Genomic DNA, 72,089 nt, shown 5'->3' with positions numbered 1-72,089 from the left:
GAAGCCACAGATGCTTCCTTTTATTCTATTCCCCACGGGTCCGCTCAACTCATATGGGCAATGTGGGATAAAAGATGTGTAATATAAAACATATATTAAAATACCCCTTATGTCTCCCTTGGGTACACATCACCATAAAATAAATATTAAAGTAACACTTTAATATTTTACAATTAAATTAGACGTTACTTTAATAAAACTTCAGGCATTAAAATGTATTAGCAATCGAACTCCAAATAATGCGAGTGATAGCTCATCGGAAAGCTCTCACCGAGGAGTATCGAATCCAATCACCAAAATTGACCTGCACTGTGTCCTGCCGACTTACTAAAAATAGTAAGTATGCCTGAAACTGAGTAAATCAACTTCGTTTTGGCCCAAACTGGAAATGACTAGGCCAAAACACTCCAAGATCCCATTAAACCCTTCGTTAGCCCTCGGGACCATGTAGAACAAGGCTAACGCACACACACTTGGTCAACTGCTAAAAGAACGTCAAGGCCAAAAGATGGGATCATTACAAATCCGCCCTCCTTGAAATTGCTTGTCCTCAAGCAATTAAGTAACATAATGGACTCCAACCTCCACCTGGATCCCAATATGTGATATCCATATGGAAGTTAAACCAACTACAAACCCGCATCATCAGGACCAACCCCTGTAGCCTAGCATTCAAAACTTGTGTTGATGAAGTCAGAATGTCATCATAAGGAAACTCCATAGAAGATCTATGAAACGTCTTCTTCCCTTTATCCATCCACATAATATATATTGGACTGGAAAGTATATTATCACCATCATGCATTGAAAAAGATGTAGTTGTAGGTGAACCATATGTACAAATGCTAACTATATCAACAATAGGTGTTGCCGCATCGAAATATATGGACATAGGAACAACATTAACATTAAACTCCTCATTGGATGCTTCAACTGACATAGAAGTGGCTGCTGATATGATAGTATCCTCGCATTCTCCTAATTCCACTATTGCTACGTCATCATCCCCTGACAAGGCTTCATATGTAGTCTCCTGACTTTGCACGCATGTCTCTACTGACTCTATCGAAATGCCCACATCACCAACATCATAATTGGTTGGCTCTATACATGTCTCGATCCCACCTGAGGAATCAACTACCTTTTGCTCTGAAGCAGCATACAAATCATCAATGTTGATGCCCATCTGTCTAGCCATAAGTTGCAACATCATATCCATTTGCCTATTCTGCTCCTGTTGCATACGTTGCCCCTTCTCTAATGTACCCAATAACTCTCTGAACAGTACCTCCCCCTGATCTGGACCAACATTTCTGCCTCCACCTAATCCTGTATTCCTGTCATCTCGATCACCCATATTATTGTCCTGATCACAGAATATCTCCTCTGTGTCTGTATGGTTGAATTCAATGTCCTCCTGCACGGATGTACTAGACTGTTTGCTTTGCAAGTCTGAAATCCTATTTTGTCTTGCTCTGGTATCACGAAAATTATAAGACCCCTGTCGCATGCTCAAACATAAATGCTTAGCCTGTATTTTTTTTTACTTACTTTTTCCCTCTATCCGACTGTTCCAAATTCCCTATAAGACCTCCACAGGATGGCAGGACTTATAGCTCTGATACCACTGTAATGGGCACCCCTGGATGTCCCAAAAAACTAAACCAATTTGCTGAAAGGAATTTTGCCAAATAGTTTGCATGCAACCTCTTATTTCTCCGTTTAATGTTTTAAACCCCTTATAACTCCGAAAATCAAACGTTTATTTGTTTGTTGTGTTTTGTGCATGGAATTGGTATCATACAACATAAACAAGAAAGAAACTACAATAATATGCAAAGTGGAAATGAACTGCTGCTAATAAAATGTTATTTTCAGAATTCATAAAACCAAATACATGGCAGATTTAACAACTCACTAATTACTTCAGCAGTATTGACATAATACTCCAGCCCATGCTTTCAAACTTGCTGCTACAATACTTTGTCCTTCAATCAATCCACTACCTTCATAATACCATTCCCTCAAAGCGGCATAAGCGTCGGACAAGTAGTGAAGAAGATATGAGCAAAATACCAAATCTGCCTGTAGCCGGAAATGCAACTAAACTACTTGATAATGAAGCCAATAAGAAAGAATTCCAAAGGCCAAACCCCAAGGGAATGACGTCTAGAATGTTACAAGAGAGGATAGACGTCCTCAAATGCCAAAAACAAAGCTGCAACTCACACACCAATTTCTTCTCATATTCAACCTGCCTAATGAAGCCACAGATGCTTCCTTTTATTCTATTCCCCACGGGTCCGCTCAACTCATATGGGCAATGTGGGATAAAAGATGTGTAATATAAAACATATATTAAAATACCCCTTATGTCTCCCTTGGGTACACATCACCATAAAATAAATATTAAAGTAACACTTTAATATTTTACAATTAAATTAGACGTTACTTTAATAAAACTTCAGGCATTAAAATGTATTAGCAATCGAACTCCGAATAATGCAAGTGATAGCTCATCGGAAATCTCTCACCGAGGAGTATCGAATCCAATCACCAAAATTGACCTGCACTGTGTCCTGCCGACTTACTAAAAATAGTAAGTATGCCTGAAATTGAGTAAATCAACTTCGTTTTGGCCCAAACTGGAAATGACTAGGCCAAAACACTCCAAGATCCCATTAAACCCTTCGTTAGCCCTCGGGACCATGTAGAACAAGGCTAACGCACACACAGTTGGTCAACTGCTAAAAGAACGTGAAGGCCAAAAGATGGGATCATTACAATTCCATTAGCTCTAGGTGGCTAGGCAAATAGTAGGCTCAACCTTGTCCCATCCCGTTGAGTGCTTGAACATTCTTAGGCATGCCAAACCAAAACGTTCCTAAGAAAGACTATGGAAAGTGTTACATTCCAAGTAATGACTGGTTGGGATGTACATCATAGACTAAGGGAGATGATATTCATGAAGGGTTTAAGATAAAAGGCTACTATAATTGTCAAAACAATGTTAATGATAATCAATGCATAAGGTAAAGGCATTACGAAGGAATGAGATCAAAGGAAAATATTCAAGGCAACAATATCGAGTGTGATGAACAAATTTTTAAACCTTTGTAGTACTATAACTATCAGTATCTCTAAAAAAATTCTTAAGTCTTTATCAAGATGCTAATTTCCATGAAAACAATGACATGGTATTAAACTTAATATTTGTGTTCATTTCTAGGGCTTTTTGGTAGGGTTAAAGAAAGTGGAATCATTTCCTATGTAGATGGAATAAGTAAAAGAATGTCAAGTGGCAAAGTATGATCATGCCAATCTTTAAAATTAGTCTAACTTTTCTTTCAACTAAGCACAATAATAGTGCTCGGTCCAAACAAGTGAAAAAGTACATGTGAGAAGCCTATGTAGTAGTTATGTGCAAATGGAAGAGAGTTGTCCAATTGAGATCAATGATTGATTAAAGTATAATGAAAAACTTCTTAAAAGCTAGTTTACTACTTTATCACATAGATTATAGTCATATGGTAAAAAGCATGGTGAACCTTTATGGTAGAGGTATATAAGAACTAATTTAATGGATCATATGAGAGTGAATTTAAAAAATAATAAGACATAGTAAGACAACAATCTTAATAAATCTAGTAATCATGTGTAATAGAATAGAAGACATTTAGTACTATTTATAGTAGGAGTAATAAATTAAAATGTTTCAAGGATCTTTTAACAAAACACCTAGTTCTGTATGTACAAGAGGACTCACAATCAAATACTACAATGAGTTGTAAAGTTGTGAGTTAGTTCATAAAGGGATAACGACGAAGGAAAAATCATAGTTCTAAAGCTATGAAGAGGAGCTCCAAATGCCATTTAGGTGGTGGTAGGTTGGTAGTTTGAGGAAACTTATTATCTACTCTTATTTTTTCAATGTTGAACTCTATTAGAATAAATTTACAAGTTTCACCTAGCATGAACTAAGAATTCAACAAAGGCTTTCAAATATTTTTGCATACATGTCAGTGCACTAGTGATATATGGTGATTTTGAGGCTACACTATATCAACATATTGTTATATTTTTATGATGAATAGTGATCTAATTAACAAGAACCTCACAAATCTAGAGGTCCAAAGTTTTGCAATTGTCATAGCATTAAGGATAAGACATTGAAATAGTGAGGTTTTCCCTTTGGAGAATGTGACAGTTATAGCATTATGGTAATAGTAGTGTTAAAGAAGATGAAAATAGGCACTCCAAAATCCATAGCCTAAATGAGCAAAGGGATTCCAAAAGATGTCAAAACAATGAAGTTCATGGTTGTCTTCTTGGTGATGTGAAAGATGATTTGTATAGTAGACAAAGTGTCAAATTCAAGAAGTTAAAGAACAAAAAGGTTTAGGAAAGTAGTTTTGGTGCTGAGAACCTAACTCTTTTTCATTTATATGTTCTAATTAGGTCTAGGGGTAGATCTAATGATCTCCCTATGACCTATCCATCTTGTAAAGGACATAAGACCCCTTGGTATGACTATAAACTTTGGGCATCATTTGGTCCTAATGGGTGATTTTTCTTTCATTTTATGTTTTTAGGGTGTGTCTAGAGGTTTGGGAACCTAATAAGGTTCTAGGAGTCAATAAAATCAAATTTGCAACACTTTCTTGCAAGTTTTTCAATATTTCTTGCTATAGTGCAAAAATTTGTTAAGCAACTTTTGCAATTTTGCTAAGTAACTTTTTGTTTGAGCAACCCAATAGTCCAAACTATTAGGTGGTTTGGAAAAGCAGTTGAAAATGGCCTATATAGGCTTAGGACATTCAAAGATGGATTAGTGGAGAAGATCCAATTGTTATATTGCTTTCAAATCAATAGAAATTGCTGTGTTTTAGTGCATTTTCCTGATTTTGCAAGTACAGTACGAAACTTAAGGCTTGCAAGATGAACTTTATGTACTAAAAAGATGACACTATCTATCTAGGAGATTTTTACTTTGTTTTTAAGTCTTTACCTATTCTCTTGCAAAAGTTATTGAATTTATTAGTCTGCTAGTCTGAGAAACCCTTGATTTCAGGGTTTGGGCACTTAAATGACCCTAACTTGTTAATCCATTGGTGGAATTCCTTCTCCACTGGCATTGAGCAAGTTAAGGGTGTATACTATAGGATTTTTTAATCTTTTAAATAGGAGTTGAAGTTTGTGATTTTTGGGAGCAAGCCCTATGTCAAATATCCTCATGTATTTGACCCAATTTTGAAGAAATTAGACAAATCAGAGTGATGGAGAGATTTTGAAGACTTGATGATCAAGTAAAGTGCCCTTGTTTAAGCTAGTAGAACATCCTAGGAGTGGATATTTGATCCTATGCACCCATTCTTAACCACTAGCCTTGAGAACCAAGCCTAAACTAGCTAATTAGGTCTGTGTACTTGGTTTTGGTTATGATATGCTAGAGTAGAATTGGTCTCTATAAGTTTGAAGTATGTGAGAACTTGGAAAAGGGTACTTAAAACTATAATTTTTTCCTCAGGTCTTTTCGAGAGTTTTAAATTTATTGGCAAAAATCAATGTTTGAAGACCTAATAGGATTCTAGGTCTATTCTTGCAAATTGGATTGTGGGTTGTTGGGAGTGCAACCAATGGTTGATTTGGCTTAATTGGGTTGAAACTAAGTGGATCCAAGCCTTTTTTGGAATTTGTAAGGTCTAGAACCATAAAATCCCCATTTTTCCCTATTTAAGGGAGTTTGTCCTTATTGCTCAATTTTGGATCAAGTTGCTTTATGTCTTACTTGTGGGATGTAAGATTTGAAACCTTTCTTAGTGATTCCTAGGAGGGGTAGATACTTATAAAGAGGAACAAGCCATAATTTCAAACATTGAAACATTTTTGATGTGTTGATTGGAGATTGGGGTTGTATTGTGCTTCCATTACTATGCGCTCTACATAAAGTTTGTCATATATGAACATGGGACATGCATCCCATTATCTTAAAGCACTAACATAATAAACTTATAAGAAAGTAGAGCCTTAAGCCAGGAGACCTAGATTGAATGAGGTCAAGCAATAGATATAAGAAAGTTCTTTGTAATAGCTAAAAAACATTAGATACTTGCAGCCTCTATATTCACCATGCATTAGTTATAGTTTGTGTCCAAGTTTTAAAAGGTTTTGTAAATTTTTTCAAAGATACATGTCTGCTACTAGTTTTGGAGTTGTTTATCATGAAATAGCTGTAAATCTTGTCTCCACCATGGAAATTTTATGGTCTTCTGGATTTCAAGGTTATAGACCCTAATGTATTATATTATGCAAGCAAGCACCCTAAAAGTGAGTGCAAAGAATCCTTTGACCAAGCCCTAGGTGAGCTAGGCAATGCCCGACTAGGGATTGTCAACAAAGAAAGAGCTCTTGAGAGAAAAGATTGAAGAATAAAGACTTTCCCTTCTAAGGGATTGAAGAGGGGAATGAGGAGGTTCTAAATTATGGAGGAGGAGTCTTGATGAAGTGTGTAAGGTATCTTAAAAGTGGGGACAACAGGCAGCCAAGAAAACCCTACCAAACCCTCAATTTTGCTATTTTTGTTGTACGACCTGCATGCACCCTAAGACCCTAAAAATCCTTGAGCATGGGTCCTATGTATCAATTTTTCTTAAGGCTATAGGTGTTGGAACTCTAATAAAAAGGAGCTATTGGCCCTAGAAATTTGGGTGGAAGCCTAATTAGGGGCTCTCCTTGTAGCCGTTTTGTGAAGAAATCTTGAAATTAGATACAAACCCATTGTTGTTATCCATTCAAGCATAGTAAAAGTGTTCCAATAACACCTTAGGAAATCATGGGAACCTTGGTTGGATTGGGGAGTGCTGTGGTATCCTGTAGACCTATAAAACCTTTGGAAGGATACTATTCCTAGAAGAGTATGGAAGTGATGCTACAAATTTGGATCAGTTATCTAGTGAGGAGGTTGGTCAAGGTCAGGGGATGTTCTAAGTACCAAGAGATCCTATAGACCACATAGGTGTACAGAAAACACCAAGACCCACATCTAATATACAAGGTTTCATGGGGACGGGGGTACTTGAGGTACTTAGGATACGGGTATGGGTATAGGTATAGGTACAACTATTTTTTATAATAAAGGATGGGGGTACTTGGGTATGCGAAAATTTATTTTTAATTATACTTTTATATTTATAGAAAACTTGAATTTATGATTCATGACAATGATTTTTCAAATTAAGAACAATGATAAAGTTTGCAAATGTAATGTATTGTTTTTAGTTTCAGATTTGTTATATGTTTGTAATAATAATTTATGATAAATGTTTAGATGCATAACATAGAAGGCAGGTTTAAACATGAACAAGAAGATCATAAATCATATGACAATGACATATTGCAAATGATAAATTTCTAGCTTTAACATTGATAAAGTTTATTGTTGATCAATATTGTATCAAAGTTTCAAATTGATTAGATATTGAATTAAGCTTGATAAATAAATAATAGAGAAGGAAAACTTTAAACATGAACAAGATCATAAATCATATGATAGTGACATATTGGAAATGATAAACTTATGCTTAAACAGTAATAAAGTTTATTGTTAATTAATATTCTATCAAAGTTTCGAATTGATTAGGTATTGAATTAAGCTTGATAAACAACGAGTTGTTACACAAACAAAAAACCAAAAAAAAAATCTGAAATCTCTATCAAGGTCCTTAGCTATGATGCTCTCCAATGAGTACCTAGTACTTGGGATACATGTACCTAGTACTTGGGTACATGGGTACGAGTACCAGGGGTGTCATACATGAAGGAGCATATAATATATTATGATAACCAATAATGTCATACATGAACAAACATATAATATAAAATGATAACCAATAATGTCATACATTAACAAACACATAATATATTATGATAACCAATAATGTTGTACATGAACAAACATATCATATATTAACCAATAATTTCATAAGTCTAATAATGTCATACACCAAATATAAAATGTCATATATACATCAAATGCATATCGAATATGTCCACTAACATAAAATCCAACATATATGTTCGTTGATGCCTATACATGTATGTCTATCGACTATATCTTCTCCTTCCATTGAGGGGAAGGAAACAAATCTCTAGAGGTCTTTGGTCATCATGTGGAGGGAGATGATGGTGATGATGGGGTCTTCCTCACACGCTCGCTTGTCCTCTTGTTGAGGTTCTTCTCTAACTCGAGTTGATAAAAACAAAGTAGATATGAATCAATAACTATTATACATTAAAATAAAAAATATGTACACAAAAAATTAATTATTTTCTTACTACCATCATATATTCACTTTGCAAGTCCACTTCGAAGGCTCATGGATGATCAGGTGTGACAAGACCCTACAAAAATTTAATCAGTATAATTTCTTGTAAACAAAATTATAAATTTTGATACTAACTATTATAAACAAAAACTAAAACCAAGAAAATTCTTTCATACCTCAGTCAATGGCTGTGAACTAGCCATAGCTAGAGCCACTCCACGATCGACGAATTGCTAACGATGAGAAGTCTCAGATGTCAAGAGTTACATGTCGTATAATACACATTACATGTAACATGAAACATGAAACAAATATAATCAAATGAATTCAATTAACATGAAACAGTGAAGCTTGTATCACATTTAGGCTCAAAGTCTATAGTGAATGTCGACAGTCTTGTAGAGAATTGATGCACATGCATAAATTTTTTGCCAATCTTTCATATGATTACTTAATAAATATATGCATTAATTTAAATGATTAAATCGATACATTCCTTTGGACTTGTCAATACATGCTAATTAATTAATCATTCACTATACATATGAAATGTGATCAAACTAGTTTATTATAATTGTAATTTACCTATGTGTCAATGCCAAATGTCTCATTCAAGAGCTAATCAGTCACTGGCCCATCATCTGCACCATCTTCAGCATGACTGCCAAATGTGCATAAGAATTTGCATGATGTGCACATGTGACCACAATGTGCAGAAGGCTCCTCCTGAACTAATGGACTCATGCAATGAATGAGGGTTTGTGTCAAAGCACTAATAGTCCATAGGATGCTAGCCTCTACATGTTCCTTCACAATTGAAGGAATAGTCACATGCTCACCTTGTGGCTTGACCATAGGTACCCTAACTACATTAGGGTCATGAGGTGCCCCTAGCCTCTCAAATGATGAGCCACCACCTCTATCTTGAGAGTCTAATATATCAAAATAATTGGGGATCTCCCCAAGGACAAACTCACAATACAATTTCCTTAAGAATTACATTGGGACCTCGTGATTATTGCAAGGAGAGGCATCAAAAACCATCCACCATCTATCCAAAAAAATATTTCTAATACCATCGTGTATGCACCAATGGATGGATAACCGTTTAGTTGTCTCTCTAACAATATCTTGTTCACCAAGCTTTCTAAATAATGCACAAATCCTCCCCTTTGGTATATCTTTTTTTTTTAACATCTTGATATGATAATTTATTTACATAATATCTTTTTTGTTCATCGCTTTTAACATGCCAAATATCTAATTGACCAGTAATAGAAGCTATGTGGATCTTAATGGACTCGAGGGAGGATGCCAATTGAGCTCTCATTGGATTGGCTTGTCCACAAGCTTTCAACCTACCAATGAGTGCTTCTAATTCAATTTTTCCTCTTTCTATTTCTTTTATTATTTTTTTTGTGTACCAGGAGGAGGTCTTCCAATTGGTGCAGGTTGCAGAATTTGTTGTTCTTATTGTAGAGGGTTTTGGTTTGGATCTTGTTGAGGGTTTTGGTTTTGATCTTCTTGGGGATTTGCTAGTTCATTATTCACATTTCCTAATAAGAAATCAATTGAAATCTAAATAAATAAACAAATTTAAAGAAAAACTAAAAAAAAACCTATAAAACAATACAAAAAACATATAAAACAATGCAAAAGAAGGTTAGACAACATTTGACGTGCTTGTGATCTCGAACTTCAATGGTGAGGAGGCATATTGACAAGGCAGGTAGAGAAAACCTTCAATTTGTTGAAATCACATATGTGCTGTGAGGATGGGAAGTTGGAAAATGAAGTTAAAATGAATGGGCTGCGAGTTTGCAACCCATTTATAATAACTGGGTTTTTTTAAAAATGTGTACACACTATGGCTTAGAATACCCAAGCCATAGTGCATGCACACTATAGCACGTATGTACTATTGAAAGTTAGAAAAAAAAATGGTGTCACATTTTTGGTACCACAACTTGGTGCACTTACCCTGAGAAGGGGAGGGGGTGAATTAGTTGTGAAAAATTATAATTAAATAAAAACTTATAAAATTGATCACAAAAAGTTGAAATAATGATAAACAATAATAAGAAACATACATTGTAACATAATGATTTGTTGACTAGGGAAACCCTTTATTGGAGGGAAAACCCTAATGAGGATGATACCCAAAAGATAATGTACTAATATATAAGTCCCTTTTGAAATGATGTGACCCTATTAAGAGTCAATTATGGTTCATTTAGTACAAAAATCCCTGTTAGAAGAAAGATCTTTGTTAGGAGACCTTAAACCCTTCCTAGAAGGTTCTAACCCCATTAAAAGATAAAAATAAAAAGTAGAACCACTATCTAAGTGCTCTAACAAAAGTGATAGATAATACTTTTAGGATAGCATATCTAATGAACATAAACTTATCAATCTACAACTTACTTGCCAAAATAGTTCCTTTGCAGTCTACTTAATCATCCAATATCACTAATTTTCTTGAGGTTCACATCATATATATCAAGACATGTAGCTCACACTCCCTCAAATAATGAAAACATATTTCCTTTATAACAAGTTACAAATTATTAATTAGGCTAGTCTACTTCCCCAATGTACAATTGATTACATAGGGTAATGCTAAGGCATACACTCTTTCATAACAATTAATATAACCATTGCATTAAGTTTCTCACATATCATAATGAAAATATTATATTTTCCAATGATAAACTATCCACTATAATAGCATAGTCAGCTAACAATAAAATACATCACACATTACACACTAAAAACCTTTTTGGAATATTCCAAATGCCTCTCACTTCATAACATAGGCACATAAACAAGTCTTCTATCATCTCCCATGTTCGCTAGCATTAATTCCTATTTTCTATTATGGTATTTAAAAAAAATACTTTTAAACGATTTCCTATATACTGGTCTGCTACTAGTCTCCACTAATCAATCTATAACTCAATGAAAACATCTCATAAATTACAACAAACATAGAAATAATTTCTACACTCATTCCTCTACACACATGTGATTTCACATATCTAAACTGTCAATCATTATCCTTGTTCATATGATAAATTGCTTGATATATACAAAATTTGTGTTTGTCATGAATACAAGAACATATGTTGTCATCAATGACAAAACCTACAATGAATACATCTCTACAAATCATCCATGTGCCAAAAATATCCTCAATTACTAACATTAACATGTCACAAGGGATATGTAAGGCACCTAGAATGCCTTAAGCGGCTGTAGGTGACATAAACATGGTTAAAAGGAACTATTGTATATCTTAAAGGTATTTGAGTGATACAATGGGTCCTCATATGTATTAATTAAAACTAATATACATGAATGGGCCCTATGATGTGCTAAGCTACATTAATGGGTCCTAGGGGGTCTAAACATATTGTAAGGGATGGATAAAGCTCCTATAAAGTCTTAAGGGGTCATATGTATCTTAAGTGGTCCTAAGGGAACCTAGGTTACATAAATAGATTCTATTACATGTCTTAAGTTGTCTTAAGTATTTAATATTATAAGATATATTAATGTGTCTAAGTGGTCCAAAGTGTTTTAAGAGGTCGTATCAAAGGTTCTTAAAGCGTATTTCATGACGTAATGGGTCTTATGTCATGCAATAGATCTTGGTAAGGGTTCTCAAAAGGTTTTATGTCATAATGATTCGTATGAGGCATAATTAGTCCTAAGATAATATGTTAGCATGACTAACTAAGATAATATGATAGCACGTAAAATAAAAACATATACACAATATTTGAACATATCATAAAGAAATCTAAACGTATAAACATCTAAAATACAAATGTACAATTTTAAAAATAATTCTTTTTTGTATGGATATTAAACTAAGATTTTCCATCATTTTCTATGGTCAAGTCTTACTAGGAATTTCTAGCCAAAATTTTGTAACTGGGGTTTTATAGTTATAGTTTTCTAACTAGGGTTAAATGTGACATTTTCTAACTAGGGTTCTCTAAATAAGACTTTATAAAATTTTCTATCTAACATTTTCAAAAATTAATTTAACTCTATGTGTTTATAAAAGTATCTAACATAAAATCATAAATGTGTGTATGTAATATTTTAATATATAAGAAATAGCTTCCAACATTTAAATATCTAACTATAAATATATTTGCTTAACAAATTTTCTACAATTTCTTTATAAATGTTTATTTTTGGATATATCTAATTTAAAAAACTAAATAAAAAAATTTTAAAAAGTATTTTCTAATTATAGTTTTATAGTTTTAATTTTCCAATTAGGGTTTTCTAAGTGATTTTTCAAACTATGATTTTCTACCTTGATTTTTCCAACAAGGATTTTCTAGAACTTTCTAAATATAGTTTTAAAACATTCTCTAACAAGTGATGTAAAATTATGTAATATAATACAAAAAACTATTGAAAATATAAAACTAAGATGTATAAAATAGTACATTTTATTTAAATAGAAAACATAACACTAAGATATATTAAAAAAATAGATAATTTATAAGAATAAACTATGAAGAAAGGAAGATTATTGTGGATATTTTATGCGAGATGACCGAATGGGGTCAAAACTATATATGAGATGTTGATGTAAGCACTAGAAATCATTGGGCTCTCTCTAAGACCCGGGTTCCCAAATTCATTAAAGTTGAATGGTAATAATAAGGGCTTATCACCAAAAATTAATAAAAATTTGAGTCAAGAGTTGTTCACTCAAACACCTCATCCAAGCACAAATATCCCTTCTTGATGTGTTTGCACAAACACCCCATATAGGGATCTTGGTGCAAATCCTCAAGGAGGCTTCATGCAAATGCCCCAGTTTGCATGAAAGGATCTAAAATGGCATTTTTTTGTTATCATTGATTTTCCTTCATGGAAAAAGATGCGAAAAACTTTTATGGGATCACCCCATGTAAGAATCTTTATTTATAAATATGTTTAATCATGGTATTTTATCTTATCATAGTTTTATTTTTGTTTATTTTTTCATTCTCTATGCACTTGAAAATGTTTCCCTTACTATTTTTTTGTAATTTCTTAAGTTGAATCAAGCTAGTTGAGTATCTAGCTCAACTAGGAATGTAGAATTGATATTCATCTTGTCTTTTGATAATCTTTGGGGTTATAAACATCACACTTAGGTCTCTCTTAAAAGAGAGATTTAAATTTTATTTAAGGCTACAAATTGGCATCTAAGTTTCTTGAGGAAAATAAATTAATTTTGGAGTTCCATGGAAGAGGCTTTGCTAAACACTATAGGTGGAATTGATGTAGAGTTTTAAAGAACATTTTAAAGCTCTTGGCCACTTAAATTTTTTAATTTGTTTTATCTTAAGATTTTATGCTCTAAAATTTTAGAAATCTATTAGTCTCATGAATATGTTATTTTCATCTCCTATGTTTTGTATATGAAAGAAATAAGTAGAAAGATCATTATCTTTCAAAATTGATTTTATCTAAAACTAAAGTTGATATGTTTGAGAAGTGGAAAATAACATCCCTAATATGATGGAACAATTTGTAGGCCTATCTTATTTTCAACCTATCAAATCTGCAAGCCTAAAAAGTATGAGCTTCTATTTTTGAGGAAAAAATAGAATTAATCCTATAGTAAATTTAGTTTTTCTTCATAACACCTCATCTTCCTCAAAAATAGAAGTCTAAGTCCCTCCTAGAGCCCTAGTCTAACCTTCTACCCAAATGTTTAAATGCAATTTTACAGATCAAATATAATTAAAAAATTAAGATATGTTGAAAGTTATACTAATTTAATAATAATTAATATACACAATTTATTTAGAATATTGATTATTGAATTGGCATGAAAATGTTGATTTTCCTGGTTTCAAATAGTTTTATTTATTTTATATCATAGAATGTTAATAATTGAGATTTAGGGCTTAGGGATTAACCTAGCATACTGTGAAAGCTATATATAACAAGCACTATATGTGAAAAACCACACGCATTAGGGGAAGTATTTTTTGAATTATATATAGTGTGCACTATATATTGTTTCAACCATATTTGGTGTATACCATATAGGCTTGGTATTTCAATGTCTTAGGGTTGACGAACTCATCCTTATGACATGCACCTTATATAGTACACACTCTATGATTTTTAGGAGACCAAAAAGATGAGTTGTTAGAGTAAAGCGTTGATTTAATTTCATTTATTAAATTCTCTTTACTCCCTTCTTAAGATTTTACTTTATGCACCTTTTGCATCTCTATTTAATAATTAATTATTAATTATTAAATAGCTTTTCCTTTTAGGTTACCCTTTTTTAGGGTTTTGAACTCCTTTGTATTTTATTATCTTTTCATTTCTGAAAATACATTAGCACATTTTTCAGAGCAAAACCCTTTGCCTTCTCTTGTCTTTTTCTTCTGTGACAAGTTTTTGCATGCAGGTATTCGAAGGCTTTGTGGATTTTTGTTGATCAAATCCTTCATGAGTGACATCATTTTGATCTCCCATTTTTGTGCACTTATCCTACAATAAAAGTTTTGAGAGTTTGATGTTGTTTCTTGATAATGAATTTGTGCCAAATATAATACTAGCTAATCATCTCCATGGAATTTGAAGAGCTTGACATCTTTTCCTTTTGAAAATAAGTTATAAATTAGTGTTAGATTGGGCTCTAAGGATTGGATTTATCTGATGCATGTGGTTTGTGGGCTATTGTATGCATCATTAAAAGGTTAGTCTTATCTTGTCTTGCCCAATCCTAAATTCCAAATTGGTAATATGTAAGTCCAAGGTCAGACAATTTGGGCACTAAGACAAGTCACAAGTGTACCTATGAGATATTAAAAAATAATTTGTACCTATAGATAATATTTTCTTTCAATCAAGCCTTATCTCCTTCTTTAAACCACTCTAAACTAAACTACATGTTTCACTCATCTAAGATCAAAGACCAAAATATTTCTCTCTAGTTGTGGGAGGATATTGGTTTTGAGGTCATAGGTCACTCAATTGGTGAGTTATTAAAGGTTTATGACTCTAGTTTATAGTTAGGGGATACCACTTTCACTTACATCTTGGTGGACATTGACATCTCCAAACCCCTTCATGGTAATGTTATTTTTATTATTGAATATTATTCTTGGTTATACATGTTGGATTATGAGGGCCTTCCCTTTTAATATTTTCATTTCTTTTCTATTAATCTCTTATCTTTGGATTCTATTTTGTAAATCCAAAAAATATTTTGACTTAGTAGACAAATGCTAATGATGGTTATTCAATAGTCAAGGTTCCTACATGTTTAGAGAATATCTGATCAATGAACATTGCTAGAATAGCTTTGGAAATATCTCTTGATTTTGGTGAGGTTCATCTCACTTTGTATTTTCTAGCTATAGATACTATCACTCATGCTATACACCTAACTCCTACTAAATGACTAGTTATCGATCTCTAGGTGACTTCCTTTTTTTATCAATCCTTATCTTGTGGTTGAGACCTATATTTTGAATGGATATCTTGATGTCATCTCTACAATTGATGTTGATTCCCAGTAATGGACTCATAGCTTGTTTGAACCCTTAAAGTTGGGAGTCAAGATAATACAATTATTGGGATTGTGGTCTATCAAATGACAAAATGTTCTTCTTCTTCTCCTATTTCTCTTTTGTGTCTTATGAAAGAGAAGATTCCTTTTTAGGGACAAGACTCATGTTTCACATTAGTTTTGTACTCTAGTCCAAAATATTCCCTCAATCTCACAACTTGTGAGGTTGACCTCCTTTTCCTTGTTCATTTTTTTTGTAATGGTACAAGCCCTTTCCATTCTTGTCTAATCAAAATATTTATGCCAAAAACTAAATTTGTATAAGGAAAATTTATTTTGCAAGATTATTTGACCATTAAATGCTCTTATATTAATGCCACAATAGAGGTCCAATAATGGAAATCTTGATTTATGCATGACTCATGCTCTCTTTTATATGACTTAGATATGTAATTTTGTACCCTAAATTCTTATTGTGACCTCAAAGTGTATGCTTATTCATTAACCTCTTTTCATAAGTACACTTGGATCTCTTTTGAATTATAAAGGTGAATTATTGTTTGTGGGAAATCAAATGTTTGGTAGGAAATGTGGATTTGAACTTAAGGGATGAGAGTGTGTTCAGTCTTGTTTGGAAATAATAGCCCAAAATATTGACATTGTAGATGACAATTTAATAAGGAATATATGAATAAGGTGGAATTAGTCTTGTTTTGATAGAGTTTGGACTTAATAGAACTTTTGTGTTAAAGTAACGAAATGATCAATATTATTCTTAATAATTTTTTTGTTAAAGTAGTTTTTAATTTAAAAGAAGATAACTACAACTAACTAAAACTTAATAGCTTGCTAATGAAAGTTGACTATAGAAAACTCAAGCTACCATTTTTCCCTCTTTAAATTATAAAAAATTACTAGAACATAAGAATTATAAAATCGAATGAAATTGGTAAAAAACAAAACAACTTTTTTTTCTCCTTTAGCTCTCTCATCCTGATGATGGATCACAAAGTGTGGTCCAAAAAATTAATGAAAAAATTGGAGCACAATCTACCTAGAAAATACAACAAACAATTTCAATGGATTGAGGAAAACTACTATCTACAAACATTTCTCCTTTTCAAACAACTTAAAATAGACATATAAAGATATACTCTAATCTAGCCTATTTTTTTCATAAAATATAATCTAACCCTAATATGGAACATGCTCACACAACTAGTCAAATTCAACTAATCTTACTCATGCAAAGAAGCATAAATTTTGTGATTAAAAAACACATTAAAATCCTCATAGAAGAATCATCCTTAGAAAATAAGGGGCTAACATTAAAATCCTTACATAGGATATTGTTCTCATTAAATGTAGGGGCCAACATGAAAATGCTTATGTATTCATTAATTTTTTGTTTGGATAATGAAGTCAAAATAAAGTAACACTTATAATATATGTGACCTCACTCTTTTGTTCCCATCTCCTTGGGTTTGTATCAACCACCAAAATGAAGGGTTTCAATGAGATTCCCCTGGTTACTTAGAAGACTCTTCACTTGTATGCATTGATGGTACCATTTCCTTCCAGCATTTGAATGACTCTGCTCATGCATAGTTGATCTCTTTAAATATACTAAATGCACCACATTCCTATTTTGGCCAGCTAAAGTATAGCCTTTTCTTTCTCTTCACTTCCTATTTTTTCTTTACCACTTCTTCTCAACCCCCCTCCAACTCCCCCTTCTCCATCAACTTGAATGCTTACTCCAAAAATTACAATTGACTGGGCTAACTTGGCTACACATCCACATTCTTCCTTCCTCCAATCATCTCTAATAATACCATTCCAATATTGTAAACTTCTGATTTGTCTATCATAGAACCCAAATTTCTATTCCACACCTATAGAGCAGCATACATTGACATTCCTCTTGTTGTTGTCATTGATATGTGATCATCTCCCCTGCCACACAATTTTCCCAGACAAATATCAACTATTTTGGGCGTAAAATCCATATCTAGTAGTATATTGTGGGGCTTTATGTCAAAATGAATGATATGGTCATCACAATCTTGGTGTAAGTATGCTATGCCTCAAGATGCCCCTAGAGAAATTGAACACAGCTATGCCCAATTTAGGATTTCTTCTTTCTCTCTTCCTACAAATATAAAATCATCTAAAGATCCATTAGCCATGTATTCATACACCAATGTTTTTCTATGTTCTTTGAAACAATATCCCATTAGGCAAACCAAATGAACATGATGGATCCTTCTGAGGGTTGCAACTTCATTCATGAACTGATTCTCACATTTCCTTGACTAATCAAGCATTTTAATGACCACTAGTTTTCCAGTAGGTAACTTTCCTTTATATACCACACAAAAACCTCCTTCCCCTACTTTATGTGCTAACTTATTGGTGATCTTCATGAGCTAAGAGTATGAATATCTACATGGGATTTGATGGCCATAATCTTCAAGAAATTCCTCCACACTGGAAAGATTAGGTTCCTGAGCAGAACTAGGTGAAAGCCTCTTCCAATTAGGGAAGAGAAGCGATGCTCCCATTAGTAACAAAGCAATGCTCCCACTAATCCCACCTAAATAAAAGACTCTAGTTAAAAGATTTATATTCACATCAATGAAAGAAAAATATAAAGAAACTACAAAGATTAATATATACTAAGGAGGAAAGGGTAGTTATTTGTGATGATAACAGTTTCACTAGTTGAATTGTCTGCAATGCCTTAGTACAAGTTAATAATTGTTTTCAATGGGATGCATACATCATTGAATAAGGCCTCAAGCGATGAATTCACCTAAAATTAGTAAAAATTTAATGGGCAAGGATGCTCACGTAGCATAATGGCGTTGCCTCAAGGCTCACCTGCAATGCCACAGACAAAAGCCTTGTGACCAAGACTTACTAAATAATATCAAGAAATTTGGTAAAAAAGGTATATGAATTTCAAAAATAGAATCCTAATAATTAGTTTCAGCTCCTCCTTAAAAATTAAATTATTATTTTTCCCTAAATTTATGAGAGAAGGAAATTCAATAATCACTTTTAATACCATCACAATAAATCTTCATTGAATGAATGTTATATGTACAAAAGCCTCCTCTCTAGTCACAATCCTAGTACATTTGATTAAGTTTCCATCTTATTAGGAACCCTATATGCATGATTTCTTCCCAATTATTATTATAAATTCAAAAGCTCTCTTCTAGAACTGGTAGTATAATGCTTGATTTACACATGCCAGTCAAATTGAAGACTTCATTCAAGATAATGTACCAAGTATCATTACATAGTAATGGGTCTTTAATTGCATTAGGAAGGAATTCCTCCCATAGAGTTAAATTCCTTTTATATTCATCAAGGACTCTAAATTGGAGGTTAGATCCGATTTCTTCTCTTGTGTGGTTACTAACCAACGGATTGCATCTCTCCCCCAACTAATTCTTATGAAAAATTGTCATCATAGCAACCCCATGCTAACTAATCCTTTGGGATAATATTTAATTAATTTATTATTTAGGAAGTTGTTTTCTGACAGTTTAATTATGTAACTATTTATATAGCTTTACTCAACTTCCTTAATAGTTTTTAGGTTGTATATATTCACTTCTTTTTATAATAAATCTACCAGTGTGTGTGTGTACATTTCATTTCATATTCTTTGGGCCCATTACAATGGTATCAGAGCCAAGTTGTTGGAGAAAAAGACTTTAGTTTGAATAGTGATTCCACAATTTCAATTGTTGGAATAGTTTTTTTTGGAAAAGAGAATTACCATGGATGGTTTCTGAATGTTAAAAATACTCTTACTTTTAATGATTTGTGGGATAGTGTTTGTGAAAGAAAAGATGAAAATGATGAGCCAGAGCATCCTACTAATGAAAAAGGAACTCATCATCTCGAAGAGTAAAGACAATAAAGCTTACACTCTCATTTTTGCCTCCATTACTGAAGAGGTAAGTAGACATTTAATCTCTTGTAAGAGTGTATTTTTGGCATTAAAGAAAATCAAAGATCTGTAAGATTTGCATTCAAAACTTGAAATCATTCAATTGTTAATGAAGTTATTCAACTTAGAAAGGAAAGATAATGATCCGATGAAGTTATCCACTGAAATTAGGGATTTATTTCATGATATTGAAGGCATAGGTGTAAAAGTAGATCTAAAACTCACTACTTTTATTAAAGTTCTTTATCCTACCTATTCACAGTATCTTTAATCTCTTCAAGTTAGTGAAAAGATGAAAGATATAACATTTAAAAATCATGTGGAGAATATTGAAGATAGAGAAAATTCATTTGGGAAGAAATAACCACTTTCAAATGCTAAGACTTTGTGTCTTGTACAAAAACAACATGGGCACACATCCAAAGCTAAGTCTTCTAAACATGATAGTAGCAACAGAGGTCATGGAAGAAGATAGTCCAGAGGCAAGCAGAGTAAAAATTATCAAGGTCATAGACAATATTCTCAAACACAACACCAGCATAGATATTATCAACAAAAAGAGAGACAATCAATACAATGTTATAGATGTGGAAAGAGAAGAGAACAATTCTAAAAATTCTAAAATTATTTTTGAAGAACCTATTGAAAATGAATATGAACCAACTTGTGAAGAATGTAATTCAAAGTTTCTTGAGATTGAGAAAACATTAGAGAAATCAACCCATCGATCAATGTAGACCAAGAAAATTCAAAAAAGCTATGAAGATTTTGAATTAAGTTTTTCTATTGTTGATGAACCTGTTGAAAATAATTGAACAATTGTATATTGTCTTTGATGTTACGCAAAATGTCATATCTTTACCATTTAGTGTATGTCGAGCTCACTTGGGTGATGAAGATAGTTTCCTATATCTGTCAAGCATTCTAGTGTTTTCCAAATTTAGAAGATAGTGTCTACTGAGTTCACTTGAGCGTCGATTCTATTGTTGATGAACATGTTGAAACAATTGTATATTGTCTTTGATGTTACACAAAATGTCATATCTTTACCAGTCAGTGTTTTCCAAGCTCACTCAGGCAATGAAGATAGTTTCCTATGTCTATTGAGCATTCCAATTTTTTCCAAGTTTAGAAGACAGTGTCTACTGAGTTCACTTGGTTGTCAAAGAGAAGTTCCCAGAAGTTGAGTGTTAACTGAGCTCACTTGGGTAACAAAGGAAAGTTGGATGGAACTAGTATTAACTGAGCTCACTCAGTTACTAATGGAAGTTTGAAAAGATGTAGTCTTAGCCAAGTTCACTTGGTTAACAAAGGAACATCATTTTAGTAGTAGTATCTATCGATTAGGGTTGGCTAACAAAGGATTTTCTTGTTTTGACATATTGAGTTTAATAGATTTATTTGTTGGTTCTAGTTGACTAAGGAGATGAATATTAATTATTCTAAGTTGTATTCAAGCTGACTTGATAATGTTAAAGATATAAGTATATGGTCAAGTTGAGGATTGAATGTGTGAGAATGTGTGGAAGAGAAGAAGATTCTTAGACAAAGTGAATTGGAAGGATAAGTAGAATATCATTGTTAGGCAGAAAAGATTAATCTGATTAGGAAGGATCAAGTATTCAAGCTAGAATTGAGATTTGAAATCAGAAATATGGTTGCATAAGGAATCAGGTCATATCATTATTACTCTCTAACCATTGTAACAGTGTATCAAATCTCTTAATCAAGTTGTCTTAATAACTATCTTCCAAATTCCTCTAACAAGGTGGCATTTCTAGACTGAAGTGTCTAAAGACCTCTAACAAGGCCACTCCTAACAAGGTGATTAAATCCTCTAATAGGGTCATGCCTAATAGTGTGTTTTGTGATCTTTAATAGGGTTGGCTCCTAACAGGGCTCACTTTAGAAGAGTAAAAAATAATAACTAGTTGCAATTGGTGGGTTTTCCCAAATTAGGTTTCCACATTAAATCTTGGTGTCACTTGTATTGTTATTCTTTTTAGGTGTATGCAACCAAGTTAATTAAGGTTAATCATAGCTAATATCTTAAGATTTTCATGTTCAGTATTTTCCAAGTAATAGTTGATATTATAGTGCTTTTTGAGTTACAACATATTATTAGTGTTAATCGAGTGCCTGTGTGTTAACCTAGTAACAACAACTTCAATAGAGTTTATGTTCTGTATTGAAATCTAAGGGATCTAGGATTTATTTTAGTGGTAAATGATTCACCCCTCCCCTCTTAGTTACTCCTCTTATATTTTCAACAATTGGTATTAGAGATTTTGGTTCTTGTAGAAAAGGTTTCAAGGACCTAAGCTAAAGATCAAGATGTCTTATAGGAGAGAGATTCCTAAGTTGAACAAAGAGAATTAATGAAGCTACATCTAGCAATGATGAGTGATTCAAGTATGAAATATTTGAATGCTTAGTATAAAGCTCCTACTAGAACAATGACTATAGAGGAGATTGCTGAAAAGAAGAATCATAATATCATGATGATTGACATTGCATCAAATCTTAACTATGTTGAATTTGATGAGGTCAAAGGATGTGCTACTATTCATGAGATGTGGAAAAAGCTAAAGGATATCGATGGAGGTGGTGATAATGTGAGAAGAGCCAAGGTAGAAATCTTGAGAGGTCAGTTTGATTAGATGAAGATGAGAGAGGATGGAAACATTGCAAAATATGTTGAGAGAATCAAAGCTAGTGTCAGTGCAATCAAAGCCCCTGGAGCGAGAATTGATGATGTGATAGTGGTAAGAAAGGTACTTAGAACCCTTCTTCCTATCTATGCAATTGGAGTATCATCTATTCAAGAGATGATATGTGATCTAAATAATAAGATAAACTTGGATGCTCTAGGGGTATGATTGACAATATTTGAGCTAGATAACTATGATAATTATGTTCCTAGTTCTAGCAATCTTGAGTTTCCATTTGAAGCCAAGTTGTCATTCAAGAAGAAAGTTGCAAATTCTAAAGGAAAATAATCTAAAAGTGAAGAGGAAGATAGTTCAGATAATGATCATGAAGCCATTGAAGCACTTCTTGCAAGGAGATATCCCAAAGGCAAAGGAAAAAACAAAATTAAAATTTCTTTAATCTATTTTTCTTGTAAAGAAGTTGGTCACATTGCTGCAAGGTGTCCAAATAGAGAAGCCCAAGATGAAAAGAAGGAAAAAAAGTATAAAGGCAAGAAGGATTTCAAAAATTACAAGGACTACAAGGACAAAGGTAAGAAGTCTTGTTTCATGGCTAAAGATTCAGATAGTGGTAATGACAATGAAATGGTCTAGACTCTATATTGATGTAAAAGATGAATCTAATGATGAAGAATATAAAATGGTACTTATCTCTCATATTGGCAAAAATGCTAGATGGATTATTGATAGTGGACGTTGTCATCATATGACTAGTGTTTAAAAAAAAATTAAACATATGGAACGCTATGATGGTGGAAGTGTAAGATTTGGAAACAATGAACCATGTTACATAAAAGGAAAAGGTTGTATTTCTCTAACAAATGAACTTAGATGTGATAATGCTTATTGAGTTGAAGGACTAAAACATAATATATTGAGTGTAGCATAGTTGAATAACATTGGATACAAGGTAGAATTCATGAATGAGAAGGCCAAGCTGCTAGATGGAAAAATAAATCTAGTTGGGGCCGGTAACCAAAAAAAAGGTAACTTATTCTACCTAGATCTTAGTGAAAGTTCATGTTTCATTGCTCAAGTAGAAGAAAGATGGTTATGGTATAAAAGGTTATGTCATGTGAACTTTGATAACCTAATCATGATAAGAAAAAAAAAAAGAGTAAGATGTATTCCTAGTTTGAGGAAACTTGATATGGGCCTATGCAAGAATTATCAAATTGGTAAGATGGGAAAGAAAAGTTTCTAGAGCAAGAACTATCATTGTGAAGATGTCTTTCAGCTGGTTCATAGAGACTTTTGTGGACCTATTGGCATTGAGAGCTACAATGGAGATAAGTACTTTATTTTATTTGTTGATGATTACTCTTAAATAATGATAGTAATGTATCTGAAAGATAAGCCTAAAGCTTTTTAGAAGTTTAAGTGGTATATGGAAAGAGTAGGGAAGGAAACACAAAAGAAGCTGAAATGTTTGAGATTAGATAGAGGAGGTGAAGTCATTTCTAATAAATTTAATGAATTCTACACTGAAAGAGGAATCAAAAGACAAGTACCAGCCTCTAGTACACCTCATTAGAATGGTATAGCAAAAAGAAGGAATAGATCAATCATGGATTATGTAAGAACCTTGATGATAGAAAAGAATATTGCAATCAAACATTAGAAGGAAAAAATCAGTACAAAAATTCATACCTTGAATAGAGTAAAACTGAAGAAAGACTCAAATAAAACTCCTTATGAACTATGGTATGGCTACAAACATAATGTAAGTTACTTGAAAGTATTTGGAAGCAAATTTTATATTTTGAAGGAGAGTAGGAAAGGTAAATTTGATGTCGAAAGTGATGAAGACATGTTCCCAGGATACTCTAGTAGAAGTAAAGTATATAAATGTTTAAATCTAACTAATCATAAGATCATAGAAAGTGCACATGTGAAGATTGAGGAGTTTGCAGAAAAGAGTGAACAAGAGAGTAGCAAAGAACTTGAAGATTACAAAAAGTTTATTTACTTTGAACTTGATGCATTGCATAATCCAATTGGAAGTCAATAGACTTCACCTCTCAAGTCCCAAAAATCTCCCCAAGTTGCAACTTGAGTCACAGTCTAAAGGACCAGAGTCACAATCAGAGGCTACTAAGTTGCAATCAGTGCAACCTGAGTAAGAATCTGAAGGATTCAAGTCACAAATAGTGGACTTGAGCATGATGCAGATGATCATGGTGAGGAAAGTGGAACAAGTTCTAAATCCAAAGTACTTGTATTAGCAAGATATGTTAGAAGGCATCATGCACTTGAGTAGATCATTGGAGACAAGTCAGATGGTACAAGGACAAGGAAAAAATTGAAAGGTGCATGTTTCCTTATTGAATTTAGACCTAGAACAATTAAAGATGCTTCGGATAATGAAAGTTGGATTGAAGAAATGAATGAAGAGATAGAACAAATAGAAAGGAATAAGAGTTGGACTATTGTTCCTAGACCTAAGGAAATGAATATAATTGACACAAAGTGGGTTTTTAGAAATAAGTTGAGTGAAGATGGAGAAGCTTCAAGAAATAAAGTAAGGTCAGTATGAAAAGGTTATTCTCAAGAGGAAGGTATTGATTATGGTGAAACTTTTTCTCCTATAGCAAGATTAGAAGGTGTTAGGACTTTATTTTCTTATGTTGAACATAAAGGATTTAAAAGTGTATCAAATGGATGTGAAATATGAATTATTGAATAGAATTCTAGAAGAAGTTTACATAGAACAACCTAAAGTTTTTGTAGATCCTAGAAAAAAGGATATGGTTTGTAAAATGCACAAAGCATTGTATGGTCTCAAGAAAGCTCCTAGAGCTTGGTATGAAAGACTCCATAACTATTTGATGAAGATTGGTTTTCAAAGAATAAATGATAGCAATAGCCTATACACTAAAGAAGAACTAGACAGGAAGATTGTGTGGGTAGAAATCTTTGTGGATAACACATTGTTTATTGGAAATGATGATTTGTGCAAAGCCATTTTAGAGGAAATGAGTAAGGAATTTGAGATGTCAATGTTTGGTGAAGTCAAATCTTTGTTGGCTTATAGATTCAATAGAAGAAAAATGGTATCTACATTACTCAATCTAAGTGTATCAAGGAGACATTGAAGAAATTTGGAATGAAGGATTCAAGACTAGTTGGAATGCCTATGTCTACTGGACATAAGATTTTCAAAAATTATTATTCAAAGGAGGTAAATCAAACCACATATAGATCAATGATTGGTAAACTTCAGTATGTTGTACATACTAGGCCTAATATTGCTCTTAAAGTTGGTATGGTGACAAGATTTTTAGCTAATCCTAAAGAAAATCATATGATGGAAATAAAGAGAATCATGAGGTATCTGAAGGGTACTGAAGAATATTGATTATGGTACAATAAAGGAGGCAATTTGGATTTAAAATCCTTCACTGATATAGATTGGGCAGGAAGTGTTGATGACATGAAGAGCACTAGTGGTAGAGTGTTCTTTCTTGCAACTATTGGCAAGTATGAAGGTAAAAATAAAGGATCCAAAGGTTATCTTCTGTGATAACACAAGTGTAATTAATATATCAAAGAATCCTATGATGCATGTGAAGACTAGGCACATTGCAATAAAATATCATTTTCTGAGAGAATTGGTGCAAGACAAAGAGGTAAGATTGAAATATGTGAATACAAAAGAAAAAATTGTAGACATATTCACAAATCCATTACCTAAGGATGCATTTTTGTATCTAAGAGGTAAGTTAGGAGTTATTTCCCTATCTGTAGATCACTAAATAGAGTTTACTGATGTATTAACTAGAGCATGTTGAAGATAAGTCAAGTTGGTGTAGTAATGAAAGGGTAGATTGCATATGAATTTGTACATTAAATACATTGATATTCACTAAATATTGTCTTTGGAGTAAGTTGTCAAAAAGAGAGAGTTTGTGTCATATCATAGAAATTTTGTTTGAAGATGTCAAAGAGGGAGAACTTGGTCTGATATCAGAGATGGAGTGTTTTCTATTAGAAGAAGATGTTGGAAACACATATTTTGCTGATAGAGGGAGAAACTGAAGTCAGAGGGAGTTCACAATGATAGAGGGAGTTCTCATGGATGAGAGTCAAAATGAAAATAAGGATATTTTCCTTACTTTATTTTTCTTTGAAATTTCATTGTATTATGACATGTTATATATTTTCCATCAACGCCAAAGAGGGAGGTTGTTGAAAATAATTGAACAATTGTTTATTATCTTTGATGTTACAAAAAATGTCATATCTTTACTAGTCAGTGTCTGCCAAGCTCACTCGGGTGATGAATATAGTTTCTTGTGCCTGCTGAGCATTCTAATGTTTTCCAAGTTTAGAAGATAGTGTGTACTGAGTTCACAAAAGTTGAGTGTTAATTGAGCTCACTTGGGTAACAAAGGAAAGTTGGATGGAACCAGTGTTATTCAACCTCACTCAGTTACCAAAGGAAGTTTGTGAAGATGCAGTGTTGACCAAGTTCACTTGGTTAACACATGAAAATCATCTTACTATTAATATCTACTGAGTAGGGTTGGCTAACAAAGGATTTTCTTGTTTTGACATATTGAGTTTAATGGATTTGTTTGTTGGTTCTAGTCGACATAGGAGATGAATATTAATTATTTTGACTTGTATTCAAGTTGACTTGACAATGTTAATGATATAAGTATATGGCCAAGTTGAGGATTGAATGTGTGAGATTGTGTGGAAGAGAAGAAGATGCTTAGAGGAAGGAAATTTGAAGGATAAGAAGAATATCCTTATTGGGTAGAAAAGATTAATCTGATTAGGAAAGATCAAGTATTCAAGCTAGAATTGATATTTGAAAGCAACAATATATTTGCATCAAGAATTAGGTCATATCATTGTTACTTTCTATCCATTGTAGTAGTGTATCAAATCTCTTAACTGAGTTGGCTTAACAACTATTTTCCAAATCCTCTAACAAGGTGGTATTTCTAGGTTGAACTATCTAAAGACCTCTAACAAGGCCACTCCTAATAGGGTCACATATAATAGTATATTTTGTAGCCTTTAATAAGGTTGGCTCCTAACATGGATTACTTCAAAAGAGTGAAAAATAGTAACTAGTTTCAATTGGTGGTTTTTCCCAAATTTGGTTTCCACATTAAATCTTGGTGTCACTTGTATTCATGATATTTCTTTTATGTGTATGCAACTAATTTAATTAATATTAATCAAAGTTAATAACTTAAGATCTACATGTTTAGTATTTTCTAAGTAACAATTGATATTATAGTGCTTGCTGAGTTACAACATATTGTTAGTGTTAACTGAGTGCCTATGTGTTAACTGAGTAACAACACTTTCAACAAATTTTATGTTTTGTATTGACATCTAAGGGATCTATGATTTACTTTAGTGGTAACTGATTCACCCCTCCCCTCTCAATTACTCATTTTGGTTCTTGTAGAAAAGGTTTCAAGGATCTAAGCTAAAGATCAAGATGTCTTATAGGAGAGATTCCCAAGTTGGAGAAAGATAACTTTGAGGAATGTAATGAACCAATGAAGCTACATATGGAAACCATTAGTGATTTAGGTTTGAAATATTTGAATGCTTGATTTAAAGCTCCTACTAGAACAATGATTGTGGAGGAGATTTCTGAAAAGAAGAATCATAATATCATGATGATTGACATTACATCAATTTTTAACTATGCTAAATGTGATGAGGTCAAAGGATGTGCTACTACTCATGAGATGTAGAAAAAGCTAAAGGATATCTATGGAGGTGATGATAAAGTGAGAAGAGTCAAGGCAAAAAGCTTGAGAGGTCAGTTTGATCATATGAAGATGAGAGAGGATGAAAACATAGAAAAACATGTTGAGAGAATCAAAGCTAGTGTCAGTGCAATCAAAGCCTCTAGAGGTAAAATTAATGATGTGACAATGCTAAGAAAGGTACTCATAACCCATCACCTTATAGATATGCAATCAAAGTGTTAGCTATTGAAGAGATGATATGCGATTCGAATAATAAGATAAACTTGGATGCTCTAGTGGGAAGATTAACAAGATTTGAGCTAGATAACTATGATAATTATGTTCCTAGTTCTAGAAATCTTGAGTTTGCATTTTGAGTTAAATTTTTCTACTGTTGATGAACCTTCCTTATTTCAAGAAGAAACAACGAGTGATGCATGGAGAAGTGCAATGCAAATAGAGTATGATGCTCTCATAAAAAATGGAACTTGGAGGTCAGTGGACCCCCCAATTGAAACCCAACCTATTGGTTGCAAGTGGGTATATAAGAAAAAATAGAAATCTAATGGTTCATTTGACAAACACAAAGAAATTCTTGTAGCAAAGGATATGCTTAGAGAGAAGGTGTTGACTACACCAAAAACTTTTCTCCTACGAAAAAGTGGGGAACTATTTGAGCATTGCTTTCTTTGGCAACAAAAAATGGATGGAATATACACATATGGATGTTAAAACAACCGTTTTTAATAGATATTTAAAGGAAGGTGTCTATATGCTACAACATCAAGGTTTCATTATCAAAGGTAAGGAACAAAAGATATGTAAATTGGTAAAATCTTTGCATGGTTTGAAGCAAGCACCATGTGCTTGGTATGAAAAATTAATTGAAAACCTCCTCAAATTAGACTACATGCATTTTATCCTAGATGATGCAACTCTTTTTGTCAAGAAATTGGCAAATCTATTGTGTATCTTGTTGTATATGTTGATGATCTTCTCACCATAGGAAATAATGATGATTATATAGAATCCATTAAGAGAGAATTGATATTTTTTTTTGATATGAATGACTTAGGATTATTTCATTATTACTTATGTATTGAAGTCATTCAAAATCCTAAGTTCATTTTTTATTTATTAGAAAAAAAATTCGAGAGTAATTATGCAAATTTGGCATGAAAGATTGTAATTCTATTTCCACTCAAATGGAGAAAAAATTGAAGATTTTATCCAATGAAGGAAATGTTTTTGAAGATCAAACCAAGTATAGGCAGCTTGTTGGAAGTTTGATTTATCTCAGTACTACTCATCCTAACATTACCTCTGTAATAGGAATTTTTTCTAGATTTATGCATAAACCATGTGAAGGGCATTGAATTTTAGCACAATGAGTTTTAAAGTATCTAAAAGGAACTCAAAATATTGGCATAAAATATTCAAAAGTTTCAAGCTTCCATCTTACATGCTATTCTGACTCAGATTTTGATGCTGACAAAGAGAATAGGTTATGTACTCTTGGTTATTTGACGAATCTCGAATCAACTTCTATTACTTGAAGATCAAAGAAACAAAAAATTCTTGGTGACTCTAAAACTAAAGCATAATATGTAGTAGAAACTCAAGGTATGAAAGAAATTGTCTGACTCAGAAAAAACCTTGATGATGTGTAGGAGAAACAAATAACCTCAACTACTTTATTTGTTGATAATAATTTTTAAATACAATTGTCCAATAATCCTAAATTTTATGATCAAACCAAGCATATCAATACCAAATGTTACTTGATTTAACATCATGTTGAGAATAAAACTATATAGCTAAAACACTATTCCATAGAAGAACAAATTGCTGATATTTTTACTAAAGTACTGGGATGTGTTCATTTTGAACAATTTTGAATGCTACTTGGCATGACAAATATTCATCCAGATTAAGGGGAGAATGCTAACTAATCCATCGGGATCATCTTTAATTTATTTATTATTTAAGAAGTAGTTTTTTGGTAGTTTAATTATGTAACTATTTATATAGTTTTACTCAACTACCTGAATAATTTTTAGGTTAAATATATTCACTGCTTTTTATAATAAATGTGTGTGTGTGTGCACATTTAATTTTATATTCTTTGGGTTTGTTACACCCCATATCATAATTATGAGAAATTTAGTATGTCATACTGATAGCCAGTAATATTGATTAGAGTCATATTCACTATGGGATCATAGTTGAGTTAAACCATGAGATCGATGCAATCGATGTTCTTTCTTGCGAAGGGATATTTGAAGGTTTGATTCCCACATTGGAAGGGTTCTCAACAAGCTTGAGATGGACGAGGGAGATATGATGACATGATTATTGCGAAAACAAGGAAGGGGAAGCGCATGGGATAAACAAGGGATAGACTTCTAGAATGCTACACATGAAGATGTAGCAAGCCTTCCATTTTCATCTTTTTTTCATTTACAAGAGTAAGAAGAAAACACTAGTAGAAATGAAGAGTAAAGAGCGAAGATGAAGGCTAGATTAATAACAATGAAAGGCATATTAAGATCCAAGAGAAGGGGGAGAGAAAGACCACAATGGAGTCAATACGCCCAATTGACTCTTCCTTTCCATTGCCCCTAACCAATTAATGGAAAAATATTTAGCACCAAAATTTTTGAATGGCTTGAGTTGTCTCTTTCTTCCTTGTTCACAAGTAGTATTAACTAGCAACCACACCTTGGTGTGCACTGGGTATGCTGAAGATACATTGAAGATCAATTAGAAAGATAAAGAGTCATGGATTTATGTTTTCAGGGTGACTATTAATTACTTATGAGAATAATAATTATCTATTGGAACATCAACTACACATAATCTACAAAACATTTTCTTAGGGAAAAAATATTATAATGCATAAAATGAAGGAAAAATTACATAATTACATAATAGGTAAAGAAAGATTAATTATAAGGTTTTAATTTCAAAATGTTATATGCACAAACCACATTGTGATTCTCCACTTGTCGGTGATCATTTAGATCCATTAGTCTACCAAGTGGAGGTCTATTCTTAGTTAACTTAGTTTAGAGTGTATAGGCATATTGGATTTGGTTGGGCTAAGGGATATTTGAGTTTTTAGGTTTGTTTATATTTAGGGGTATCATTAGAGAGTGATGGCTGAAATAAATGACAATGCACCTAAATTCACTCAAACTATGGGTTTCATAATGATTTTTATATTTGAAAATTCATTTGTATCTTCCTCTTATCCATTGAGCTTGACATTCTTTCAATGTTGCATTTCATGAGATTATCCAAACATTTAGATAAACTTTCAACAAGGGTTGACAAGCTATATAAATGAAATAGGTTCTTGGAATAAATTCTCATGAATTTGTGACATCCTCTTCCTCTTTCATCATGCACACACTCTATGAGTGACAAATATTTCAAAACATGATCCTTTGTGGGACCCTGTATTTTAAAAATATCCTCTTGATTGTAGTGCCATTTATTTCCCATGAATTTAACAATGTTTTGGCAAATTTTATGTCACTTAAGGAATTATTTTGTAATTTTCTCTATCTATAAATTTCATTTATAGTCCATGTCAAGAATCACACAACAAATTTTAAAATTTGGTATTCATGCCGCACTCCATATATGTTTGCATTGACATGTTTCTTGTGTAATAATAATTCTATGTTCTATTAAAATTTAATATTGTACTCTACAATATAAATTTAATATAGCCTAGAAAGAAGGATGCAAGTGCTATTGGAAGAATTATTATCTAATAAGTTTCAAATTACTCATATTGAATAACTTATTATAAGGTAGTGGCCATGAAAGTATACTCAACTTTTTCTCTTATAAAAATGTTTCTCTTTATTGCAAGATTTACATTTTAATTTTCTTTGTTAAATCATTAGTACCATGAAAACAAATATTTGTGAGCAATTTTATCAATCAATTGAAATGCCTTGTTTATGCTTCCACATTTTGGAAGCATGCCAACCAAGATAGTTGCTTTTATAACACATAATTATATTGATCTATCCTCATGCTTTGATGAATGTTCATGTTATGTTCTAAAGCTCCTATTTTGACACAAGGAGACAAGATGTAGGCAAAGGTTATAAATTTTGAGTATAAACCTACTAATTGTATTCGCTTCAAATTTTCTAAACCCTTATCATGTGTATCCAACAATTGTAATGTTATCATTCCATATGACCACATTTCATTGATGTATTCTTTAAAATGATTAGAAAATATATGAAAAATGTCATAGATGTAGCATGTTGGGTGTTCTCAAAGACCAGACATAAGAGTATGCTGCTAGTCTAGAGATGGTCAAGCGTTGCAAAGATCAGATTGTGAAGGAATTGACTATTTTCCCACTTCGTAACCTTTTTAAACCAATTGTGAAATTATATGTTTGTTCGATGCGATGTAAAAATCATGATGTTTTAATGCAGGAATAATTCTGGTTGCTGTTGAAAGTGCTACTGCCTTGTTTCATTGTGAAACTTATTCACAAAATCATCTGGTTCACACGGACCTCTGTAGAGATTCCTCTTATCCCAAATGAGTTGGAAAAGAATATTTCTATAATGTTTTTTTTATAATTGTATCACATCTTTATAGAGCCCCAATGTTCTTGCTAATGTGCATTCTATTTAGGCTGATCTGTACGCTCCACATACTATGATTCAAAGGGCTTTTACAAGATGCTTCATGCTAGTAATGCTCAAGCTGCTCACTGATGCATAATACTGAAGATACGTGACCAACTCATAAGTATGAGTGACATGTTCATAAGTTTCTTCATCTCGTCATTGATTACCATCACTCTTAGCCAAATTGTCTCTTTATTCATCATCACACTATCTCAAGTAGTAATAGTATGCGGAGAACAAAGGTTAATTGTTTGAGAAGGAAGGTCCTTACGAACATGAAGCCCCCTCCATAGTAACCCACCCTTATTCAACTTAAGTAGGGATTTTCACACGTTTCCCCCCTCCAAATCCTACACAAATCACACTATCCTTCAGGAGAAACAAATTTATTTTGTAGATTTATTGCTCAGGCTACAAACAAGATTACATATATGATTAATTGAAAAAACAAATGATTCGGTGATTACCTATGGAAGATTTGGGAAAGAAAGAGAAAGAGGAATTTACCGACGGTGCAAAGTGATTGCCAACACTTCTGACTTTATATATACAAATCAAGAATTTGTTTGTATGATGGAATGCACAACTCGTAGTGGAAATGATAGGTGACCCAACACTAATAATCAGATTTTAAAAAAGTCAATTTACTACAAAATTGACTACAGAATGAAGGAGATGCTTTGCAAAATGCGTGGCTAATATGTAGAGATAGAAAAGTAGAGGAAAATATCAGAGGTCTTCCATTTGTGGTCGTCTTTTTTTTCCACTATTAATTGCATCACTTATTGCTAACCTATAAACTATTAATGATGAAATTTCCACTTTTGTGTGAGTCAGGTTTGTGTGTGAAACAAGAAAAAATATGCTATAAAAATGAATGATCAGGATGTATTCAATGGTCATCTATGTCTTTTAGAAATTCTAAACCATTGATTTCTAAAATTGGCTTGTCCAGTTCATATAGGGAACGCCTTTGGTGTAATTAAATGCCACACACTTTTTCATTAAGCGTAATAGTCACCCACGAGTATAGAAAACTTTGGAATTCCATCAAACAGTTCATAAAAGAAGTTTCAAGCATAGCCTTGAAGCTCTCTGATCTGTAGATATTAATTAGGCTTCCCGAATAGCGCTACAAAGAGTTGGAATTACAATGAAACCATAAAACACAATGTGGGTTCTACATAGATGTTTATCTCACCATGACTTTTATATTGAAGGATGTGAGGTTTTTGGCTACCTTGTGGTAGAAACACAATTGTTGGCATACAAGGTTTCTATAGCTACTTAACCGTAAAGTGACTCCACAAAAATCAAAGTGATTTTGTGGCTCTACAAGCATGTAAACAATTTTTTTTAAATATTTGACTGAGCTAATTTTAGCTAATTGATGTACGTTATTTGATTTCACCAATTTACTGAATCAAATTTAGGTCTTATGATAAAGTCTCAAGCCTCATAATGGTAGGATTGCCTACATTAATGGTTGTGCACTTTTGTTAAAATATCTTGTAGTGTGTGTCTATATATATATATATATATATATATATATATATATAACAAATAATTAGAATTATATGTTGAATAAGTATTGTTTAGGAAATATAATTTATATGTGTGTACTTCACTTGCATTTGATTCTTTTTGTTGAGTGATTAATCAAATTCTTCTTGCAGATTTATACAAGTAGATTGGGTTGTCACTCTGTAAGTATATCTATACACTTGCTTCAAGAATATTAAATGTGAATACAAGGCATATAGATCATTGCAACTTGTAATAGTATTGTCATAATTATGTGTTCCAAGTGCTTGGAAGATTTGATTATTTATAGATAAATAAAGATCTATTGACTTTAATGACAACATCAATACCTCATCCAACTTATTTTTTTCAAAGTTGCAAGTTTCTTCTCCTTAATAGTACCAATTTTACTACAATTGTATTATTGGTGGTGAACTTGATGAGATCACCTTGGTTTATTCTATGTTTGGCATAATTGATGTTTTTAAATAATTTAATTAATTTAGAAAGAATGTAAAATTAGTCAAAAGTTTAGGGGTTGAGAATGATATGAATAAGAGGTAAAAATTGTGTACATGGTGAGAGTATTGGTAAAAAAGTGTCAACTAGTTTGATTTTTTCTATTTTGAAAACTCTAGATTAACTATGAATCAAAGTATTAACCATTTCCTACAAAGAAAAAAGTTAATTTTAAATTTTATAAACTAGATGGTATTGATTTTAATGCAAGGCTATGAAACTCAACAATGATGTCGGATTATTGGTACCACGGTTGGGATTATTCATTTGGTATCTATAAAAGATGTCTTTGATACTACATGCGTCAACAAATATTGTTAGGGAGCCATGGGGATATCTATATAGTCTTTCATACCATGCTCTAGGAGATTGCTTCAATCCATATAACGCTTTGTGAAGTTTACATACAATGTCTCTTTTGGTTGGATCAATGAAATCTTCTGTTTGTTCAATGTAGACTTCTTCTTCCAGGACTCCATTCAAGAAAGCTAATTTGATATTCATATGATATAATTTGAATATTTTTTTAGTAGCATAAGCTAGAAGTGTTTTTACTCCTTCAAGTCTTGTAACAGGGGAAAATGTTTCCCCATAATCAATACCTTCTTCTTGAGCATAACCTTTCCATACAAGCCATGCCTTGTTCCTTGTTACTTCTCCTTCCTCATTCAACTTATTTCTAAATATCCATTCTGTAAAAATCACATTCTTATCCTTAGGTCTAGTTACAGGAGACCAGGTCTTATTCTTCTCTATTTGCACAATTTATTCATTCATTGCCTCTATCCAACCTTCATTTTCTAATGCATGTTTTATAGATCTAGTCTCAAATTCACTAAGCAAACATGTAACTTTTAATTTTTTCCTTGTCAATATGAGTTCTCTCTCTCTCCTCCAATTATTTGATTAGGTGCATGATCTTTTCCGATATATTTAGCAACTCTTGGATCTTTCTTTCTTGATTCTAAGCTTGATTTAGTTGGTTCTCCATGATCTTTTTTCTTTTGCTCAAGCTCCTCTAATTGGTCTATGTGTAACTTAGGTTCCTCTAACTGTGACTTGGGTTGCACTTCCTATGGCTCGAGTTGCACTGCTTGTGGCTGTAGCTTGAGTTGAACTATCTGTAATGTAGTTTCTTTTATCTATGACTTGGGTTGAACTGCTAACTACTGATTTATTACAACTAATTGAGGTAAAACCTCAGCTTCCTCCTCATATTAAAAAAAAATTATATAGTCTTTAGGTTCCTTGCTTCTTTATTCTTCACTTCTTTATGCAAACTCATCAATCTTGACACGTGCACTTTCAATGACTTTGTGAGTAGTAAGATTCAAACAATTGTATTCCTTGCTTTTATTTGAGTAACCTAGGAATAAACCTTCCTCACTTTTTGCCACAAGCTTTCCTTTCCTAACATATTTTTGGATATAACATTTTCTTCCAAATACTCTAAGATAAAAAATATTATGATTATACCCATACCATAATTTATAAGGTGCTTTTTTTGTACCTTTCTTCAGTTGAACTCAATTCAATGTATGAACTACTATGCTTATTTCTTCTCTCCAGGATTTTAATGCAACATTCTTCTCAATCATTAGTATTCTTACACATTCCATGATGGATCTATTCCTTCTTTTTTCTATACCATTTCTCTATGAAGTTCTAGGTGCTCATACTTGTCTCTTGATTCCTCTTTTATTGCAAAATTCATTGAATTCATTGAGATGAATTCTCCTCCTCTATATGATCTTAGGAATTTAAGATTCTTCCCTATTTCTTTTTCAACTCTAGCTAGATACCATTTTAACTTTTGAGAAGCATTAAATTTATCTTTCAAAAACACTATTGTCATCATCTAAGAATAATCATAAAAAATGTAATTAAATATATGTCTCTATTGTAGCTTTCCACACCTATTGGCCCACAAAGATCTGTATGAACTAGTTCCAAGACTTATTTAGAATTGTAGGACTTCTAAAACTTATTTTACTCATCTTGCCAATTTGACATTGTTTACACATGTCCATCTTAGGTTTCTTAAGATAATGTATGTCTCTTAATTTGTTGTTCTTTCTTATGGTAACTAGGCTATCAAAGTTAACATGACACATTCTTTTATGCCATAGCCAACTTTCTTCTATTTGAGCTAGCAAGAAAGTAATTTCACTAAGATCTAGGTAAAATAAATTTTCTTTTGTCTGATTGCTAGTTCCAACTAGGTTTCCTTTTCCATCCAATAGTTTACCTTTTCCATTCATGAATTCTACCTTATATCCTCTATTGTTTAGCTGAGCTACAATGAGTATAATATGTCTTAATCCTTCAACCTAGTAGGCATTTTCATATTTTATTCCTTCTATTAATTCTATTATTTCTTTTCCTTTAATATAACATGGTTCATTGTTTCCAAATCTAACACTTCCACCATCATAGTTTTCTAAATGTTCAAACTTAGTTTTGTCACTAGTTATGTGATGAGAACAACCACTATCTATGATCCATGCATAATTTTTTCTTTCATGAGAGATAAGTGCCATCTTTCCATTTTCCTCATTATCATATTCATCCTTAACATCAATATAGACTACTTTATCTTCATTATTATCACTATCAAAATCTTTTGCAATGTAACATGATTTCTTACCTTTATCTATGTAGTCCTTGTAGCTTTTGAAGTCTTGTTTTCCTTTGGACTTCTTGTATTTTTTCTCATCTTTGTCTTCTTTGTTTGGACACCTTGCTGCAATGTGACCAACTTCTTCACATGAGAAACAAATTAAAGGAATTTTACCTCTAAATTTTCCTTTCACTTTTGATATTTATTTTGCAAGTAGGGCTTAAATAACTTCAAGGTCTTCATTTGAGTCCTCTTCTTCATCACTATCAACCTGTTTGCCTTTTGATTTTCCTCATTTTCTGCCAAGGTTTAGTTTGGCTTTGAATGCAGATTCAAGAATGCTAGAAGTAGGAAAAAAGATATCAAAGTTATCCAAATCAAAAGTAGTTAATCTTCCCACAAGTGCATCCAAGGTTATATCATTTTTAGGATTGCATCGATCATCTCTTGAATTGTTGAAACTCTAATTGCATAATTACGAAAAAGTGTTCCTAGTACCTTATTGACTACTATTTCATCATCAATTTTCTCTCCTACAGTTCTAATTGCACTCATGCTTTCTTTGTTTCTTTCATGGTATTGGACAATGTTCTCACCTTCTTTCATTTTCATTTGATCGAACTAGCCTCAAGCTTTCTGCCTTGTCTCTTTGTACATTTATATCTCCTCCATAGACTCTCTAAAACTTTTCCCATATATCAATAGCTAGGACAATCTTTCACCTCATCAAATTCAAAATAGTTTAGAGAGGAAACTATATCAATCATCATTATATTGTGGTCCTTTTCCTCTTTCATTTTCTCCATAGTCATAGGTTTAGGTGGTGGCGCATATCTATTTTCCAAGTAGAACATACAAATATCATTGATACTTGATATATGTAGCTTCATCAACTCTTGCCATGTTGTAAAGTTATCTCTGTTAAGCTTATGAATCTCTCTTCTGTAAGCCATCCTAATCTTTAGCTTAGGCCCTTGAAACCTTTCCTGCAAGTACCAAATGGTTTGATACCAATTGCTGTAAATGTAAGAGTGAAACTAAGAGGGGAGGGGTGAATCAATTACAAAAAAAAAAAAATCCCTATCCCTAGATGTCAATTCAAACTTTCCACTGTACTTGAACTATCTTGGTTAACTCTAAAATGTTATTGATACTTGGTTAACAAAGCAATCTTATGATTATTAATCTATTTTATCCTTTAGTAACTTAGTTGTAGACATATAAAGAATAATAAAATAGCATGAACACAAATGACACCAATATTTAACATGGAAACCCAATTTGGGAAAAACCACCTTGCAACTAGTAAAATTATATTTCACTCTTTTGAAGTGAGCTCCCTTAGGATCCAACCTTGTTAAAGGATACAAAATATGTTGTTAAGTATGACCTTGTTAGAGGATTTTGATCACCCTATTAGAAGTGACCTTGATATATATCTTTAAACACTTCATTCATGAAATGTTACCTTATTAGATGATTTACAAAATGACTGTTAAGTTAGTCATATTAAGATATTTCTTTAATGCTACAATGGTTAGAAAAAAAAAATTGACCTGAGTGATGAGGCAACTTCCTTTGTAGACTCAAATCTCTATTCTAGCTTGACATTTGGATGCTTCCTGATCAAATGTTCTTTGTATCTTATCTTCTACACTTTCCTACTCTAGCTTTTGCCTTCACTTACATAGTCATCTTATTCCATATTCCACTTGTACACTTTATTCTCATAACTTGACCTTTCTTATATATCATTGAATACCCTTCCAAAATAATAATAAACATCCAAATAGTTAGCCTCAATTAATTAAATATTTGACAAATGCATTATGCCATCACTTGGTCCATACTAGAACTGAACACTCGGTTAAAACCATGGCTACTTTGATGCCTAACCACTCAGTCAATACTACAAGAAGGAATCCTTTTATTAACCAACTACTTGGTTAGTATTGGAAAGTCTTCTCTACCCGACTATTTGATTAATACTAAGATATACAAGGTTAATACTGCAAACTTTACATTTCTCAGTTAATATTGATATTTGTGTAACATCAGTGACTACATACCTTCAACAACACCAACCTGAAACCAAGGTTATTTGGGTAACAGAGAGTGACTTCAAGAATTTGGGAATCAACATAGAACTCTTAACTCTAGCTACAACTTGACTTCTTTTTTGTAGGGGGAGAATGGTGTAGGAGCACCTAAAGTCTTGGTCAAACTCTAGTTCATTTTTGGCTTTTAGTGGTCCTAGCCAAACCACAAGTGAATAAGGGCTATTAAACAATACCAAATATGTGTGTTTAGTTTATTTTATAAGTTCAAGAGGTCATAGGCACAAGGTTACCTTAGTATTTGTCAATTTAAGATTGTTATTGGGGTGAGTACACCAAGTTGGTGTAAAAAAAAATTGGACACCAAAAAAAATCTTAATAACGTGATTGATTTTTAAGAAGTATAAATTTTTTCCTGCTGCCCCGATTTGAGGGCATTTTTATTCTCTCAAACAAAACCACCAGTGTGGAGTGCGAAGGATAAGATCAAAACCCAATTGGGTTTGGGAGGAAAATTTATTTCATTTTCATCCGTGGCACCCCACAAATGTGGTAGGTCTTCATTCTTTTCATCATTTATGTATTTTTCCATCAAATTTTGTAATATAGTTTTTTATTTTATAATTTTTATAAATTTTTTTCATAATTCACAAATTTTTAATCTTTTTTTAAAAATATAGATGCATCAATGAATTCAAGAAAATGAGGGATAGGTGAAAGACCACCTCCTACACAATCAAGCCCTCCACCCATTGTGACAGAACCACAAAACACTCCACTCATTGTGACACAAATACAAAACCCTCCACCCATAGTCCAACAACCACAAAACCCCCCACTCAATGTTCTCATTCAACAACCAACATCTCCTATAAACACTTTGTACATACAATTACATCATTTCACTACTACACAAGAGGACTTCATAAACCACCTTACACAAAATAGTGCTAACATTACCCAAATGGTCAATAGGTTGCGGTCATCTACACTTTCTCACCACTCAACCCTATTAAATACACTTGAAAAAATGATCCAAAATGTGAATGAGGTGTCTAGGGAGGTTACAAAATGAGGTACATGGAGGGATAGGTGTCGTGCATTTTATGCCAATGGGTTAACATATCAGCAAGTGAAAGATAAAGGCATAAAGAAAGGTACTATATGTTCTCTTTTCACTAATCCTATATTTTGCAACTCCCTATTTCACACAACCAAAACTTTTCCTATTCATTGGTGCACACATACTAGGATGAGATCATGTTTGTGGTACATGATATTTTACCTACCACCATGTAATAATTATGAGGTGCCTCTATATTTTTTGAGAAATCTATATTGTGAGTTCATCCTTGGCAAGAAGCCAAATTACTTTGACATCTATGAGTTCTAGGGTAGAGGGAGAGGATTTGCATAGGATAGACCTAGGGCTCATAGGGTGGTAGCCCAATGTGAGAGGAGATGTACAACATGAAAAACCATGCATCATGTTGTGCTCCCATCAATTGTAAATGATTCTATTGGTTTATAGGCTCTTCATGGGGCTGTATCATTGATAGATGTTATCATTGAGCATGGCTCATAATTAGGTGGTTTTCCTTCACCTATGGAAAGTTGACCATCATTAGATGCACCTTTAGGGTAATCACAACATGTTACTACTTCATCATCATCACCTATGGCACCTTGGTCACCATAGGTAATGACAACTCCATCAGCATCACCTACACCACCAATGTTATCTCCGCTTGTGTCACCTACACCACCAGTGTCATCTCCTCTTGTATCACATACATCACCAGTGTCATCCTCACTTGTGCCATCTACATCATCATTATGTGCATCATTACAGTCTTCAAGGTATTTGTGTTTTAGCTATCAACACATGTGTAATGAGATATATATTGAGGCATCTCAGGATGGAGTGTCATCTCATCCATATGTACATTGTGGGCATACTTGTTATTCATATGGAGGTGGGGATTTCACACTCACAAATGATTTGATGGTGGTGATCTTTAGTGGATAGGAGACATAGGTTTGTTTGTTTGAGTTTTGAAATGATATTATTTAATCACCTAAATATCATAAAAGTAAAAAAATATATAGATCACTCTAGATTGATATGTGAACAATATGCAGTGCATAGTACAAAAAGCAGTACAAGAACACTAGAAAGTACTCATTCTGCTAGAGGTGTGAGGCTAGGAGAAAGAAAACTTAAGGTAAAGTTTTTTAAATATGCTTCAAAGTATAATAATACATTGGCTTAAAAATATTATTTCTTAATTGGTATGCCCCTAATTACACAAAGTTCCCTAAATGTTGTTTCTTAATTATTTTACAACGAACACCCAGTCTCTAAGAATTCTTACAAGGAAGCCAATATAATATCCATGTCCAAGTTAAGTTGACAAGGACATCTCATCTAATTACATCATGTGAAGTTTCTAGCACCTTGAAACCTTTCCATCACCCACACTCATCATTACTCTTTCATGTCCCATAACTATTATCCCTCTTTCATCTAATCTGGTTATAGATCCTCTTCTATCTCCTACCATCATTGAAAACCCTCTTATAAATCCTCTTCCATCTCCTATCATCATTGAAACCCTCCCATTCATCAATTCCATCCAATTCCTATCCACATCTGTTGCTCCTAGCATTACCCAAATGCCATCTAATGAACCTCATGAGTTTTGACATGATATTTTTTAATCACCTAAATATCATAAAAATAAATATTTTTTCATTTTATAGAGCACATTAGATTGATATGTGAACAATATGCAATGCAAGGTGCAATAAATGATACAAGAACACCATGACATAGTACTCATTCTGCTAGAGGTGTGAGGCTAGGAGCAAGAATACCTAAGGTAAAGTTTTTAAAATAATATTAAAAAGACAATAATACATTGTCTTTGAAATATTATTTCTTAATTGGTATGACAGTAACAACATAAAGATTTGTAAATGTTGTGTCTTCATTGTTTTACAATGAATACCTAGTCTCTAAGAAGTCTTACAAGGAAGCCAATAGAATATCCATGTCCAAGTTAAGTTGACAAGGACATCTCATCTAATTACATCATGTGCAATTTCTAGCATGCTGAAACCTTTCCATCTCCTGCACTCATCATTCATCTTTCATGTCCCATAACTATCATCCCTCTTTCATCCAACTTACTTATAGATCCTCTTCCACCTCCTACAATCATTGAAACCCTCCCAAATTGTCAAATCTATCCAATTCTCATCCTCATAACTTTATCCTAGCACACCCAAAATCCTTCTAATGAACCTCATGAGTTCATTCTCCATATACTCATCTGCATCGAAGAACCTCCATATCACATAGGGTGTCTTGTAGAAGTGTGGAGATCATGAATCTCCACTTTTATTTCTTGACAAGGTGCCAAAAGTTCATTTGCATCTCTCTCTTTTCCTTCTCAGTCTCTTTGTTTTCAATTTAGGCCTTGTAGCATTTTTAAGCCCTAAATTTTCCTATCTTTCAACTACCTTCCAATATCATCCTTCTATTACTTATTGTGTCTTCTTTTCGTCATATCATCTTCTTTTGTTATTGTGCCCTCTTTCCATTTAAAACAGTATCTCATATTTATAACAATACTCTTTACTATTTTATGATAGCATGCTTTTTGCCATTAACTTTGGCCTTGAGAGCTATGTGGTATCATAGCTTGCACACCTATCAAGTTTGCAATTTGAGTTGAACTCATGATGTGTCTTATTGATTCCTCTTATGCTATATTTTCTTCTTCTTTAGGGTAATCCACATAGCTTGAGGTCATGAGGAAAGGGAAGAAAAACAGCAAGAACACCAAAACAAAAAAGTTATTAAATAGAAGTCAAGTTTATATTTTAAAATTTATTATGAATGAGTGTATATACATGTACTAAATATTGATGAATACATGTTGACTTGTTTGTTGAATATATGTAGAAACAATTGGGTTTTGTAGAGTTGATGAATGCACTTGAGAATGCAAATGTTGAGGCAATGGAAGAATTAAAATTTTATATTTTCCTTCTCATAAATTTTAGGTTATAGTATGCATTTGTTCTACATATATATTAAATAGTTGCATTTACAAATGAGTACATTTTTTTTAATTTTTAGTTTTATAGTAATTATCAACATTTTGTCTTATTAACATGTGTTATTTATCTTTTACCTATTACAATACTCTTTGAGACTTCATGCAAATCCTTTCCCATTTCATTTTATTAGGAGTCCTGAGTGTCAAAGATAAGGTCAAACACAATAGAGGCTAGAGAAATGTATGTAGATTCTTAGTTGAGGCCCTCTTGTGATATAAATTTTGATTTCTTGTCTATGTGATAGAAATACCTAACATCTACTCCACAATTCTAACATTTTATCACTTACCATACAAGATGTGCCTCACATTAGTATTGATTCATCAATGGTTGTGCCTCCTACTAGCACTAGAGATCCAGCTCAGGCTACAATATGTTTTTAAACTTTTTTACTCTATTTGGAATCCTTAATTCCACTTGATAATGCTAACATTTTATTGCTTACCATATATATTGTGACTTATACTTGCACTGATTCATCAATGGTTGTACCTCCTGCTAGCATGAGAGATCTAGCTTAGGCTACAATACATTTTTTGTTTTCTTATTCTATTTGGAATCCCTAATGCCACTCTATAATGCTAAAATTTTATCACTTACCATACAAATTATGCCTCACATCAACACTAATTCATTGGTGGTTGTACCTCCTACTATCACAGGAGATCTAGCTTAGATTGCAATATGATTTTTGATTTTTTACTCTATTTAGAATCCCTAATTCCACTCTATAAATCTAACATTTTATTTCTTAACATATAGGTTGTGCCTCATACCAACACTGATTCATCAGTGGTTGTACCTCCTACTAGCATGAGAGATTTAGCTTAGGCTGTAGTACTTTTTTTTTTTTAACTCTATTTGGAATCCCTAATGCCACTCTATAATTTTGACATTTTATTGCTTACCATATAGGTTGTGCCTCCTATGAGAATTGATTCATCAATAGTTGTGTCTCCCATCATCACTCTACCTCATCATTTTGTTAGGAGCCCCACCCATTGACAAAGGATCCCATTACCATTATCATTTAGTCCAACTATGGGAAAAAGGGGTGAGGTAATGAACAACTCAACTATCCACAATTTAGAAGCCAATTTCTATTTATTTTCATATTACTTATAGATAAGATATTTGATAGTGTAGTTTAATTTTTCTTCTACAAACACCTGGCAAGCCATAAACTGCATCAAAGAGGCTCATTTTTTATGATCCCACATAGTCATAGATATTGATAGTGATATACATATGTAGTTGTGGTCATCACATGACATTGACATATGTTTGACTTTTGTAATGTATCTATTCAAGATTTGTATTGTATACATTAGACATTTCTATTGTACACATTTGACATTTATCGAGTATTTGACTTTTGTATTGTATATATTTGAGATTTTTATTGTGCACATTTGACATTTTTTGGGTATTTGAATTTTGTATTATACCAATGAGACATAACATATTTTTGTAACTATACAATTGATATGGCAGAATATATTTTTTATTTTGATATAAATTAAACTTGGATTTCCATCCAACTTGTTTAGTGTGTGCATACAAACTTGTATTTCATCTTACTTTCTTGTAATTAATCAAACACATAAACATTCACTATTTTATATAGAAAATGTAATTTTTTTATGAAATTCATTATAACATGTAATCAAACTCATATTCACTTATTTTGATATAATAAGACTATTGGAAATGTAATGTAACCTATGTGACTGACAGGGCTATGGGTGTGAATCATGAACCACTTCATTTTCAATCAATTAAAACACTTTGTTAAGTTTTCTAATCTAGTCGCATGCATGAAACATAAAAGAAATAAAGTAGCAACACCATAACACAATATTTGGTAACCCAAAAATCCTCCAAGTGGAAGGAAAAATTGGGGTGGGGATGACACCCACAATGCTTCACTAGTGTAGTAATAAAGTTGGCTTGTTAAGGCTTACAAATTATCACTTTTGGTGATCTTACCCTATTAGGAGTAATAAGGACTATTAGATTCACCTTGTGAAAGGATTTATACAATATAGTTGAGTATGCACTCTGTTAAGAGTTTCTGCAAGGATTGTTAGGTCCACCCTGTTAAAGAATTTGAGACTAATGCACCTGTTAGGATGAATTAGTGGATGATCTTTGAAATGCAACTTTGGTTTCTAGTGAAGATCCTTTGAAGTAAAATAATCACCTAACTATGATAGATGAGTCTATTCCTTTTCTTGTGATACTTGTAGCCTTCTAGACAATCGTCCCTTCCATATTCACTAATTCTTGAAGGATGATACAATACACATACTTTCTTGCATATATATTTGGATAAACAAAATACCTTATACTTATATCCATCTAAATATATTCCTTCATAGGTTGGCTATAGGATGAATAGTTCCAAAGACAATCATCAAGTTGGCTCAGTGTTGGTACCTGGGTTATTGTCTTACTCAGGTGATACTAGAAACACTCGATCATCACTGTCTCCTTGGATAGCTCTGGCACTCGATAGATACTAGGTGCATGGTTCACATTGATTACTTGGTAGAATATTTTGACTAGTTTGTACTATTCTACCATCTTGATTATTACCTTTGAACAAGACTTCTCTGTTGACTCAGTTCACATATGATCTTGGTAGACATAGTCAACTTGGTTGACACTACAAATTGGTGTCAATTGTTAAATTGGTTTCTACTACAACTCGGTTGACATTGCAACTTTCTAAAAGGTTAACTTATTTTCTTGGATCCTTTGTGAGCTCATTTATCACTACATACTAGTAGCTTGGTTACAACTATCTTTTTATTATGATTAAGTGTTTTGGCACTAATGAAAATATATCTTGTCATGTTATCAAAAATCTCTTCCCTTGAGATTAGTGACAAAAACACTTATCATATACAAGATCTGTAAGACTTCTTTAGTCAAAATCACCCTTGGAATGTGCCTAATCTGGTAGCTAAGTTTGTACTAAAGACTCTGCAACTCAGTTTGAACTAAAACACTAATTTTCATTTATCAAAATTATTATTTTTGATTATTTGTTGTTTTACATATTTAATTTTACATATATGTACTTATTTTCACATATACTTCCTCTATATGCCTTTACCATTTTGTTCACTTTTTTTCCCTCTTGTTTTTGTTACAAATGTCAAAATATTTACAAGTTTAAGCCAAAATGAGAAAGAAAATCATGGTGTATCTTTAAAATTATGGACAAAGTCTTATCCCAATTATCTTGTAGTACCTTTGAAATATGTAGATCAATCTGAATCCCTATTGATAACTCATACATATGATCTGCAACTAATACATTTGTGTCCTTGACTAATGTCCTTGCATGATCCATCCTCTTTTGCATAATGTCCGTGTGGGGAAGTAACATACCTTTAATATCAATCAATGTTGCTCTTATTTTGGCCTCTTCCCTTAGCAATTCTACCTAAACATCTGTCAAAAATATGGAGTTGGCAAAATGGTTGGAATTGGAGCTTGGATTAAGTGCCAATTGATTTGCACTATGCTGCAAGTCCTTATTAATCTTGGCCAATGTTTCCTTTATTTCCTTGATAAAGTTAGTGGAATCACTCAACTTTACAAATAAAGATACAACATTTTTACAATATTTTCTAATGAATATATCAAAGTAGATATTTCTACTTGATCAATTGATGTCCTCTGTGCTACATTTCCTAGCACTTTAATCTCAAGCTTTCTCTCAGCTTTCATGAGAAGTTTTTCCATCCTATTGGGATCCTCATTGAACTTGTGCACAATATCAATTAATTGATTAATGATGGGTACCTTTTTTACATTTACCTCTATAGATAGAGCATTTATGAATATTTCTTTGATGTCTTCCATGACTTGGCTCCTATCTCTCTTAGCTCTTAGCATTCTTTGCTTTGCCCTTTTCTTCCATATCTCTCCCAAAATGTCACTAATACATTTGGTGCCAAATTGCAACGGCACTGCCATTGCAATTTGGCACCAAATGTATTAGTGTGTCAATTTACTCTACCGATAGATTTGATTGGTACCAATTTTGGATTACAATCTCCTCACAAAGATCAATTCCATCAACTATGTTCATTTTTCCCTTGTTTTTGGTTGCTAGAGAAGAAATGATAGCTTTTCCTTTGCCAACCGAGTTCTTCTACTATTCTTGTTGTTGCTGTTCAGTTGAGACTAAGAGAGCCTGATGCTCGGTCAAGACTGAGGGAGTCTTTTTCTTAGTTGAAGCTAATGGGACCTATTGCTTAGTTTCATTTGTGACAAAACTTGGTGAAGGTGTGACAATCTTCACTTCACTGCTAGGTTGAACTAGGTTTAACCCAATTGATTGCTACACAATTATTGCCTTAGGTGGAATGGAGGGAAGTAATGCCATGACTTTTTTTGCAATCTTCTTAGCATCATAATCCTTAATTAACTAAATATCTAGAAGAGATCCTTCAACCTTGATGTCAAAAATGTTCTTCCATGTCTTTGTTGTGGACTACACAACATCTTCTATATTATTTGAAAAAAATTGGAAAGCTTTAAATATAGGAGTATATTTATCTTCATGTTTAGTCATTTCCTCCTTGATTTCTTTGTCAGAGAGATTAGGTATGATATTTCTTAAAGTCATCTCTCTAATATCCTCCTCTATTTTTGCTTCATTATCCCTATAATGTGAAAATACCTTTAGTAGATTTTCAGGAGCATTTCCTTTTAGCTTAGAAGGGTCATATTTCCACTTAGCCACTTTCACAACTAATGCTTCCTCAATCTATTTCTTCTCCTCTTTTCTTCTAGAGTCATCCTTGAATTATTTAAATCCTACCATATGCCTTCGCTTATATTTTTTAGTTGTTTTTCAAAGGTGATGGGTGCCTTCTTCAATGATATAATTGGGGTATCATCTTCATATCTTCATTTTCATCCTTATCTTGAATCTTAAGTTCCATCATTGGCTTTCTTGGCTTGGAGGCATTAATCACAGGAGTTGAACTTTTTTCTCTTTTGAGTGGCTTGGATGGGGTCTTTTCTTTCTTCTTGGGAGGTTCCTCTTCTTCCTCTTTTTCTTCATCTTAATCTTCCTCTTCTACATCATTACTCTTTACTTCAGTGATCATAGGAGATGTGTTTGATTTGGAAAGTTTCTTTCCAATAGTTTCCAACCTCTTCTTCCCTCTCTTTAGAATTTGAGGGATCAAAATCTCAAGAGAGATTTGTGTCTTTTCTTCTTCATAAGTTCCAAAGTAAGTGGCTTTGTGATCTACTGGCTCATTTCTTAGAGCCTCAATGATATCCTTTTTTTCATCAATATTCACCTCATATGATAGAGGTTTGACCCATTCTATCCTAGGTCTAACTGCCTAAATGTGAACACTATCACAGTTAACCAAGAAGCATATATCTTGCTTATAATTTTTGACAAGCTTCTCAAGGATTCTAGGCCTACTTTGCATCCTTTCTTTGAAATTTTCAAAGTAAACATCCATGATGTTGTCAAAGTTTTCACCCATTTCACTTATGAATTTATTGATTTGATCTAGAATACGGGTGTCCTTTTTCTATAGAACATTTCATTTGGAAGGAAAAAATTTATGAACATAAAAGAACAAACATACTAAGAGTGAACCAAACATACATGAGTTTTTCTTTGAGGTCTGAATGCTCTCCATGTTCTTGCTTAGCTAGGAGTACTAAAGCTTAGCAAGGTTGAATGATAGGTTCTTCTTTACAATCTTGTATGCTAGGTCCACTACCTCGCATGGCACACTATGGGCATGGCTTGAGATGTAAATTTTATGAGAAAGGACATAGAAGCCAAACTTGATTTCCATGTCTATCACATTGTTAATCTTCATGCCTCTTCCATCCCATTTAGTGAGTGTCAACTTTGTTAGTTCTTCTCGAACTAGGGCTTTAGTAGTTTTGGCTTTCTCTGTCATAGGCTACCCTGTTATCCTATGAATAATCTTCTTGGTGATAGGGTAGGCCTATTCCAACTAGAATGACTTATCATGAACTTGGCTTAATATAATCTTGATCCACTTGATCCAAAAGTTCCTAGGCATATGGATGATGTGGGTCAATCCATTGGCCTCTAGATGCTTGTGATCTGGCTTCAATGCATCATTTTCACATAAAGCTACATAGGCTTGATCTAGCTTGAGATTTCCTAGCTTTTGGATTGAACAATGATAAAATGATTCAATATCATGGATGTGTAGTATTTTTAAGGAATTGACAAGTGAGCACCTCGATGATCCTTTTCCTCTACAATTGTTAGATAAGCCCGATCCACTTGATCTAAAAGTTCATAGGCATATGGATGATGTGTGTCCAGCCCTTGACCTCTAGATGTTTGTGATTTGGCTTCAACACATCATTTTTACATAAAGTTTCATAGGCCTAATCTAGCTTGAGATTTCCTAGCTCTTGGATAAAACAATGATAAAATGATCTAATATTGTGGATGAGTAGTACCTTTTGAGGAATGGAAGAATGAACACCTCGAGGATCCTTTTCCTCTATAATTAAGCACCTTAAGAATCCTTTATCAACATTTTTGAACCTTTCTTGACCTTTGAATTGGAAGACACTACCATACTACTCGGTTGAAGAAGAATTTCACAATGATGAATTTGCCCAAGAATCTCCTTCAATAGATTTCACTAAAATTTCTTTGGGGGGATTAAGGAATGCTAAGCTCAAAGAGAATTCTGAAATCATAGTGAAAAGAAAGCTTCAATCTTTAGCTTTTATCAAATTTTTCAATTTAGGGCTTCATTTAATGCTCCATAAGTACCTAAGTAGGTAGAAGATACTTAGTTTGGTTTTGAAGCTTGGTTAGTACAGTATTTCCATGCTCAATTGAGTCAATGATTCAGTTGAGTCTTCCCATTCTCAGTTAGTTCCAAGAGGTAACTCGATTAGGTCTAACAACTTAGTTAGATATAAGGAGTGACTTAGTTAGAATTAACAACTCGGTCTAGTTTGAGTCTTTTATTTGTCCAAGTGCATCTGATATGCTAGTCTAGACTATCTTTCTTGGATGATTGGAACTTATGTGGAATATATATTTTATCATAATTCTAGTGGTCCTCTTGCATATTTATGTAGAGATGATTGAATCATACAATCCATTTTTTTGGGTGTCAATAACCTCACTAATTTTACTTAAATTCTCTGGAGACTTCTTTACCCTCTACTACTTCATTTGACTTCTGATTGTATCAAACATTTTTTTTTCTTTTCATTTTCAACTTTTCCTATATTCATGCAATTCCTTACTAGATAACCAAGTTTTTTGCATACATAGCATCTTTTGGTAGGATCTCTTTTTCTGAGGTGAGTCTTTATGTATTTTGGTCCAATGTGCCCAAGCATTCTACATAAATTACATTTGCACCAAGTGTTGTAATCCCAACAAAAAATAGCTTTAGCAAGTTGTTCAATAGGATTCCAAATCTTGGTTCTACACTCTAAAGATTTATGACCCTATTTGTTGCATGAGAAACATTTTCCTTCAAATTTAGTGTTCTCTATGCATTCACTTGCTCTATGCCCATGCTTGTTATAATTGTAACATTTTCCATCAAACCTTGACTTTCCATTGCTCCAACACTTGTTTAAAGTATGCCTTATTTTTCCACAATAATTACATGTAGGTCTTTTATTATTTTGAGCTTCTTGCTATGATGGATCTCATTGTTGAGTATAGCCTAATCCTACTTTACCTTTATGTCTTTTCTGGGATATCTTAGATACTTGATCCATGCTTTCTTGTGAACTAATCATTCTTTCATTAGTTTCTTTTTCTTCTCTAATATCAATCATGAGTCTTTCATTTTCTATCCTCAAATTGATGACTTCTTGATTTGCATTGTTCAACTGATTTACCAAGTCTACCTGATGTAGTGAGAGCTGGTGGATTTCATTTTTTTTCCTTCTAACCTAGTGTTGAGTAGTCTTTTATCTTCTTCTACCATATTTTTTTCATTTTCAACTTGATTCTAGTGTTCCATGACTTCACATTTAACTAAATGAATCTCCTATTCACTTTTCAACTTTTTAACTTTTTCTTGAAAAATAAGGTTTCTTCCAAGTAGATCTTCTATAGCTGCATCTTCTTCATCTAAACTTCTCTCTTTGCAAATATCTTCAATTCTTTCTTCTATGTAGATATTTTCATTCATCTTTTCTGCTAATTATTTTCTTCTTTTTAAGGTTTGAGAGAGTTACTCCTTCAGTTTCTTGATTTGTTTCATGGCCACATGTAGATCCAACTTTTCATTCCCAATAGCATTCTCTATCTTGTATACCTCCATTGTGTATGATCTTTTTTTATCAAGCTACTAAATTTTTTGATAAGAGAACCTTGCTCTTATATCAATTGTTGGAAATGTAATGTAAGCTAGGTGACTAAGAGGGGAGGGGGGCAAGGGGGGGGGGAGGTGGTGAATCAACAACCAATTCAATTTCAATCACTTAAATCACTTTTTAAAGTTGTCTAATCTACTTGCAAGCATGAAACATAAAAGAAATCAAGTAACAACAACATAACACAATATTTGGTAACCTAGAAACCTTACAAGTAGAAGGTAAAAATAGGGTGGGGATGACACCTATAATGATTCACTACTGCAGTAATAAAGTAGGCCTATTAATGTTTACAAATGATCACTTAAGGTGATCTTACCCTATTAGGAGTAATAAGGAGTGTTAGGTTCACCTTGTGAAAGGATGTATACAATATAGTTAGGTATATACTCAGCTAGGAGTTTCTACAAGGACTATTAGGTCCACCCTATTAGAGGATTTGTGATTGATGCACCTATTAGGTTGAATCAGTGGATGATCTCTAAAATGAAACTTTTATTTCTAGTGAAGATCCTTTGAAGTAAACTAATTACCTAAATCTAATAGATGAGTCTCTTCCTTTCCTTGTGACACTTGTAGCCTTCTAGACAATCTACCCTTCCATATTTGCTAATGCTTGAATGATGATACAATGAATACACATACTTTCTTACATACATATTTGCATAAACAAAATACCTTATACTTATATCCATCTAAATAAATTCCTTCATAGGTTGGCTACAATATGAATAGTTCCAAAGACAATCACCAACTTGGCTTAGTGTTGTCACTTAGGTCAATGTCCACTAGTATATTTTGGCAAATACATGACTACATGACTAAAAATTATAGTCACACCACTAAAATATTTAGTCAAGTGATTAAAAGTAATGAAATTCTACTAATTCTTTGTAATTTATAAGTGACTAAATAATTGACTAATTTGATCATCTCATAAAATCACAAGGTTAAGTGACTAAATAAGTGACCAAATAGACTACTAAGTAATTGTTCGTCAGTAATATTTATTTCCCCAAAAAAAAACTACTAAATAAACTACTGAATAATTAGTCACTAATAACTAGTCCAAAACTATTAAATAAATACTTATAATAGAGTTAATTGATTATTTGTTATCAAGGTTCTTAAATTTTTTTATCTTTCAAGATAAATTGTGTAAGTAGATCCTTTCTTGTCTATCTAGGGCTTATTTTTCCATTCTCATTAATGGCACCCCATTTGATTTTTTAATGCTATTCAAGGAGACCCACTATCTCATTTTTTATTTATCATAATGGAAGATGCTTTTAACCAATGTACACCTTACAAATATCAAATAGGACCGTGATAATAAATTTTGATAAAAATAAGATATACAACTTATACATCAAACAAAAAAATTTAAACGCACATTATTTATTCTTTTTAAAACTCAAAATTCTAAATAAAAAATAGATAAAATATTTAAAAAATACAACATCATTTAGTTAAATTTTAATCCCCACACACTTTCTCACATAGAATTTCAAAGTTTAAATAAGGAAATAAGACATTAACTGGTAATATAGTGTAAAGAAAACTAAAAGAAAAAATCAAAAGATGTATTCTGATATTTCATAGGAAATATATCCTCCAAAATGTCATCCATATTTGGTTAGATTGTGAACTAGAAAATGAAACACCATAGGATGGGGATTGCCATGACACTGCCATGGAGGGAAAAAATGTACTGGAACAATCAAATTATATCTTAAGCAATAAATGTGTGATTTTTCTAGTTTCTCAACATGAGGGGCTAGCTTAGGCATTCTGTAGGGCACAAACAGTGGTTAAGAAAATAAAAAATGAGGAAAAGCTTCACCTTTTTTTACTACAATTCACTTGGTTGTTAGCCATAGCTTCCACCAAGTTTAGAGTTCACCAGTAGGGAGTAAACATCAACATACTAATGTTGAGATCAGATCTCATTCCCCATGTATAGGTGTGGAGTATTTTTATAACTTGATTAGGTAAGTGACCACATGAATTTTAATTTCTAATTGATTTTTTGAGTGAAATTTGTAAGAATATTAAGGAAACATATGGGGATTTAAATGTCAAGGTTCCATTAAATGTTAGGCCTAATACACAAGATTTTAATTACATTCTGAATGCATGTGCAAATTATGGTATCATGGAATGGGTACATATCTACATTACAAAAAGGGTTTGTTTTCATTGGTCATTTTAGGGTAGTTAGAAAGTTAGTTTGTCAATTTATCAAGATTGTCGAGGTTTATAAGTATTGTAGAAGCCCAACCAAGGATATGAAGATGAATGTAAAATTTTCTCATTAATAAAAAGTTTAAATTTCTTTCTCTTTTTTGAATCACTCCACAATGTTTGAGTTAGCTTAGCTCTAATCTAATACCATAGGAAAGAAAAAATATCTAAAAATAAGCCTCCACCTTGTTCCAAAAGCATTCAGATTACAAAGTGAGGCAAGCTCTATACTCTGCAGATCTAGTGGTAGTTAGGGAATGATTAACATGCCACATTAGACAAAATTCTACAACACATGCATTTCCATGTTTTTCTAGAAAAATGTCAAAAGGATTTCACATTTTCAGGTGCAATGCTTGAAAGATGAAGACATCTCAATCCTACAGTAGCATCGAGTCCAATCTAGGTGTGTTCCATTTGGACCCCTATTACTTATTAATGTATGAAGAAGGAAGGTCACAATGTTTTATAAAGAAAAGCTATTTAGTCTACAATTTTTTTTGTAGAAATTTGTTTTTCTAATGACCATTTTTATCTCATTAAATTGTTCCATGCTCAAAAATATTTCAAACACTTAAGCAGGCATAATGGAAGAAAAAGCCTTTATAAATGGGAATGCAAATTAATTTTTCCTAATTGAAAAGAAGTTTTACCGGTGCTTCAAACCCGTGAGTGTAGCTAGGAGGAAATGAATTTCATCAAATGGAACTTGGAAATATAATCTTATAGGCCATTGAAATCAAGGTTTAAATAGTTTCCACAATTTGATTTTATTGTTTTAGTAGTAGTTCTTTGTTATCTTTTTAAGAATCCATTATTGTAGATTAGTTGTAAAAATATACAACTAACATAAAAGAGTAACCCATTATAGGCACCATCATTAAAGACCATGTTCAGGGATGGAATGTTATCACGACACAACATACAACCTAATCCTAACTTTTGACAAGAGATCCAATAGAGTTTATGAAAACTAATAAGAAACCCTCAACTATAGAGGAATCAGTAAGGGTTTGGCTATATCTTAAACAATATCAATTGAAAAACCCTATAACTATGGGGTTTAGGAGAGACTTAGAGTACTTTGAATGGCATACATCATTAGATTGTTTCGCATTCTTAATGGTTGGAAAAAGATTTTCACCCATTGTAAGGCTTCTCTAGAGCCATATACCCTTTATAGAACTTAAAAGTGGGGAAGAAACATCTACACTAGGGTAATCTAGAAGAGTGTTATAGCTCTTTATGCGTATTTGATGAAGTTCATTAGAAAAATCACTATTAGAAAATATAAGCAAATAATTTGCTGGCGCTAGGTTGTCCACTAGCTCGAACAACATATCAACCAAAATACTATTTTTACTAACATCTTTAACACCAGATGGCACATGGTGATGAGTGATACTTGTGATGGAGAGAGTATGTCGTAAAGTTGGTGATAAGGCCTCGGTGTCTCCAAAGGTGGTGATGGAAACTTTTCCTTTGTAATCACACTTGGACACTACTGACCTTATATTCCATGCAATCACATGAGGATCCCCCCTAGACACCACTGTACACTTCTCCAAATCCCACCAAATTGATGTCTTGGCATTTCTATATTCCTTATTCAACATTTTATCACTTTTTTGTGATCTTGACTGACCTAGCTACCAATGCTTTTATTTAATTCCTATATTTAATCCAAGATTCATGCATAATTCCTTCTGACTTTTGGTGATCTAGACAATCACACCCACAAATTATTCTATTTCATTTCTATATTTCCTTACATTATAATTTGTAGCCAAAATAGTAGGGATGTTTTCTTTACGTGGAGAATCTAAAAATGGTGTTGTGATTTTTGTGACCATGGCTCAAACCCTTTGTGGAATGATATTTTCATATTCATGTTGGGGATGAGGTGTGCCTGTATGTGACCTTGTTAGTTCATAACTCTGGTCAAAAGCATTAACATGTAATTATAATCACCATTTTTACATCAATTTCAAAAGTTGTTAATGTTTTTTAGCTGTATCTATTCTTTGTTGACATTTCAAAATGTTTTTCTCTTTTCAATGATAGAATAAGTTCAATATTTAGTAGAACAATATTAAGTATCATTATCTTTTGTTTTAGTTGTGCTCGAATAATTATTCATTCTTCTAATATAATATTTGTAAATAAATGGGTTTTCTTTTGGTATTCTAAAATATTTTTCTTGTTACTATTCATTGGATATTAATGGGATTTGCTTTTATATATTTTTTAGAAGGGTCTCGCAAGGCATTTTTTAGCCAATGAAATGTATCCATCAGCAAATGTGTTTTCATTGATCTATCATTTGGAGGTGACCTTTTTAAAATATTAGAAGTGGATCTCAATTGCTCATAGCTCAGAAGACAAGAGGTTAATTTTGGTATGTCTTTTCATTAATGTTGTTCCAACATTAATGTAGATGATTTTGTTATGGTAAGATACATTTGTTCAAATTTTCTTCTAGATTTTGAGTCGAAGGTAAATTAAAATTTCACTAAAATACTAATAGATCAAGGTCTTGATTTGAGTTTTAAAAGAGAGAGAGATTATACTCTTTATTACATTTCAAAGAATACCATATGATACTAACTTAAATCTGATAACAAAATAGGGCACATTACTATGTAAAACAATAAACTCATTTAGACTTTTATGTGATGCAATCCACCATTACTTAGGAAACCTAAAAAAAAATCTAAAAATGGGCAAACATTGCATTGTCCTTAATAATTAATTATGTATATTCTAAAAGAGTGCATTTAATATTTATGATGTGACGTAACGTGGAAATTTACCTTACATTGACTTATGATTAGCCTTGCCTAAACACTTCTTCTCTGTTTTTATAGACAACCTTAGACATGTTAGATGGTAGCACTGATGGAAACCCATTTGATTTTTTTGACAATTTTTCTTCACTGCCATCTTTATTGATTGAACTCTCCTTGATAGGTTTATCAATTCTAGCTTGACTAGTTCTGACCACATGGATCTAGAGACTTTCCACTTGAACTTGATATAGCTGATGCAAGTACTATAGGCACCAAAAAAATTCCTTTATCTTGTAAGTATTGCATATCAATAGTCATTTTTTACTACATTAGCATTCCAACTATTTTTCAAAAGAAAAACCCTCTTGGGACAAATGTAAGCTAGCACTAGCTTGGCCTAAGGTTGTTGACAACAATCACTAGATACCTATGTAACCATAGAACATACAAAGATTAATTGAGATGCAAAAGATAAATATCCAAACTTTAGCCAAAGTAGTCACTTCAATTATGTTATTTGGGATAAATTTCAAGAAAAGTACCTCATGTGGAACATCCTCAATAAGAGGAGAAACTACACCTACACCATTGAGCCTACTCATTCTTAGAAGCAATGCACAATAAATCACTTGAAATTGCTCTAACCATATTGTATCACCAACAAAATAATGTTTAAGATTATTGTTATGTTGAATTTTCTATCATTTCTATAACTATTTTATCAAGCAATATGTGCAAATACTTCCTTCTTAAAGATATTTTATTGTTACATATTTATAATCTATTATTGTCATTATAATTTTATATTTTTGATCAATGATTTTTCTATTAGTAATTTTTTTTGTCATTTCTTGTGGATTACGGCACCTTTGTGGCCATTTTTCTTTCTTGAAGTAATTGATAGCTAATGCCATTTTTTTCATTTGTTGCTATAGGTGGTCATACAACATAGATGCTTGATGTTGTAGTCATTCTTAAGAAGGGAAAATTCCATCCCCGATGGTATATTGCTGCCAGAAATGACAAAATGAGTCTTGAAAGAGACAAGATATCTAAAGAGTCACAAATAGAGAAGGTAAATTTCCTTTTTTTTAAAGAATCTTAGTTTTTTTCAACAAATAAAGATGTTGTTCCTGACAACTAATTAGCTTGATTTCTTCTCATACACATGTCTTGAAAAATGGTGATGTCTTAAAGATAGCTATGTCTGATAACTTTGGAACAATTATATTGAAAGCTTCCTTGGCTTGTCACATGGAAATCATTGATATGTTTGAAAATTTTCCTATACCCATGCAGATGTACAAAGGAAATTGATTTGTCAAACATCATTACACTATGTCATTCTTCAACAAATAGACGAATATGTTGATACTACAAACCCTAGAAATCTTTTCCTTTCACTTTTAAAGACAAATTTATTAATAAATATGATGAAATATTTCAAAACATGTCTTCTCATCATTTCATTTTACCTAAAAATGGAAACAAAATTTGTATTATGCTGAGATTTCTAGGCACTACTAAGTGTTCAAGAGTAAATCTATAGCAATATTTGGGTGCAACTTATTCTCTCCCTAATCCCATTTTAGATTGGGCTTTTATACGACCATTGGTTAGATTGACAGAATACATATATGCTCAAGAAATCAACCCATACGCCACTTACACATATTGGAATGTAAAAATAGACTAGAACCAATAACTAAGAACCAAGATTATAACTAAAAATCATATCTTATTTATTATAAAATAAATGGATTTTGGTAGCATTGTAAAACAATTAGGGTATTTCAAAAAGGGGAAAATTCACCATTGTTGCTTCTACGATAGTCTATTTTTGGGTGAGCTTACTACATAGTTGGCATGGATCCCATCAACTATAGAAATGAAGAAATCATGTTCATCTTGTTTCTCATAGCCTGCAAAATTTGTAGCATGCTACCACCAAAAGCATCAAAAAATCCAATTACAAAACTAAAGAAAAATAAATAAGATACTTATGGGCATAGTATAGTCTAATTAGCTTACCTATAAAGGAATTGTGTGGGGCTATAAGGAGTCTAATCTCCAAAGAAAGAAGCTAAGAAAATATCATTGATATAATAGTAATGCAACTATTTTTATTGTTGTAACAAAATGCACAGTTGTGGCAATTGCTCAAGAAATAATTTCTGAGAGGTATGGTGTGTAGAAGTCTCTGCAATACATAATTCATAAAGCATGAATTTCCCAAATAATTCAATCCCGTCAATCCCCAATGCCATCTCTCCCCTTCTTCATCTCCTTCACAATTTAGTCTAGTGGCCCTCTATCTCATTAGTGTCTTTTCATAAGGGTCTACTACCCAAGCCTTATATACAACTATGTTCCTTATCTTTTGGATTCCTCATGTTAGGAAAATGTTATGTTTTTACTTATCATCAACATCAACATGGTGGTGGTAATGATGGTGGAGGTGGGGGAATTAATTTTACGATAAGTCTGAACAAAATCATGTTGCAAATTAGTTAGTTTAAATAGTATAGTAAAATCTTGTAGAGATGAATTTGCAATAACTTGTTAGGTATTTTCATTTTTCATTCTCTAATGACAGTCTACTTATTAGGGATGAACTTGCAATAACCTTATTTTTTTTATCACTCTCTATTGTTAGGAACAAGTAGCTAAGGCTAGTGGTTGTTACATATTTAAAACCACCTTCAAAATTCATGTGTATGCTCTTCTTTACTATTGTTTTCTTGTCTTCTTCCTCTAAAAAACTTTCCTCTCCCTCTTGAAGAATTTCTTTCATCATCTCCTATACAACTTCCCTTCTACTTTAAAGAAAATTGATAGGTGTCTTCAACCAACCTCAATCTCATCACACCAAATTCATCTAGAATAGAAATATGGAAACAATTAATATACCTTGAGATATTTTCTTCATCATCCTCCAGATGATGTAGTCTTTTACATTCATCTCATTTATACAAGATTTTAATATTTTTGAAACAATTGATTCAATAGTCTAAAGAAAAGAACTTTCCCATCAACTTTGCATCCATCCTATCCCAAGATTTGATTTTATATTTAACTATCTATTATCCTTCTATTTATACACAATCCACAAACAAGATGTATGATCTTTTAATTAGGTTCAAGTAAAATTCTCACCATAGATTCATATTCGGTAATCTTTTATATGTCAATGATCCAATTTTCATGCTCTTCACGTGTCAAGTTTCTAACTTTGTCTTACAAATCCCCTACATAATAGCTTTAAAAAACCTACCAAATGTTTATCCATCAACTCTTCTACTTCAATCTCTTGAATTGTTGCTCCTTCATTAACACTTATTTCTTCAGCATGGATTCCTCTAGTTTATGTTGTCTCCATGAATGATTGGGTCATTGTTTATAATCATCAAACTCCAATCAGCCATTTGCCAAAATAGCTAGCTACTATTACTCATTACTCAAATGAGAAGAGCATGAAATATGCTAATTAATAATATACTAGTATTCTATATCCTACGAATGTAGTATGGTGTGGACAATTGTCAAATATGTAGTCATAACTAGAAACTAAATTTCATCATCTTGCAAGTAAAAAGGTTAATAGTTCAAATCTAACCTCTATTTTTAATGTAAAGAAACTTCATGGGTAAATCATCTCCTACAAGTGCAAGAGAATGAGATGCATCTCCCAAGAGAGGTTCCCTTCTCTCTACCTCTTTAAGTATCTCAATGCATAGCCTGTCATTTGGAGATAGTCATGTTGCTAGGAAGTACAAAGGGAGTAGAAGGCTGGTTACATTATATAGATTATAGAGCCCAAGTGGATGAATATCTCTACCAAAATTTCCAGTGAAGAACAAGTTGAAGAGATGAAGTATAATCTAATGTTGATCAACAACCTTGTAGATTAGATTGAGAGCGCCCAACAAACCATTGTTTTTATGCACCTTGTGTAGGCTCACATGGCTATCAAGACTCAAGAAAATGGCATGCTAAGGAACTAGTTTCACGCCTAGATTGTGAGTATTGCAGCAAGCTCAAGCACTCTTATTGGCATCTAAAATTAGGGCCTCATGGGAAATGGCAGGTTCCTATAATGCATTCAAATGCTAAGAAATAAACCACCTGATTATGGTAAAATGACAATGGTATGGATGCCAAAAAGATAGAAATAATGGCACCTGTTTACAAAAAATAGTGATGCCTTAAAGTAGAGATTAGGAATGCCTAGAAATGAAAGAAATATACATGCCAAAAATATAGAGGCAAGATTGCTCAATGGAAATGATTATAAACTCAAAATTTCAGCACAAAATTACCCCGTAGAAATAGTAGACACAATAATGAAGGCACCCAAATTTATATTGAACTTCATAAATATGCTCAATCCTTTACTAGTAAAGACCAACCACTAGTGCCTCCATCACACTACTAAACATAGAAATGACCCCAAATTAGACATACTAAAAATAGAAAGTCTATGACATAGACCTTCAAAACTCACTTTCAACTCATGAGGGTCGCAATAATGATCTAACACATCCTAACTATAGGAACCTGCTAAGATGAGGGTATTACACTAGCCTTGTTAGGAGCTTTACCCTGCTATACAAAACCTTGTAAAAGTATGTCTAACTTAAACTAATGAGGCACACTGCAAATCATTCTATGATTTTAACCCAACTCAAGTCGAAGAGACTTATTCTATGGTTAGCTTGAACTATTTATTTGGAAATAGAACATCATCATTGCTTAGACAAATCCAATTTAGTTCATCATTTGCATCTACTTCTAGGCATTCTACTAGCTGCTCAATCGTACAACCCTTCTCAATCTCACCCTTTTACAAAAATAACATTCTACCATATTAATAGACATCTCAACATTCAGGAAATCCACTACCTTAACGTAAATGTGTTACACCTAAAATCCACCTTCAATTGACCAAAACATATAACCAAACCCTAATACATAATTAGGTTGTACCACTCAATCATCCATTTGAATCGCACATTGATTCAACAAAGAATGTTTAGTTGTATTGCTTTTTTTAATTAACATGTACAACTCCAAGAAATTTTATCACAACTACCAAAGTATAATTGATCCATTAGAACCCACTAGTTCTACATCACATCATCAAACAACTTTACATCGCAAAAGATATACCAAAAATGGCCCACATGTTACCATTTAGAGATCAAACAAAAAAATTCAATTTTTTCTTAATTTTCCTTTCTTAACTTCCTTCAATTTATCCAAAACATTCCTTCTTGTAAACCAAATCATGTGCGATCATAGAATTATTCACTGTCTATCATAAACTATTCAACTTGGTTGTACTGTCACACTTAAATTTTTCCTAGATCTTGACCAATTGGTTCTCTACATGCACAATGGTAAACATTTCATCAATAGACTCTCCTAAGTCAATTATAACTACTAGACACTCTAACTCATACTACACAACAACATTCAAGTCATTTATCTCACTATACACTTAAGAACATAACCGTTGCTAACTTCTAATTACCAATACACTTCAAACTTAGAGTTGACATCAATAACAACACAATAAACTATCAAACAACCATCAAACAAACATCAAACATGTGATGTTACAACACTTCAAGATAACCTACATTAGTTTTCCAAAACAATAATGTTTTCAGTCCCATGTCCATCATTAGTACATCTTCATCACTATCGTAACCACATAGGCTTTCTATTAAAATATTTGGATCTTTTTTTGCAAAACTATAAGTTTTTGGGAACAATGCTCTAGCATCTTATCATTTCCTATGGAGTCTTCCCCATCACCAGCATCTTGGTATTTAGGGATTGGAATGACTAGAGATTTGGGCACCATATTTTTTGTGATGTCCCCTACTAGGAGGCTACTAATTTCCAATATTTAACATGCATCACTATACATCTAAATCAAATTTAATTAAGAAAAAATGAATGACTTGTAATGCATTTGACAAGTAAAAAACATAAACCCAATTCCTTCTCTCCTAAACATGTCTATGCTAAGGATAGAGAGTACTTGTCATAGGGTGCTCAGAAACCAATCTACAAGTAGGCTCCCTCAAAGTTTTTTGAACACACAGTCATACCCATCTTGGGACTACTCCCTCAAGGCTTTAGACATACATTCCCTTACCCTATTTCATTCCCTACAATAAACCTATCCTTGAAAGGGGCAATAGAGAGTGATTATGGAATCGGCTATGAATATACTAACTTGAATAGATTATTATGAATAATCATGTTATCAACTATATAAACTAGAATTACTTACGTAACTATTGTTACTTTTGCAATTATATATGTGATGAGAATGATTATAATATTTATGTTATGGGTTCCATATTTCCCTTTACTCTAGTAGATTGAAGATCAATCATAATTGAAGGAAAATATACAATTTAGAACCCAAGTTATCATCCCAATCTGATGTTCAACATTGGCTATAGTAATCTCCTAGCCTAAGAAGTTTGACTCCCAATTTAGATGTTGGAACATGTGATTCCTCCTCCTTTACTGATCTCTTCCTTATGTTGAATGCTAGATATACTTTATAATTTAATTCTTCAATGCCTATTGAAGATAGGTTGAGAGTCCTATATGGAATGAAATGTCACTTCTTGAAAGTCATGTCTCCCAATTATTTGTTAATGTGTCCCTCCTCCACTTATCATATCCCTTGACTTAATTGTATCTTTTTATGTAGACATTGATGATAGCTTATCATTGTATTCATTCTCAACGAGTCTATTGTTTATTGTTACTTATTAGTATTCTTAATGAATGCCTTATAATTGTTGAGTTGGAAAGATGTAATGGGGATAAGTATGATGACTTAGTGTCTTCCATCTTCTCATGCTTCCTCATTATTATGATTGCTAAATGTTGGAATTAAATTACATTACTGACTATATCCCATCTTATGACCTCTATTCTAACTAGCGCCTATTATTAGTTGTTGTAGTCTTGGTTACCATCTTCAACACCTCTCTATGAATGTAACAAATTAGGAAACATCTCCATATAGTCATTTCTTCAACACATCAAATATGGAAAACAATTCAACCAACAGAAAAATGTTCAGCACCACTAGTGAAATGAGAGTATTCACTTTTCATTTTTTTTTTCAAACTTATAAAGTTTTCTACATTCTAGTATAATTTTTAGAGCTTAGAAAAACTATAATATTCAAAAAAAATTAATCTGAATGTAGATTTTTGAACAAATGATGTATTCATACTTTACAACAGAAATTTCAATAAAAAGTTTTGAATAAATGATGTATTCCACATTTGAGCATCAAATGATCATAAGTATTGCAGTCTCACTAGTAAAGATAAATGACAATATGAACTAAAATCTCCTACATTGTTCTATAGTGCTACAAAGAGAATACACTCCAGAATGTTCTGCTACCCATTCTAAATAAACTCATGATGCCTATTGGCTATACTAAAAGCTATGATAGTCACCATCCTTTAAGTTCAAGTTGATCATCAAAAACTTCAATTTTACCATTCTACTATGTTCCATAGCTATGGCAATTGCTAGAGCATACAAAACTCACTTGTCAATCTTTGTCCCATTGCTCATTCTAATTTCATCTAATAATAATGAGCCTTATAAGATGCATAGTCTATAGACACTCCAAGAGTTGTGTTCACTTCAACATATATGAAACATCTAGTTCTTCAATGTCAACTCAAATTGTTGCAGTTATATTCTTTAGTGTTAAAGCAATCTTTGATTGAATACAATATGTTGGTCACCATATGCTTAAACACAAATAAGGAAATGCATGAATTCCTTTCTATTATTCAATATACTAATTGTTTATAGTATCTAGTAATGACTTGAGGTCACTATTTAGGATCTCTTTCTTGTTCCCAACTCCTTTCCTGAGACTTGTATTTATCTCTGGGAACACACAAGTATTTCTTTGTACTGAACAATTCTCTAATCACAAGATTTATCCTTAGAAAAGTAATTAATATTATTTCATTCTATGCACAATACTCTTATTGTTCTTAATAATGGAAGTTGGGCTCAATACTTGACTACACATGCTAGAAATAGTGCCTTCATACAATGTTACAATTAAGAATATGATACCTAGATTATAACCACTCCCATTGTAATACCAATTTTACTCTGTATACTCTTAGTCAAGAAACTCATGATTTCTCCCACCTAGACCTCACTAGAATGGTAGGAATTTTGCAAGATTGGTTTGGATGACTATTGGTCTCCCAATTGGTAGGTGTTGTTTCAAATGTTTAAGTGGTCAACATACATAGTGATGCTCAAGGATGTGACGAAACACCAAGGAGGGAATGACTAAATTATGTACAGAAGTAAAAATAGTGGTGAGCATGTAAGATGGACTCACAAGGAATCCATGTGCACATCTTTGAAATAATAACTAAGCATAACCAATTACTATTCAACTAAATCTAAGTTTTGTCAACCAATCTCTCTCTTCTTAATTATGGGGTTTAAAATGTGACCACTACAAAAATGGATTTGTCACCGCTGAAAGAAGTTGACCAAAATGAAATGTGTCAAAACCTTGAAAGATAGACTAGTGGCAAAAATACAAGAGGGCCAATTAACAAGCTATTGGAATGATCTCACCCAAGATGAAAATGACCACTAATTTATGTAACAACCAACCAAAAATGTTTATAGAGAATAGAAGCGATGGAGTGACAAGTTCTAATACATATTGCCCCTAAGGAAAATGTAGAGTTTCAACTCTATGCATGGATTTTGGAAAAACTCCACAAAGATATATTTGGCAGTCACACCAATATAAATAAAAAATCTAACTATTGGGAAACTATGGGATGTGTTGGCCCTATGATTGCCTATGTGGGTCTTATTAGTTCCTACCATTGCATGGTAGAACTATTGCCTAGGTTTTCACTAAGTTGTTATTAAATTTTTTGGTTCCAACAAATCACATTTCATCATTAGTGCTTCGACAATGTTGTTTCCTAATGTATGTAAGAAAGAGTTGCATAAGTTTTACCCATGTCTGCCCAATTTCACATGTGTCATCTTCTTGAGTTAACTTTTGATTGCATGGGAAGGTTTCTATGCACTAATAAGGCACAATTCTCAAAGTGCATGCATTAGAAATCTCCAATTTCCATGGTAGTAAGTAAATGGCTTTCAAAGAAGCTTTTCTTCCCAAACACTCGTAGTTGAAATTTCCAAATGGCTTTTTTTATGGTTTCCCCTCATGTAGATGATCCATGTGGTAATCTATATAGCCTATGCTCATAGATTTAGGTGAGAGAACATTAAAGTAGAATAAATGAATGTCTTCTACTAAAACTACTTCCTAGCTATTTGTGACACATCAAGGTTACCAGATCGTTCTCTCTACCCCTATAGGTATGGTGTCAAATGTCATTTCATTTTGCAACAATTTTTGGAGCTTTAATTTTATTTTTTTGTAATTTATTTTGAAATTTTTAGTGGGTTTACAATCTGGTTGGAAAATTTAGAGTTAGGTTGATAAAAAATTTCATGTATATTAATTTCACTCGAAGTTCAAGATTTTGGTTGTAATCTATTGAGGTCTATCAATTTGAATCACTCTTAAATGTTAGGCAAGCTATTCACTAATAATGGATTTTCAAAATTTGAATGTCTTCATGCTCTAGTTTGTAAACATGTACTTGGGTTACCAAATTTTCTTATCCGTCTCTATTTGAATTCCATCAGGGTTGAGAGTTTTTCTTGTTAATAGATATTATAGAATTGGGTTATATATGAATACAAGTATGGATAATTCTTTCCATTTGAGTGGGTTTGATTCATTTTGAGATGCTGAGGGCTTTGGCTCACAAGTTGACAAATGTTTAAATGTTGTGGAATTGTTCTAAATAGTATATATCTTTTTATTGTTTTTGCCATATTAAGTAGATATTTTATATAGTTGTGGTGTATTGATATTTTAAACTACAAAATACTTGAATTGGGGATGTATCCCTTTGTATTGGTTTTCATTCTTTTGAGTTAGTGAAGTGTTGAGATAAGGTGACTCAATCTTACCACAATTTATTGCTTTATTTGTGCTTTCTTTTAAAGTTTCTAAATGAAGTTGGATTCTTCCATAAGAAAAGACTTGGAGTAGAAAAATAAAAAGCTTCTATTTTTTGATGATTTATTCCCTTATGCTTTGTTTTTATTTAAGGGTTGTGCATAAGGAAGTTTCTAAAATAATTTGTAGATTTGTTGAATGTAGGCACTTTACAAATTGTTTCCTCTTGTATGAAAACTATATAAGTACAAAGCATTGCTGTAGAGAATTAAAAGAGAGAGAGGAGAAGTTATTTGCACAGAGTTATGCTGCCAAATTTTCTCCAAAATGGAACAAGATGTAAATTTTCATGTGAAGTTTGAAAATGTATTGTAACTTTTTGCTAAATAATACATTAACTTGATGATTTGGAGGGTGGGGTTTTTACTTAGAAAGGTTTTCCCCACATATATTGTGTTCTCTATTCTATCTCATTCTTCTAGTTTCATGATTGTAGAACAATAATCTGTATGCATTAGATTATGGTAAAAGAATGTTTTGAAGGGACCTAAAACCCTTTACAAAAAAAAGGACTAAAGATAAACCATTAAAGCACAACCAAGTTTTACAAGGACCTAAAACCTAAAGTTAAAAAAACATCCAAACTAGGTTTTATAGGGACCTGAAACCAAGAGTTTAAACAAAAAAAAAACAACCATGTTTTACAAGGACCTAGAACCTACAATTTTAAACAAATGGGAAAGAGAAAAGGAAAAAACTAGCAAAACCACCCCTGCCAAAAACTAGCATGCCTGATCCACAACCCACACCTACAATAGCTCCTTGATTATGTTTGCCACCTCTTTACTTGCTTCCGCAGTACTCTAGATAATGTTAGTGGGTGAAGGAATAGGAGCCCAAGAAACTATTTCCTCTTGTATGAAAACTCTATAAGTACAAAGCATTGTTGTAGAGAATTAAAAGAGAGAGAGGAGAAGTTATTTGCATAGAGTTATGCTACAAGATTTTCTCCAAAATGGAGCAAGATGTAAACCTCCATGTGAAGGTTAAAAATGTATTGTAGCTTTTTGCTGAATAATACATTAGCTTGATGGTTCAGAGGGTGGGGTTTTTACCTAGAAAGGTTTTCCCCATGTATATCTATGTTCTCTATTCTATCTCATTCTTCTAGTTTCATGATTGTAGAATAATAATCTCTATGTTTTAGATTACGATAAAATAAAGTTTTGAAGGGACTCAAAACCCTTTACAAAAAAGAAGAAGACTAAAGATAAACCATTAAAGAACAACCAAGTTTTACAAGGACCTGAAAGTGAAAGTTAAAAAATATCCAAACTAGGTTTTACAAAGACTTGAAACCAAGAGTTTAAACCAAACAAAACAACCAAGATTTACAAGGAGCTAGAACATACAATTTTAAACAAATGGGAAAGAAAAAAGGAAAAAACCAACAAAACCACCCTGACAGAAACTAGTATGCTCAATCTATAGCCCACACCTATAACAACTCCTTGATTATGTTCGCCACCTCTTTACTGTACTCTAGATAATGTCAACGGATGAAGGAACATGAACCACAAGAAACAATTTCCTCTTGTATGAAAACTCTATAAATACAAAATATTGTTGTAGAGAATTGAAAGAGAGAGAGGAGCAGTTATTTGCACAGGGATATGCTGTAAAATTTTCTCTAGAATGGAGCAAGATGTAAATCTCCATGAGAAGGCTAAAAATGTATTGTAACTTGTTGCTGAATAATACATTAGCTTGATGGTTTGGAGGGTGGGATTTTTAACTGGAAAGGTTTTCCCCACGTATATCTATGTTCTCTATTATATCTCATTCTTCTAGTTTCATGATTGTAGAATGATAATCTGTACATTTTAGATTATGGTAAAAGAAAGTATTGAAGGGACCTAAAATCCTTTACAAAAAGAAAAGACTAAAGATAAACCATTAAAGCATAGCTAGGTTTTACAAGGACTTGAAACCTAAAGTTAAAAAAATCCAAACCAAGTTTTATAGGGACCTGAAACTAAGAGTTTAAACCAAACAAAACAACCAATTTTTACAAGGACCTATAACCTACAGTTTTAAACAAATGAGGAAGAAAAAAGGAAAATACCAGCAAAACCACCCTAACCAAAACCCATCACACCTAATCCACACCCTGCACTTACAACAACTCCTTGATTATGTTTGCCACCTCTTTACCTACTTCTGTAGTACTCTGCATAATGTTAGCAGGCAAAGGAACATGAGCCTGAAGAAACTATTTCCTCTTGTATGAAAACTCTATAAGTACAAAGCATTGTTGTAGAGAATTAAAAGAGAGAGAGGATAATTTATTTGCATAGGGTTATGCTACTAAATTTTCTCTAGAATGGAGCAAGATGTAGATCTCTATGTGAAGGCTGAAAATGTATTGTAACTTGCTGCTAAAGAATACATTAGCTTGATGGTTTGGAGGGTGGATTTTTTACCTTGAAAGGTTTTCCCCACATATATTTTTGTTCTCTATTCTATCTCATTCTTCTAGGTTCATGATTGTAGAATAATAATCTGTATGTTGTAATGCTATTGAAATTTAGTTAGATCAATAAATTGCAATCACTTTCCTTTAAGGTTTTAATTGTGGGAAATCAACTATATTTGGTTTTTGTTTTTATGGTATAGTAGTATGCACTTGTATTTTCTTATTATAAGTTGTTCAAGGAACTATTGGATATAGAATGTGCATACTAATCTTAGATGAAATTCTAGGGTGATCTCATTTCCCTTCAATTGGTATCAGAGCGTAGTGTTGTGAATTGCATGTTGCTTGCATGTGAGGATTCACAGAGTTTCTCGTTTTGGGTATTTTTTTTCCTAAGATATCTTAGCTTGCAAAGCTTGAATATTTTTTGAAGAAATTGGCTGATAATTAATCCTTGGATGAGTGGAATTCTTGTAGTTGATTTAGTTTTTTAGGAGACAAAATACATTTCTTGAAGGATATTGAAGATAAAAAATAGAGGTGGTCATGTTGAAATGACATTGATTTGGAGCTCTTGGTTGGCATCAGAATAATTCCTGATGCATGAGTATTGGAGGATGTCTCTTTTGTTACCTATAGTGCATAGAGGTTATGGAGTTGATCATTTGATGATCTAAAAGCTTTTGGATTGCCTATCTCTCTCTGATGCATGTACTAGTAGTGGTTGTGGAATTGGTCTATAATTGGGCTAGGAGTTCTAGTACTATGGTTTCCTCTTGGATGCTTATACATGCATGGCTTGGATTCTTGCTTCTTGGATCTGAGGGGTTTATAGATTTTCCTAAAAAAATCTATGGTGATGTTTATCTATGATAATCCATTATTTTGGGTTCAATTGTTTGGTATTTTTTTTTAGACTTTGAGACTTCCAGATAAGAAGTGGGTGTGGATGTGCATGTGTTTTCTTAAACACAATGATTTTGTAGGTTTTGCATGCTAAAATAAAAACTTGTGGCTTTTTGTGGATCTAGTAAAGAGTTATTTTCTTAGCTCTTGTTCCTTTAGAGTGGTACTAGATGAGGTAGGTGTAGTTCCACATGCATAAATTCTTTGTGCATGGTGAGAGGAGGTGTTTTTCTTTCTTTGCATGGAGATGTTGGTACATGATTAGTCACTCAACATTTTTGTGGTGATGCTTTGTTGGATTCCTAGACTATGATGTTCATGTTGAAAATATAAGAGGAGCAACTGAGAGGAGAGGGGAGAATTAGCTAGTACTAAAATAAATACTAGATCCCTTTGATGTTAGTACATAATAAAGTCTAAAAATTGAATACTTTCAATGCTCAGTAGACACACATAAAATGTTGTAACTTGGTAAGTATTGATTATGCAAACCTTTAAATGTGATTACCCTTACTTTAACTTAGTTGCAAACACATAAAAAAAAATAGCACGAACACATTTGACATGAGGATTTAATTTGGAAACCCAATTTGGGAAAAATTACCAATTGCAACTAGTTACTATTTTCACTCTTTTGAAGTGATCCTTGTTAGGAGCCAACCTTATTACAAGTTAAAAAACACACTATTAGGTGTAACCCTGTTAAAGGATTTAATCACCCTATTAGGAGTGGCCTTGTTAGAGGTCTTCAAACAATTCAATAGAACTACCACCTTGTTAGAGGATTTCAAAATAACTGCTAAGCCAACTCTATTAAGAGATTTAGATCACTACTACAAAGGTTAGAGAGTAACAATTAGATAACCTAATTTGAATGCAACTAAATTGTTGATTAAAGATCTCCATTCTGGCTTGTACTTGATCCTTCTTGATCGAATATATTATTTCTACTCCACAAGGATATTATTCTTATCCTTCAAATTTGCTTCATCTCTTCATCATCAAATCTTCAATACATTCATAACATCTTCAAACACTTTTTGAATCCACGACCTGACCTTATACTTATATATTTCATATTATCAAGTTGGCTCATATACAACTTAGAATAATTAATATCCATCATCATAGTTAGCTAGAACTAATGGATAAATTAATTAAGCTTAATATGCTAAAAAAAAAAAAATCCTTCGTTAGTTGACCCAACTCGGTAGACAGTAATTTAGAAATGATTTCTTGTCTTAACCAATAGAAGCTTGGTTAGCACTGCAAACTTGCAAAGATCCTTTGGAAATTGAGTGAGCTCAATTAACACTGGTTCCATCCAACTTTTCTTCATTAACTGAGTGAGCTTGGTTAACACTCAGCTTCTATAGACTTTCCTTCAATGCCCAAGTGAACTTAGTAGATATTGCCTTCTGA

General features: G+C 32.6%; 1 pseudogene; it reads right to left on the bottom strand.

The window, feature by feature from the left end:
- Positions 1-17,415: 17,415 nt before the first annotated feature.
- Positions 17,416-44,986, bottom strand: LOC149571565 (rust resistance kinase Lr10-like; annotated as a pseudogene).
- Between the last annotated feature and the right edge of the window lie 27,103 nt (positions 44,987-72,089).

This window comes from Cupressus sempervirens, chromosome 2 (assembly GCF_028749045.1).
Source record: "Cupressus sempervirens isolate cs-2001-9-10 chromosome 2, ASM2874904v1, whole genome shotgun sequence".
NCBI lineage: Eukaryota > Viridiplantae > Streptophyta > Pinopsida > Cupressales > Cupressaceae > Cupressus > Cupressus sempervirens.
The sequence above is the reverse complement of the archived record's forward strand: the minus strand, read 5'-3'. Positions and strand labels throughout refer to the sequence as shown.